Source organism: Rutidosis leptorrhynchoides, chromosome 1 (assembly GCF_046630445.1).
Source record: "Rutidosis leptorrhynchoides isolate AG116_Rl617_1_P2 chromosome 1, CSIRO_AGI_Rlap_v1, whole genome shotgun sequence".
Taxonomy (NCBI): Eukaryota; Viridiplantae; Streptophyta; class Magnoliopsida; order Asterales; family Asteraceae; genus Rutidosis; species Rutidosis leptorrhynchoides.
Window position 1 is genome coordinate 595,874,932 of NC_092333.1, and position 72,089 is coordinate 595,947,020.

The 72,089-nt window shown below is 31.9% G+C and overlaps 1 protein-coding gene across 1 annotated transcript; it reads left to right on the plus strand.

Annotated features, from left to right (window-relative positions):
• Positions 1-52,018: 52,018 nt before the first annotated feature.
• Positions 52,019-54,233, plus strand: LOC139847130 (uncharacterized). Its single transcript, XM_071836745.1, has 5 exons — positions 52,019-52,381; positions 52,474-52,730; positions 52,779-53,197; positions 53,272-53,990; positions 54,165-54,233. Exons 1-5 carry the CDS (start codon positions 52,019-52,021, stop codon positions 54,231-54,233), a joined length of 1,827 nt encoding a protein of 608 aa, XP_071692846.1.
• Positions 54,234-72,089: the final 17,856 nt, after the last annotated feature.

Here is a 72,089-nt window from a genome sequence, read left to right on the forward strand (position 1 = left end):
AATGTTAATCATACAAAGATTAAGTTTAAATTTGGTCAGAAATTTCCGGGTCATCGCAGTACCTACCCGTTAAAGAAATTTCGTCCCGAAATTTGAGTGAGGTCGTCATGACTAACAATAAAAATGTTTTCATGACGTATATGTGTTGATAAATAGAGTTTTATCACCGTTGAATAATATGGATAAAACAATCCGATTATTCGAAGCGTATGAGAGAAGTTATCGTAAAAGAGTGAAATGAAGAATAGAGATTCGTCTTAACTCTTAACATATTAACGATTGATTTTCGTAATTTAAGGAATAGAAAATCTTCATAATCTAAATAAGATTTTATTCTTCGGAATTTAAGGAAATTAAGATTTCTTTTGATTAAATGCGTAATTTGCCTCGATTGCTATGTTTGATATTTCGCTATAAATTGACCTCTTCCATTTCATTATTTTTATCACTCTTACATCGTCTTCCTTATTTCTTATTTTCAAAAGATTGTGAAAAATGCTTCATCCAGTTCTGATTCTTGATATACTCCTAACTTTCATATCTGTCATTCTTCTTTTTCATCTACCACCGGAGGAAGTTATTTTCTTCTACCATTACCTTGGGGTTATAGTGTTTTTCATTCTCCCGTGTCTTTATATTGCTATACGCATTGATATACACGGTTTGTAATTTCTGGGTGGTTGTTGGGTTTTATATCTTCCCTTATATTTCGATGTCTCTGCTTCTGTCTTTCCATAATCATTGATATCCACAGTTAATACTCTCTCCAATTTACTGTGATTTATATATACTCCCATTGATATTTTGAAGCTTCATGCTTTTGTTTTATCTTCCCGACTTTAAATCAAGCGAATAATGGTCCAGAATTCGTAGGTATGAATTTCGGAATGAACATAATTAATGTTCTAAAAAAGAAACGGTAATAGCATAATCTGACTTGTCAAATTACCAGAATACCTCGAAAAAGACCGAATCATTAAGAAAATATTTTCTTGATAGTTTAGAGGTTAAATAGAATGAAAGAGTTATGTAACATGGTTTATAATGAGGGTATGATCTGTGAACCTTTATCACGTTCCATTAGAAACTCAGCATGACTTACTGTAATATAATCACGTTGATCAAGTGTCATTATATTATACTAACTCATGCTTCAGTTCCCAGCACCTCTTCAAAAATATTCATATTTTAAACTCGAAGGTTTCAGAATTTAGAAACTAAAATAGTTTCTTTTATGATGTTACACAGATATCGTAAGGAGAAAATTGATTTCCGATAAGAATGATTATGGAATTATCTCCAGAAATATGGAGGATATTTATAATGAAAGATACGATGATATCTTAGAATTTCTAATATCAGAGGATGATGAAGAATATTGTCCGCAAAGGTTTAGATTCGGAAGCAAGGTATTCGTTAATGTCTTCAGCAGATAATGAATCATTTGGATTCTTTGAAGTCAGGTTTCGTACTTGTGATTTATCCACAGCCTCTTTCATACTTTGCTCAATCTGTTTTCAAGTTCCAAACTTTCTCTTTTTCTGAGCTTTGCCAGCACACTATCCTTTATCATCAAACTTTTTGCTGTTAAGGTCGTTTACAGTTTTTGCTGCTTCATCAGCATTCAAAGTTATCATAACCGAATCATTGGTTATCAATCCGAGGTGTTTTCAAAAGTTTGAAGGGTTTGCATGAAGATTGTAATTGTCAAGATACATATGATGTTCTAGAATTTTGAACGATACAATTTTTTTTTCTGGGTTTATGAATAGAAGTGATGTTCTAGCACAGTTTTGAAGTCAAAGTATAGCATTTGAAAGATGTAAGAATCTAAGAGTGATATTTTCTGTTAAATCTTGGCTTGGATTCTGATTTTTCAAAATCAGAATATGTAATTGAATTTGTATGGAAACGATTGTATATCGCTGTGAGTATAGTTAATAATTTTTGAATCAAAGTTGAAGAATGTACAGTATAACATATTAATTGTGAACTTATATATTTTCCGAGTATTACCTACCCGTTAAAGATTTCACAATTAATACTTTGTACAAAAGAATTTTTTTTTATTACCGTCTTTATGAAAATATATGTATGTATATCTTCTTCAGATGTAATACAGATTTGATGAGTTAATATCATATTAAGCTCATTTGATTTTTGAATTGAATGAATAATCTCTAAAACATTAAGGATTACATAATCTTCGCGGAGTATTTCACTAATGAAATCAATACTTCATTATTTATTCTTATTCCTCGGTGAAGGATGTTGATGCTCGTGGAATTCTTATGAACTTCATAAGATATAAATGATGTTTTCTAGAAAGTTTCGAGTACATCGAAGATAAAAGGGTAAAATCAAACATGTAATTGATTAATACACTAAGTTCATTATGAAATGGAATTCATTGAGTTGAAACAGAGATTGTAGTTAACGATGGTAAAGTCATTAACGAAGGATGTACATCATAGCATATTAGTAATATGAATTAACCGAGTAGTATTTGCTCTTTTTCAATTCATACATAATAGCTTAGTACGAAAAGATTTATGATGGTTTTAAAATTTATATATATAAGATAAACATATAAATTCTTTAGAGGAATTAAGTTATTACTTCATAATTCATTGATACAATATACTCGTTGTTGACTCGTAATGATGTCCACGGTGCTTTCTTGAACTGACGGAGCTTGTGATGTTAGAGGTGCTGCTGATTCTAACGATGTTGACAGCACTGACTGTGCTGGTGAGGCTAAGGGTACTGTTGATGTTGTTGGTAAAACAAGTCTATCTTGTATCTTACACCATTCGGATAAGGGTTTCTACTCTATCTGATTTAGGGTTAAGGCTAGAATAGATAATCTCTAAACTTTAGAAATTACATAATCGCCGTAGAATGTTTCTCCGATGAAGTTATGAATCCATACTTCATCGTTTGTCGTTCCTGGTACTTCTTGGTACCTATGGTGCGTATGATGTTGATATCCGAGGTACAGATTGTGATGTTGAGGCGTGTGATGCGGATGTGGTTGTTGGTGGTGGTAATGATCCTGTTAGTGTCGATGATGGTGGTACCGGTTATGCTGCGGGTGCTGCTGCTGGTGTTCGTAACCCTTGCACCATATTCTCCAAAGCCACTACCCGAGCACGAAGCTCGTTGACTTCTTCTATTATACCGGGATGATCGGTGGTTCGGACGATCGGATAAATAAGATTTATAATATGGGATAGTATATAATCATGATGAGATACTCTGGAAATGAGAGAGAAAATAGTATTACGAATAGGTTCGCCGGTAAGTGCTTCATGTTCTTCGCCAAGAGGTGAATGTGGTAGATGGAAGGGATCACCTTCTTCTTGTCTCCAATGATTAAGTAGGCTACGAACCCATCCCCAATTCATCCAGAATAGGTGATGGTTGATTGGTTAATACATTCCGGTCACACTTTCTTCAGAGTTCAGGTGAATATCCATATCGAAATAGCTGTCAGAATTTAAGGAATTTAAACTAGATACGGGATCCATCTTGTATAATTAGAGAGATGATTTTTGATATGAAATAGATTATAGAATTTAGATTGGTACTCTTCAATACATAATTTACATATGTATATATAATACCAAAATCCCGTAAATTACGGAGAAATTTTCGGAAGATGGCAGTCAAAGTTTACTGTAATAGATATTCCAAGATATGAATTTTGTCTATACACTATATATGCAATCAATGCAATAAGACGCGTTTAGACTTAAGATGATAGACAGGTAATTTCTGACAAGAAATGATAAGAAAAACTTTTGACATGCAGACACAGTGGAAAGTCCAGACTTACTAATGCATCCTAACAACTATTAGTTAGACACACTTATGCAAGACCTGGTTCACTAGGACCAACGCTCTGATACCAACTGTGAAGATCGCTCCAAATCCATATGGACGAACACGTCATTCATTGATTTCATTGCGAGGTATTTGACCTCTATATGATACGTTTTGTAAACATTGCATTCTTTTCAAAAGGTACACAATAAAAAAATATCAATTTCTAAGGTTTTCAACGTTTGATGATTTCTACATATAGACAATCACCATAAATAATAGTTTACCATAATACATCCGTTGACAATGAAGTCAAAATAAGATACACGGTGATGATTTTGTGAATGCAAAGTTTTCTTGAATAAAGCATGTATGACTCCATGCACATAGCTTGTATCACATATAAGCAAACAGCGGAAGACTTATAGAAACCTGAGAATAAACATGCTTAAAAGTGTCAACACAAAGGTTGGTGAGTTCATAGTTTTAATGTTGCGCATAATCTGTATATAAAGGTGAATCACAAGTTTTCAGTTGTTTCATCCAGAAACGTTTATCAAAATATTCTACGAAATTGAGCACCCTGGTAACTAAACTTAACGTATATATATTTTATACCATTTGTATAATCATCTTAATAATACATGCAAACCAACGTGTACGCTTCTCAAATAGCATACGTCCGTTAAAAGGCTAGCGCTCTAGCTCGGACGGGGATATCAAGCCCCATGGATCCATATACTACTACTCGCGCCCACCAGTTCTTATAACTGGCAGTTACTAGTTACCAAAGCTAAGGGATCTTCGGTTCAAACTCAGTGTAGAATTAAGTATGTACTTGTATCCATTGCGTTTAAAATAAATTGCATGTATTCTCAGCCCAACATATTTAAAGCATTTAAAAAGTGATCTATAAACTCACCTTAGCAGCACATAAGGTCATTCATCAAAAAGTGACCGTAACTCGGAATGCAAGATTAATCGTAGATCTCAACCTAGAGAACATATGTTGGTCAATACATGTCTAATAAACTAGGTTGGGTTATAGTGTATCACAATCCTAATGCTCGAGATCGACATACAAAAGTTATCAAAAGTCATTTCAAAAAGTCAATTTTGACAATTGTTCAACAAAACGAGACGTGCCTTATATAAGGATTCATTTACTTGGCTAGTAGTATTTTATCAATCTCATAAACAGGTTGTTTAAATATTAATTGCAGATTCAAAAGTAATTCCAATTAACGTCAATTATAATTCTTTTGACCATATCTTTTGATTCGTTCATCAAAATTACGCGATTTCTAAATGAAAAGTTATTAATTTTTCGCCAGCTTTCCGAAAACATGTATATCATATACCTTTTACCAGTAATATATGTATTTAATTCGTGATTCATTATAAACTGTTTAACGATGAAATTTAGCATACAAGCATGTATAAATATATACTCGAGCACTAGATATGTATACACTATTAATATATAAAAGATAAGATATGAATGCTCACGTATCAATATTGAGATTCAATATTGCAGGAAAGTACGTAGACGCAACAGAGATGATAAATACTAGTTTGACTTGCGAACAATACCCATGAACATTACCCATAACCTCCATAGCTATAACCCATAATTTCCTTAGTTCTATCCCGTTTGAAGCTTGTTTTGAAAGTGACACGCTCATGACCTCGTCGTAATATTTTATGTATAATATTACTAAAAATATTAAGATTAATAATAATAATAATCTTAATATAATAATAATAATAATAATAATAATAATAATAATAATAATAATAATAATAATAATAATAATAATAATTATAATAAATAAATACTTAGGGAGTAATATAAGTGTAAAAAAACTCGAGCAGAAACCTGGTATTTATAGCCATAATTCCTGATTCTGATGCCCATGCGATCGCATGGGTTTTATGCCTATTTCTCATGCGATCGCATGGCCGTCAGATCCAGCTCACATATTTTTTGTTTTCTTGTTTGTCGACATAATTAAATATAATATATATAATATATATAATATATATAATATAAATAAATAATTATATATTATATTAAATTCATGTGCATAGTTGACTTGTAATTTTTCTTTCGATGACTCGTACGTTGTCACTCGACTTATGTCCCGGTTCCGGTTTCTCGAACGCATTTTCGTACGCTTAGAAAACTCGCAATTTATGTTTTGTGACTCGTACCTTTGTCAAAATATAGTCTTAAATTATCAATAAACTATATCATTCTAAGTGTATCTTAAACTTTCGAGTGTTTTGGTCATTTACTTCTATAAATCATTGTCTCGCTATTTGTTAATATATATATAATAACAAATCGTTTTATGACAAAGTTAATATATATTTTCAACATTCATAAACACGTTTTAAATATACGTCGCAAGTTATTCATACAATTAATATTCCAACTTTTCATATATATTCAAATAAATATTTAAACCAATAAGTTTAATGTACGGTATCAAACAATTAATACATTGTTACGTTTTCAAGTTATAGTATATATATGTATCTATATACATATAATTGTTCGCGAATCGTCAAGAACAACCGAAAGGTATTTGAATATATGAAAGTAGTTCAAAAATTTTGAGATTTAGTTTTACAGACTTTGCTTATCGTGTCAGAAATGTTAATCATACAAAGATTAAGTTTAAATTTGGTCAGAAATTTCCGGGTCATCGCAGTACCTACCCGTTAAAGAAATTTCGTCCCGAAATTTGAGTGAGGTCGTCATGACTAACAATAAAAATGTTTTCATGACGTATATGTGTTGATAAATAGAGTTTTATCACCGTTGAATAATATGGATAAAACAATCCGATTATTCGAAGCGTATGAGAGAAGTTATCGTAAAAGAGTGAAATGAAGAATAGAGATTCGTCTTAACTCTTGACATATTAACGATTGATTTTCGTAATTTAAGGAATAGAAAATCTTCATAATCTAAATAAGATTTTATTCTTCGAAATTTAAGGAAATTAAGATTTCTTTTGATTAAATGCGTAATTTGCCTCGATTGCTATGTTTGATATTTCGCTATAAATTGACCTCTTCCATTTCATTATTTTCATCACTCTTACATCGTCTTCCTTATTTCCTATTTTCAAAAGATTGTGAAAAATGCTTCATCCAGTTCTGATTCTTGATATACTCTTAACTTTCATATCTGTCATTCTTCTTTTTCATCTACCACCGGAGAAAGTTATTTTCTTCTACCATTACCTTGGGGTTATAGTGTTTTTCATTCTCCCGTATCTTTATATTGCTATACGCATTGATATACACGGTTTGTAATTTCTGGGTGGTTGTTGGGTTTTATATCTTCCCTTATATTTCGATGTCTCTGCTTCTGTCTTTCCATAATCATTGACATCCACAGTTAATACTCTCTCCAATTTACTATGATTTATATATACTCTCATTGATATTTTGAAGCTTCATGCTTTTGTTTTAACTTCCTGACTTTAAATCAAGTGAATAATGGTCCAGAATTCGTAGGTATGAATTTCGGAATGAACATAATTAATGTTCTAAAAAAGAAACGGTAATAGCACAATCTGACTTGTCAAATTACCAGAATACCTCGAAAAAGACCGAATCATTAAGAAAATATTTTCTTGATAGTTTAGAGGTTAAATAGAATGAAAGAGTTATGTAACATGGTTTATAATGAGGGTATGATCTGTGAACCTTTATCACGTTCCATTAGAAACTCAGCATGACTTACTGTAATATAATCACATTGATCAAGTGTCATTATATTATACTAACTCATGCTTCAGTTCCCAACACCTCTTCAAAAATATTCATATTTTAAACTCGAAGGTTTCAGAATTTAGAAACTAAAATAGTTTCTTTTATGATGTTACACAGATATTGCAAGGAGAAAATTGATTTCTGATAAGAATGATTATGGAATTATCTCCAGAAATATGGAGAATATTTATAATGAAAGATACGATGATATCTTAGAATTTCTAATATCAGAGGATGATGAAGAATATTGTCCGCAAAGGTTTAGATTCGGAAGCAAAGTATTCGTTAATGTCTTCAGCAGATACTGAATCATCTGGATTCTTTGAAGTCAGGTTTCGTACTTGTGATTTATCCACAGCCTCTTTCATACTTTGCTCAATCTGTTTTCCAGTTCCAAACTTTCTCTTTTTCTGAGCTTTGCCAGCACACTATCCTTTATCATCAAACTTTTAGCTGTTAAGGTCGTTTACAGTTTTTGCTGCTTCATCATCATTCAAAGTTATCATAACCGATTCGTTGGTTATCAATCCGAGGTGTTTTCAAAAGTTTGAAGGGTTTGCATGAAGATTGTAATTGTCAAGATACATATGATGTTCTAGAATTTTGAACGATACAAATTTTTTTTTTCTGGGTTTATGAATAGAAGTGATGTTCTAGCACAGTTTTGAAGTCAAAGTATAGCATTTGAAAGATGTAAGAATCTAAGAGTGATATTTTCTGTTAAATCTTGGCTTGGATTCTGATTTTTCAAAATCAGAATATATAATTGAATTTGTATGGAAACGATTGTATATCGCTGTGAGCATAGTTAATAATTTTTGAATCAAAGTTGAAAAATGTACAGTATAATATATTAATTGTGAACTTATATATTTCCCAAGTATTACCTACCCGTTAAAGATTTCACAATTAATACTTTGTACAAAAGAAATTTTTTTTTTTATTACCGTCTTTATGAAAATATATGTATGTATATCTTCTTCAGATGTAATACAGATTTGATGAGTTAATATCATATTAAGCTCATTTGATTTTTGAATTGAATGAATAATCTCTAAAACATTAAGGATTACATAATCTTCGCGGAGTATTTCACTAATGAAATCAATACTTCATTATTTATTCTTATTCCTCGGTGAAGGATGTTGATGCTCGTGGAATTCTTATGAACTTCATAAGATATAAATGATGTTTTCTAGAAAGTTTCGAGTACATCGAAGATAAAAGGGTAAAATCAAACATGTAATTGATTAATACACTAAGTTCATTATGAAATGGAATTCATTGAGTTGAAACAGAGATTGTAGTTAACGATGGTTAAGTCGTTAACGGAGGATGTACATCATAGCATATTAGTAATATGAATTAACCGAGTAGTATTTATCCTTTTTCAATTCATACATAATAGCTTAGTACGAAAAGATTTATGATGGTTTTAAAATTTATATATATAAGATATACATATAAATTCTTTAGAGGAATTGAGTTATTACTTCATAATTCATTGATACAATATACTCGTTGTTGACTCGTAATGATGTCCACGGTGCTTTCTTGAACAGACGGACCTTGTGATGTTTGAGGTGCTGTTGATTCTGACGATGTTGACAGCACTGACTGTGCTGGTGAGGCTAAGGGTACTGTTGATGCTGTTGGTAAAACAAGTCTATCTTGTATCTTACACCATTCGGATAAGGGTTTCTACTCTATCTGATTTAGGGTTAAGGCTAGAATAGATAATCTCTAAACTTTAGAAATTACATAATCGCCGTAGAATGTTTCTCCGATGAAGTTATGAATCCATACTTCATCGTTTGTCGTTGCTGGTACTTCTTGGTACCTATGGTGCGTATGATGTTGATATCCGAGGTACAGATTTTGATGTTGAGGCGTGTGATGCGGATGTGGTTGTTGGTGGTGGTAATGATCCTGTTGGTGTGGATGATGGTGGTACCGGTTATGCTGCGGGTGCTGCTGCTGGTGTTCGTAACCCTTGCACCATATTCTCCAAAGCCACTACCCGAGCACGAAGCTCGTTGACTTCTTCTATTATACCGGGATGATCGGTGGTTCGGACGATCGGATAAATAAGATTTATAATATGGGATAGTATATAATCATGATGAGATACTCTGGAAATGAGAGAGAAAATAGTATTACGAATAGGTTCGCCGGTAAGTGCTTCATGTTCTTCGCCAAGAGGTGAATGTGGTAGATGGAAGGGATCACCTTCTTCTTGTCTCCAATGATTAAGTAGGCTACGAACCCATCCCCAATTCATCCAGAATAGGTGATGGTTGATTGGTTAATACATTCCGGTTACACTTTCTTCAGAGTTCAGGTGAATATCCATATCGGAATAGCTGTCAGAATTTAAGGAATTTAAACTAGATACGGGATCCATCTTGTATAATTAGAGAGATGATTTTTGATATGAAATAGATTATAGAATTTAGATTGGTACTCTTCAATACATAATTTACATATGTATATATAATACCAAAATCCCGTAAATTACGGAGAAATTTTCGGAAGATGGCAGTCAAAGTTTACTGTAATAGATATTCCAAGATATGAATTTTGTCTATACACTATATATGCAATCAATGCAATAAGACGCGTTTAGACTTAAGATGATAGACAGGTAATTTCTGACAAGAAATGATAAGAAAAACTTTTGACATGCAGACACAGTCGAAGTCCAGACTTACTAATGCATCCTAACAACTATCAGTTAGACACACTTATGCAAGACCTGGTTCACTAGGACCAACGCTCTGATACCAACTGTGACGATCGCTCCAAATCCATATGGACGAACACGTCATTCATTGATTTCATTGCGAGGTATTTGACCTCTATATGATACGTTTTGTAAACATTGCATTCTTTTCAAAAGGTACACAATAAAAAAATATCAATTTCTAAGGTTTTCAACGTTTGATGATTTCTACATATAGACAATCACCATAAATAATAGTTTACCATAATACATCCGTTGACAATGAAGTCAAAATAAGATACACGGTGATGATTTTGTGAATGCAAAGTTTTCTTGAATAAAGCATGTATGACTCCATGCACATAGCTTGTATCACATATAAGCAAACAGCGGAAGACTTCTAGAAACCTGAGAATAAACATGCTTAAAAGTGTCAACACAAAGGTTGGTGAGTTCATAGTTTTAATGTTGCGCATAATCTGTATATAAAGGTGAATCACAAGTTTTCAGTTGTTTCATCTAGAAACGTTTATCAAAATATTCTACGAAATTGAGCACCCTGGTAACTAAACTTAACGTACATATATTTTATACCCTTTGTATAATCATCTTAATAATACACGCAAACCAACATGTACGCTTCTCAAATAGCATACATCCTTTAAAAGGCTAGCGCTCTAGCTTGGACGGGGATATCAAGCCCTATGGATCCATATACTACTACTCGCGCCCACCAGTTCTTATAACTGGCAGTTACTAGTTACCAAAGCTAAGGGATCTTTGGTTCAAACTCAGTGTAGAATTAAGTATGTACTTGTATCCATTGCGTTTAAAATAAATTGCATGTATTCTCAGCCCAAAATATTTAAAGCATTTAAAAAGGGATCTATAAACTCACCTTAGCAGCACATAAGGTCATTCATCAAAAAGTGACCGTAACTCGAAATGCAAGATTAATCGTAGATCTCAACCTAGAGAACATATGTTGGTCAATACATGTCTAATAAACTAGGTTGGGTTATAGTGTATCACAATCCTAATGCTCGAGATCGACATACAAAAGTTATCAAAAGTCATTTCAAAAAGTCAATTTTGACAATTGTTCAACAAAACGAGACGTGCCTTATATAAGGATTCATTTACTTGGCTAGTAGTATTTTATCAATCTCATAAACAGGTTGTTTAAATATTAATTGCAGATTCAAAAGTAATTCCAATTAACGTCAATTATAATTCTTTTGACCATATCTTTTGATTCGTTCATCAAAATTACGCGATTTCTAAATGAAAAGTTATTAATTTTTCGCCAGCTTTCCGAAAACATGTATATCATATACCTTTTACCAGTAATATATGTATTTAATTCGTGATTCATTATAAACTGTTTAACGACGAAATTTAGCATACAAGCATGTATAAATATATACTCGAGCACTAGATATGTATACACTATTAATATATAAAAGATAAGATATGAATGCTTACGTATCAATATTGAGATTCAATATTGCAGGAAAGTACGTAGACGCAACAGAGATGATAAATACTAGGTTTGACTTGCGAACAATACCCATGAACATTACCCATAACCTCCATAGCTATAACCCATAATTTCCTTAGTTCTATCCCGTTTGAAGCTTGTTTTGAAAGTGACAAGCTCATGACCTCGTCGTAATATTTTATGTATAATATTACTAAAAATATTAAGATTAATAATAATAATAATCTTAATATAATAATAATAATAATAATAATAATAATAATAATAATAATAATTATTATTATTATTATTATTATAATTATAATAAATAAATACTTAGGGAGTAATATAAGTGTAAAAAAACTCGAGCAGAAACCTGGTATTTATAGCCATAATTCCTGATTCTGATGCCCATGTGATCGCATAGGTTTTATGCCTATTTCTCATGCGATCGCATGTCCGTCAGATCCAGCTCACATATTTTTTGTTTTTTTGTTTGTTGACATAATTAAATATAATATATATAATATATATAATTTAAATAATTAATTATATATTATATTAAATTCATGTGCATAGTTGACTTGTAATTTTCGTTCCTATGACTCGTACGTTGTCACTTGATTTATGTCCCATTTCCGGTTTCTCGAACGCATTTTCGTAAGCTTAGAAAACTCGCAATTTACATTTTGTGACTCGTACCTTTGTCAAAATATAGTCTTAAATTATCAATAAACTATATCATTCTAAGTGTATCTTAAACTTTCGAGTGTTTTGGTCATTTACTTCTATAAATTATTGTCTCGCTATTTGTTAATATATATATATATATAATAACAAATCATTTTATGACCAAGTTAATATATATTTTCAACATTCATAATGTAACGACCCGGAAATTTCCGACCAAATTTAAACCTTATTCTTTATATATTTCCGACACGATAAGCAAAATCTGTAATTTTTAGTCTAGAAAATTTGAAATCTATTTTCGGTTAATCAGTTACCCTTTGACCAAGCCTAACGATTCACGAACGATTGTCGTAATTAGTTACATATATATAGATAATTATCACTATATATAATAAATTGAAATACAATTTCATCATTTGAGTTAAATATGTAAAATATTACATAAGATAAAATGTTGTGATATAAGCTATTATATTTATGATATTATGATATGCGGTATTATTAACAGTATTAATAAACATATTATTGTTATTATTCTATTATGATTGTTATTAGATATTATTATTAAGTATTATTATCAATATCATTATTTTTAATAAAAAAAAATAATACAAACTATTTTTATAAAATTAGTATTTTTATTAATATTAGTGTTTCTATTGTATTAATCTGTATTATTAATATAAATACTAATGATTAGTATTAATTTTATTATTATTATTATTATTATTATTATTATTATTATTATTTATATAATTATTATTAGTATTAATGTTATTAAAAATACATGTAAATGTTATTAGTTTACCAACAGATACATATATACATGATGCTATACATAGATAGATATATATATTAAATACGTATACAGGTATAGATGAATATATATATATATGATACAAATACTTGGTATATAAATGCTATACACACATATAAACAGATAACCTACGTAGTTTAATTCTATATCACTTTCAATCTGTACAAATTGGTCTCCCTAATTGGCAATCAGGTCGATTTCAACATTACTGGATCAATACTAAAATCCAAACTCTGTTAAATCTGTTAAATCAATTCCAGCTGTAAAATATATTTTGTTTGTTCCTGATATTTTCTTTTGATAATACAGAAGACCCACTTCGATATAAAACCGGAAAATACTTTTGATATTGGGAATTCATTCAGTAATTTAATACTCTTAACAAATACACTCTTTGTCAGATCGTTTTAATTACCGAATTAATCAGAAGAAACTAAGAAAAACAGGAACGGCCCTGTTCTTGGGTTGTTTATCCAAAAAGATTGATTTTTAATGATATTAAAAATTTAGAAACGAAGATATGTTTGAAATCAAATACTTAAATTATCTGGAAAATATCAGGATCCAATTTTTATTATTGAATTCGAAATCTCAAGTTAAAGTTTTGAATTTAAAAAGTCAATGAATGTTCTTTAATCGAATTCAACTTTTCTGTTATGATTTAAGAGAAAACGAGGATTGAGAAAGATTATGTAAATGATTTCAGACACAATTCGTGTAGAAACTTTTGTTTAAAATTGTCTTAAAATCGAAATCCATGTTTGAGATGAGTTCTTGAGGTTCGAAGCTGCTGTTACTGCCATTAATTATTTTTAAAAAAAAATCTCGAGCAACCACAAGACGTTCTGTTTCAATTTAGTACTATAGTTCAAACTGTGATTCTCCAATTGGTTTAAAGAAATTCTCTGGTTGAATTATGTGTTGAGGAAGAAGATGAAATACGAATAGAGAAGAAAGGGATATAATTAAATGGGTCGAGTTAATTTCAGAAAAACAGAAATGGTGTAGTGGTCTGTGGCGTGTTCGTGTTAGCTAGAGGTCTCGGGTTCGAGCCCGGTTTGAGGCAAATCTTTTTACAAAAGCTTTCCAAAGGGTATATAATCTCTTAATTTATTTTTATTTTTATTATCATTTTCATTATTATTATAATTAAAAATTATGATTATGTTAAAATTGATGATGTGATTACTAATGTTATAAATTTTAGTTATTAATAAATAATATCACTAAATATTATTATTATTATTATTATTATTATTATTATTATTATTATTATTATTATTATTATTATTACGATTATTATTATCACTCTTAATTATTAAAGTATTAAATTATCTTTCTTAATAATATTGCCCATATTATTAAAACCATTATTTTTGCTATCGTTAAAAGAATCATTAAAATTATTATTAGTAATATTAAATTATATATATATAATTACACTTAATATATAATATATAGCAAAATTTATATTTTGTTTAGATAAAATGTATAAAAATGAATATCTAGAACATATAAATTATTAATATAAGAAGGATATAATTAATAAATAAATAAATATATATATATATATAAATATTTGTCCGATTACGGTTATGTGTATTAATATATATAAATGATATAGGTTCGTGAATCCGAGGCCAACCCTACACTTGTTCAATGATGTTATATGTATTTTTACTACAAAATACATTAGGTGAGTATATAGATCCCTTTTAAACTCTAAATATTTTTGGGCTGAGAATACATGCGCTGTTTTTATAAATGATTTACGTTATGGACACAAGTAACTGAAAAATATATTCTACGTTGAGTTGTACCACTGGCATACTTCCCTGTAGCTTGGTAACTATTATTTACAGCGGTATTGTAAACGCGAATCCTGTTGATAGATCTATCGGGCCTGACAACCCCAACTGGACTGGACGACCAGTATTCAACGGTTGCACAGTACTTCGTTTCGTGACTACACTTGGTACAGTGTAGTAAGATTTCATAATAAAGGGAATATGCGACGTGATTAAATGTTAAGTATGGTTACCAAGTGCTCAACCACTTAGAATATTTTTATTAAATGTTTTTATATGAAATCTTGTGGTCCATTGTTATAACGCTGCTAGCATCAAACCTATATATCTCACCAACTTTATGTTGACATTTTAAAGCATGTTATTCTCAGGTACGAATTAAGTCTTCCGCTGTGCATTTGCTCATGTTAAGGACCTTACATGGAGTCGATCATCGCAATGGAACCAAATGTTGATGACTTTGTCCAGATGGATTGGGTCGGGTCATCTCATGTGGTATCAGAGCGATGGTCTTAGTGAACTAGGCCTTGCATTAGTGTGTCTGACTAGTAGCTGTTAGGATACATTAGTGAGTCTGGACTTCGACCGTGTCTGCCTGTCAAAAAGTTTTGCTTATCATTCTAGTCGGAAATCATCTGCTTATCATCCCTAGGGAATTTCCTGCTTATCATTCATAAGTCTAGACACGTCTTACTGCATTAAGTGCATCGATAGTGTATAGACAAGATTCATATCTTAGCATATCTGTAGACTTGCCTGACATATGCCGTAAATTCCTCTGTAGTCTACGAAATACATATAGATATTCTATATAGTTATAATATCATCCGATATCCGAAAATCATTTCACGTTGAAGATCTCTTCCATCCACCAAATTGCCCTTTTCAACCTGAAGTACTTACTGGCGAACCTGTTCGAGAAACCATTTTCTCTCCCCTTTTTCTGAGTATCCCATCACGATTACATACTATCCCATAGTTCGAATCTTATTCATTCACTCGCTTCAACCGTCAATCATTCCGTAGTACTAGAAGAAGTTAACGAACTACGCGCTCGTGTGACGACTTTGGAGAACCTGGTGCAAAGGTTACGAACACCAGCAGCAGCACCAGCAGCATAATCAGTACCACCATCATCGACGTCGACAGTACCCTTATCATCCCTAAACCATAACCGCGCCGTAACTCTCAATATCACAATCTGTACCTCGAATATCAACATTACACGCCTCAATATCACCATCTGTACTTCGAGTATGAACTTCGTTCTACACATCGATCTACATCGGCTATCTTCGCTTTACGTATCATTCTACCACATTTTTCCTCGTTCGACATGGTGAATATGTAATTTCTAAAGTTTTAGAGATTATGTAATCTAGTATTAACGGTAAATCAGATGAGTTTTTGACTCATTAAATCCATGATTACATCCGATGAAAATATATATGCAAGTATATTTTCATAAAGATTGTAATTAAAAATTCTTTTGTACAAACTGTTAATGATGAAAATATTTTAACGGGTGGGTAGTACCCGAGGAATATTTAGAATTCACATTAATAAGTTACACTGTACATTCTTCGAATCTGATTCAACGATCATTTACTATCCTACTTACAACTACCGATATACGTATCCGTTCACCACAGAATAACCATTTCTATTCAAATTTCATATTTGGATTTTGACCTATCAGAATCCAACAAGTGGTATAACGAAGAAAACATTGGACAAAAATAAAAAGTGTTAGAAACAAACGAATTAATTAATTGGAATTGTGATAGGATTTCACGCTAACTGTTCCGGCTAACTGTTCCCAGCTAACTGATTAACATTTAATTTATCGCAATTTACATTCTCGCAATTTTATTTATCGTCATTTAATTTCTGTTATTTATTTTACGCACTTTAAATGACGGGACACGTATGCAAGGTTTCGACTTATCATATCGACCCATCTATATATATATTTCGGAACAACCGTAGACACTCTATATGTGAAGGTGGGAGTTGGCTATACAGGGTCAGAGTTGATTCCAAAATATATATATACTTTGAGTTGTGATCGACACTGAGACCGGTACACGGGTAACGATACGTATTAATTAATTCGAATATTATATATATATAACTGTATATGAATCATTGGACTATTGGGCTGCTAATCTTGGACAATTAAAATAAATTAAAATATTGATTATAACATATGAAACTAAGCAATTCTTCAAGTTTGCCACTTGATTCTATCTTAAACCTCATTCGTATCTTGGCGAATACAATTCGCATTCACAACTTTTCATGATTCTTGAAAACACCTCGATCGGAAAGATGAACCAACCGCACTTCATCTACGGAAGAAAGAATTTATGCATCTGAAAAACTCTCGAATCCAAATTCATAGTTTAACACATACTGTGCTGAATCCTTTGCCATTTATTAGCAAAAACAACCCTACAATTCCTTTTCAAGAAGCTAATTTTGTCACAGCTCCACTTCGGCTTCTCAGTGAGACTACTCTTACTATAACCTCGATATTTATACCTTGTCCTTTCGACGTCATTACCGGAGAACCTTTTATATTTCACAACATCATCAGCAGATGTACCAGCAGCTCGTTATCTCTTCGACGGAAATCCGCAATTAGTATTTTGAAAATCTCGCAGAACTTCTCCAGTTATATCTACAACGTCTATCTTTAAGAATTTCATATATCGAATGTGAAGTTTCTGAAAAACACCCTGAACTGCGAACTAGTTCTTGAAGTGCTAATGAAGCAGTAAAAACTGTAAACGACTTTAACAAGTCAAGAGTTGACTATGAAGTACAGTGTGTTGGAAAAGCTCAGAAAAAGAGGAGGTTTGGAACTGGAAAACGGATTGAGCAAAGTATGAAGGAAGGTGTGGATAAATCACAAGAACTGAATCCGCTTTCAAAGAATCCAAATGATTCAGTGCCTGCTGAAACCGTTAGTAAAAACCCTACTCCTTACTCTAAACCTTTCCGGATGATATTCATCATTATCATCTTATCTTAGATATTATAAGATATCTTCATATCTTCCGTTATACATATTCTCCATATTTCTGGAGATATTTTCACAACTATTCTTATCTGAGATCATTTATCTCTCCGTAACATCCGCGTTACAACATAAAAGAAACTGTGTTAGTTTCTAAGTTCTAAAACCTTCGAGTTTAAAATAGGTTCTGAAGCAGTGTTGGGAACTGATGCATGAATTAGTATAATATAATGAAACTTGATCAACTTCATTATATTACAGTAAGTCATGTTGAGTTTCTAATGGAATGTGATGATTCACAGTACCATCATCATGTGCCATGTTACACGACTCTTACATTCTATTCAATCTCCAAACATATTAAGAACATATTGTCTTGATAGTTCGATCTTTTCCAAAATATTCTGGTAATTTGACAATTCGAAACCATTCCATTACCATTTCTTTCTAAGAGCATTAGCTATGTTCATTCTGAATTTCATACCTACGAATTTCGGACCATTACTCGCTTGACTCAAAGTCGGGAAGAGAAAACGAAAACATGAAGCTTTGAAAAATAACGAAGAATACGAAGGCCGAAAAACCACCCAGGAGTTACAAACCGTGTATATCAATACGTATTGCAACGTAAAGACACGGGAGAATTAAAAACATTATAATTCCAAGGAAATAATAGAAGTAAATAGATTCTTCTGGCGGTAGATGAAAAAGAAGAATTAGAGTATATCAAGGATCAGAATGGGATGGAGCATATTGGCAAATGTCTGAAAGTAGGAATTAAGGAGAAAGAATAGACGATGTGAGTCGTGGAAAATAAGGAAAACGAAGGGGTGGATTTATAGTGAAATATTCGACAAAGCAATCAGAACAGATTACCGCATTAAATCAAAGGAGATTCTGATTTTCTAAATCGCCAAGACACCAACTCTTATTACGAAGAATTTTCTTTAAATCCCTTAAATTCCGGAAATCAATAGTAACTACGCCATTGGTTAAGACGAATATATTTTCACTCATCTCACTCTTTTGTAATAGCTTCACTCGTACGCTTCAAATAACTCAATTACTTTAGCAATATTACACGATGTTTGATAAAACCCTATTTTGTCAGCTCGTATTCGTCATAAAAACAATTTTATTGTTAGCCCTGACGACCTCACTCAAATTTCGGGGACGAAATTTCTTTAACGGGTGGGTACTGTAACGACCCGGAAATTTCCGACCAAATTTAAACCTTATTCTTTATATATTTCCGACACGATAAGCAAAATCTGTAATTTTAAGTCTAGAAAATTTGAAATCTATTTTCGGTTAATCAGTTACCCTTTGACCAAGCCTAACGATTCACGAACGATTGTCGTAATTAGTTACATATATATAGATAATTATCACTATATATAATAAATTGAAATACAATTTCATCATTTGAGTTAAATATGTAAAATATTACATAAGATAAAATGTTGTGATATAAGCTATTATATTTATGATATTATGATATGCGGTATTATTAACAGTATTAATAAACATATTATTGTTATTATTCTATTATGATTGTTATTAGATATTATTATTAAGTATTATTATCAATATCATTATTTTTAATAAAAAAAAAATAATACAAACTATTTTTATAAAATTAGTATTTTTTATTAATATTAGTGTTTCTATTGTATTAATCTATATTATTAATATAAATACTAATGATTAGTATTAATTTTATTATTATTATTATTATTATTATTATTATTATTATTATTATTATTTATATACTTATTATTATTAGTATTAATGTTATTAAAAATACATGTAAATGTTATTAGTTTACCAACAGATACATATATACATGATGCTGTACATAGATAGATATATATATTAAATACGTATACAGGTATAGATGAATATATATATATATATATGATACAAATACTTGGTATATAAATGCTGTACACACATATAAACAGATAACCTACGTAGTTTAATTCTATATCACTTTCAATCTGTACAAATTGGTCTCCCTAATTGGCAATCAGGTCGATTTCAACATTACTGGATCAATACTAAAATCCAAACTCCGTTAAATCTGTTAAATCAATTCCAGCTGTAAAATATATTTTGTTTGTTCCTGATATTTTCTTTTGATAATACAGACGACCCACTTCGATATAAAACCGGCAAATACTTTTGATATTGGGAATTCATTCAGTAATTTAATACTCTTAACAAATACACTCTTTGTCAGATCGTTTTAATTACCGAATTAATCAGAAGAAACTAAGAAAAACAGGAACGGCCCTGTTCTTGGGTTGTTTATCCAAAAAGCTTGATTTTTAATGATATTAAAAATTTAGAAACGAAGATATGTTTGAAATCAAATACTTAAATTATCTGGAAAATATCAGGATCCAATTTTTATTATTGAATTCGAAATCTCAAGTTAAAGTTTTGAATTTAAAAAGTCAATGAATGTTCTTTAATCGAATTCAACTTTTCTGTTATGATTTAAGAGAAAACGAGGATTGAGAAAGATTATGTAAATGATTTCAGACACAATTCGTGTAGAAACTTTTGTTTAAAATTGTCTTAAAATCGAAATCCATGTTTGAGATGAGTTCTTGAAGTTCGAAGCTGCTGTTACTGCCATTAATTATTTTTAAAAAAAAATCTCGAGCAACCACAAGACGTTCTGTTTCAATTTAGTACTATAGTTCAAACTGTGATTCTCCAATTGGTTTAAAGAAATTCTCTGGTTGAATTATGTGTTGAGGAAGAAGATGAAATACGAATAGAGAAGAAAGGGATATAATTAAATGGGTCGAGTTAATTTCAGAAAAACAGAAATGGTGTAGTGGTCTGTGGCGTGTTCGTGTTAGCTAGAGGTCTCGGGTTCGAGCCCGGTTTGAGGCAAATCTTTTTACAAAAGCTTTCCAAAGGGTATATAATCTCTTAATTTATTTTTATTTTTATTATCATTTTCATTATTATTATAATTAAAAATTATGATTATGTTAAAATTGATGATGTGATTACTAATGTTATAAATTTTAGTTATTAATAAATAATATCACTAAATATTATTATTATTATTATTATTATTATTATTATTATTATTATTATTATTATTATTATTATTATTACGATTATTATTATCACTCTTAATTATTAAAGTATTAAATTATCTTTCTTAATAATATTGCCCATATTATTAAAACCATTATTTTTGCTATCGTTAAAAGAATCATTAAAATTATTATTAGTAATATTAAATTATATATATATAATTACACTTAATATATAATATATAGCAAAATTTATATTTTATTTAGATAAAATGTATAAAAATGAATATCTAGAACATATAAATTATTAATATAAGAAGGATATAATTAATAAATAAATAAATATATATATATATATATAAATATTTGTCCGATTACGGTTATGTGTATTAATATATATAAATGATATAGGTTCGTGAATCCGAGGCCAACCCTACACTTGTTCAATGATGTTATATGTATTTTTACTACAAAATACATTAGGTGAGTATATAGATCCCTTTTAAACTCTAAATATTTTTGGGCTGAGAATACATGCGCTGTTTTTATAAATGATTTACGTTATGGACACAAGTAACTGAAAAATATATTCTACGTTGAGTTGTACCACTGGCATACTTCCCTGTAGCTTGGTAACTATTATTTACAGCGGTATTGTAAACGCGAATCCTGTTGATAGATCTATCGGGCCTGACAACCCCAACCGGACTGGACGACCAGTATTCAACGGTTGCACAGTACTTCGTTTCGTGACTACACTTGGTACAGTGTAGTAAGATTTCATAATAAAGGGAATATGCGACGTGATTAAATGTTAAGTATGGTTACCAAGTGCTCAACCACTTAGAATATTTTTATTAAATGTTTTTATATGAAATCTTGTGGTCCATTGTTATAACGCTGCTAGCATCAAACCTATATATCTCACCAACTTTATGTTGACATTTTAAAGCATGTTATTCTCAGGTACGAATTAAGTCTTCCGCTGTGCATTTGCTCATGTTAAGGACCTTACATGGAGTCGATCATCGCAATGGAACCAAATGTTGATGACTTTGTCCAGATGGATTGGGTCGGGTCGTCTCACATAAACACGTCTTAAATATACGTCACAAGTTATTCATACAATTAATAATCCAACTTTTCATATATATTCAAATAAATATTTAAACCAATAAGTTTAATGTACGGTATCAAACAATTAATACATTGTTACGTTTTCAAGTTATAGTATATATATATATATATATATATATATGTATCTATATACATATAATTGTTCGCGAATCGTCAAGAACAACCGAAAGGTATTTGAATATATGAAAGTAGTTCAAAAATTTTGAGATTCAGTTTTACAGACTTTGCTTATCGTGTCAGAAATGTTAATCATACAAAGATTAAGTTTAAATTTGGTCAGAAATTTCCGGGTCATCACATTGCAAGGTACGAATGATGTTTTCTGAAAAGTTTCAAGTATATCAAAATGAAAGTGTAAAATCAAACATGTATTTGAATAATACACTAAGTGGAATCTATTAATTCGAAGCAGAGATTACAGTTAACGATTGTTAAGTCATTAAAGAAGGAAGTACATCATAGCATATTAATAACATGAACTAATCGAGTAGTTAAGATTCACACGTAATAGCTTAGTACGAAAAGATTTATTTTGATCTCAAAATTCATATATATATAAAATATACATATAATTTCTTCAGAGGGAATGAGTTAATACTCCATAACTCGTTGATACGATATACGCGTTGTTGATTAGTGATGATGTTTGCGGTGATTATGGATCTGACGGAGCTTGTGATGTTGCAGATGTTGCTGATGCTGACGATGCTGACGGTACTGACGGTGCTGGTGATTGTGATGACCCGGGAATTTCCGACCAAATTTAAACTTAATCTTTATTTGATTTCGACACAATAAGTAAAGTCTGTAAAGTTGAGTCTTAAAATTTTGGAAATGTTTACAAGAATGCATTTGACCTTTGACTATTTCCCGACGATTCACGAACAATGGTGTGTAAAGATATATATATGTTATTAGTAAAATTAGTATTATTGTTAATAATAATATTATTGTTATACATTTCATAATGATAGTATTATTATTATCATTAGTAATAATATTATTGCTATTACTATTATATTTGAAATACAATTATAATAAAGCGTATTATTATTATATTTACATAAATAAATAAGATTAATTATAATCTATAAATATAAATATTATTGTAAGAATAATTAAAGGTATAACTTAATTATAATTTAAATGTTATTAGTTATTATCATTATTAAATTTTCATTGTTTAGATTGTTATTAATAATTATTATTATCCTTGTTATTAATATCATTTATTCATTATCATTATTTTCAGCATTATAAGAACTATCAGTTATATTATTATTACTAATATTATTATTGTTAAAAATATGATTTTAGTTATTAATATGATTATTATTATTATTAGTATTATTTTGATATTATTAATTAATATCCTTATTATTAGTTACTTATTATTTAACAGTATTCCATTGATTAAAAATTAATTAATGAAATTAAATTAAAGCATATAGAATCAGATGCAGACTGAAAATTCGATTGCCATCTCCATCACACTGTAGTTGATTTTGGTTATATTTGTAAGATCGTACCAATCACATACACATGGTGACAATTTCAGTTGCACATCACCATCTTCAATATTTTTTTTTTCTGTTCTTTTATCTACTGCTCGTCATTTTTTTCCAATAAAATTATATATATATATCAAGTGACCTACTCCAGTGTTAGTATAAGTCATTCCATCTCATATGCTCAACTATCGCTTGCCATTACCTTCTATAACCTTTAATTAAATTTAATTCAATAGCAAAAATCAGAAAAATTGCTCGACGGCTCTGTATCATTCTCATTTTGCTCATAATTCAAATTTGAATGAAATTTCGAAATCCTTAAATGTATTTTTGTTATAAATCTCCTACCTAAACTTTTTGCAAAGTCTCAAATCTTAATTCCTAATAACGAACCTGAATTTTCGAGTCAAAGTTTTGAAGTCAAAAGTCAACCGAATTGTTCATCGAAAAATTAGTGATCGTTTTGATGTTTCTGTTGAAATTAACGTGCCACAAAGTTTCTAATGATGATTTACAACAAGTTTCATGTTGTAAATATTTTGTAAAACATCTTCAAATTTGAAATCGATGTTTATTTTTTTCCTGTTTCACGAAGCAACAGCAGCACCCCTTTCCTTTATTTTTTTTTATTTTTTTGCTAATCCAATTCATCACAATTAATGATTCTTGTGTTTGATATAAAGTCCCAAATTTGATTTGGCAACTTTTATTAGTTTTGAAAGGATTTTAGTCGATTGTTTGAATTGGATGAAGAAGAAACTATACAGAATATAATTACGGTTATATATATATTAAGTTAGATATATATATCAGAAAAATTGAAATGGCTGAATGGTTGATGAAATGTCCCATTCATATTGATTATAAACGTTCCATATTAATTGATTTCGTCGCGAGGTTTTGACCTCTATATGTGACGTTTTTCAAAGACTGCATTCATTTTTAAAACAACCATAACCTTTATTTTATCGATAAAGGTTTAAAAAGCATTACGCAGATTATCAAATAATGATAATCTAAAATATACCGTTTACACACGACCATTACATAATGGTTTACAATAAGAATATATTACATCAAAAATAAGTTTCTTGAATGCAGTTTTTACATAATATCATACAAGCATGGACTCCAAATCTTGTCCTTATTTTAGTATGCAACAGCGGAAGCTCTTAATAATCACCTGAGAATAAACATGCTTAAAACGTCAACAAAAATGTTGGTGAGTTATAGGTTTAACCTATATATTATCAAATCATAATAATAGACCACAAGATTTCATATTTCAATATACATCCCATACATAGAGATAAAATTCATTCATATGGTGAACACCTGGTAACCGACATTAACAAGATGCATATAAGAATACCAACTGTGACAATCGCTCCAAATCCATATGGACGAACACGTCATTCATTGATTTCATTGCGAGGTATTTGACCTCTATATGATACGTTTTGTAAACATTGCATTCTTTTCAAAAGGTACACAATAAAAAAATATCAATTTCTAAGGTTTTCAACGTTTGATGATTTCTACATATAGACAATCACCATAAATAATAGTTTACCATAATACATCTGTTGACAATGAAGTCAAAATAAGATACACGGTGATGATTTTGTGAATGCAAAGTTTTCTTGAATAAAGCATGTATGACTCCATGCACATAGCTTGTATCACATATAAGCAAACAGCGGAAGACTTATAGAAACCTGAGAATAAACATGCTTAAAAGTGTCAACACAAAGGTTGGTGAGTTCATAGTTTTAATGTTGCGCATAATCTGTATATAAAGGTGAATCACAAGTTTTCAGTTGTTTCATCCAGAAACGTTTATCAAAATATTCTACGAAATTGAGCACCCTGGTAACTAAACTTAACATATATATATTTTATACCCTTTGTATAATCATCTTAATAATACACGCAAACCAACGTGTACGCTTCTCAAATAGCATACGTCCGTTAAAATGCTAGCGCTCTAGCTCGGACGGGGATATCAAGCCCTATGGATCCATATACTACTACTCGCGCCCACCAGTTCTTATAACTGGCAGTTACTAGTTACAAAGCTAAGGGATCTTCGGTTCAAACTCAGTGTAGAATTAAGTATGTACTTGTATCCATTGCGTTTAAAATAAATTGCATGTATTTGAGCCCAAAATATTTAAAGCATTTAAAAAGGGATCTATAAACTCACCTTAGAAGCACATAAGGTCATTCATCAAAAAGTGACCGTAACTCGGAATGCAAGATTAATCGTAGATCTCAACCTAGAGAACATATGTTGGTCAATACATGTCTAATAAACTAGGTTGGGTTATAGTGTATGACAATCCTAATGCTCGAGATCGACATACAAAAGTTATCAAAAGTCATTTCAAAAAGTCAATTTTGACAATTGTTCAACAAAACGAGACGTGCCTTATATAAGGATTCATTTACTTGGCTAGTAGTATTTTATCAATCTCATAAACAGGTTGTTTAAATATTAATTGTAGATTCAAAAGCAATTCCAATTAACGTCAATTATAATTCAGTTGACCATATCTTTTGATTCGTTCATCAAAATTACGCGATTTCTAAATGAAAAGTTATTGATTTTTCGCCAGCTTTCCGAAAACATGTATATCATATACCTTTTACCAGTAATATATGTATTTAATTCGTGATTCATTACAAACTGTTTAACGATGAAATTTAGCATACAAGCATGTATAAATATATACTCGAGCACTAGACATGTATACACTATTAATATATAAAAGATAAGATATGAATGCTCACGTATCAATATTGAGATTCAATATTGCAGGAAAGTACGTAGACGCAACAGAGATGATAAATACTAGGTTTGACTTGCGAACAATACCCATGAACATTACCCATAACCTCCATAGCTATATCCCATAATTTCCTTAGTTCTATCCCATTTGAAGCTTGTTTTGAAAGTGACACGCTAATGACCTCGTCGTAATGTTTTATGTATAATATTACTAAAAATATTAAGATTAATAATAATAATAATCTTAATATAATAATAATAATAATAATAATAATAATAATAATAATAATTATAATAAATAAATACTTAGGGAGTAATATAAGTGTAAAAAAACTCGAGCAGAAACCTGGTATTTATAGCCATAATTCCTGATTCTGATGCCCATGCGATTGCATGGGTTTTATGCCTATTTCTCATGCAATCGCATGGCCGTCAGATCCAGCTCACATATTTTTTGTTTTCTTGTTTGTCGACATAATTAAATATAATATATATAATATATATAATTTAAAAAATTAATTATATATTATATTAAATTCATGTGCATAGTTGACTTGTAATTTTCGTTCCGATGACTCGTACGTTGTCACTCGACTTATTTCCCAGTTCCGGTTTCTCGAACGCATTTTCGTACGCTTAAAAAACTCGCAATTTACGTTTTGTGACTCGTACCTTTGTCAAAATATAGTCTTAAATTATCAATAAACTATATCATTCTAAGTGTATCTTAAACTTTCGAGTGTTTTGGTCATTTACTTCTATAAATCATTGTCTCACTATTTGTTAATATATATATAATAACAAATCGTTTTATGACCAAGTTAATATATATTTTCAACATTCATAAACACGTTTTAAATATACGTCGCAAGTTATTCATACAATTAATATTCCAACTTTTCATATATATTCAAATAAATATTTAAACCAATAAGTTTAATGTACGGTATCAAACAATTAATACATTGTTACGTTTTCAAGTTATAGTGTATATATATATATATATATATATATATATATATATATATATATATATATATATATATATATATATATGTATCTATATACATATAATTGTTCGCAAATCGTCAAGAACAACCGAAAGGTATTTGAATATATGAAAGTAGTTCAAAAATTTTGAGATTCAGTTTTACAGACTTTGCTTATCGTGTCAGAAATGTTAATCATACAAAGATTAAGTTTAAATTTGGTCAGAAATTTCCGGGTCATCACATTGCAAGGTACGAATGATATTTTCTGAAAAGTTTCAAGTATATCGAAAATGAAAGTGTAAAATCAAACATGTATTTGAATAATACACTAAGTGCAATCTATTAAGTCGAAGCAGAGATTACACTTAACGATTGTTAAGTCATTAAAGAAGGAAGTACATCATAGCATATTAATAACATGAACTAACCGAGTAGTTAAGATTCACACGTAATAGCTTAGTACGAAAAGATTTATTTTGATCTCAAATTTCATATATATATAAAATATACATATAATTTCTTCAGAGGGAATGAGTTAATACTCCATAACTCGTTGATACGATATACGCGTTGTTGATTAGTGATGATGTTTGCGGTGATTATGGATCTGGCAGAGCTTGTGATGTTGTAGATGTTGCTGATGCTGACGATGCTGACGGTACTGACGGTGCTGGTGATTGTGACGACCCGGGAATTTTCGACCAAATTTAAACTTAATCTTTATTTGATTTCGACACAATAAGTAAAGTCTGTAAAGTTGAGTCTTAAAATTTTGGAAATGTTTACAAGAATGCATTTGACCTTTGACTATTTCCCCACGATTCACGAACAATGGTGTGTAAAGATATATATATATATGTTATTAGTAAAATTAGTATTATTGTTAATAATAATATTATTGTTATACATTTCATATTGATAGTATTATTATTATCATTAGTAATAATATTATTGCTATTACTATTATATTTGAAATACAATTATAATAAAGCGTATTATTATTGTATTTACATAAATAAATAAGATTAATTATAATCTATAAATATAAATATTATTGTAAGAATAATTAAAGGTATAACTTAATTATAATTTAAATTTTATTAGTTATTATCATTATTAAATTTTCATTGTTTAGATTGTTATTAATAATTATTATTATCCTTGTTATTAATATCATTTATTCATTATCATTATTTTCAGCATTTTAAGAATTATCAGTTATATTATTATTACTAATATTATTATTGTTAAAAATATGATTTTAGTTATTATTATGATTATTATTATTATTAGTATTATTTTGATATTATTAATTAATATCCTTATTATTAGTTACTTATTATTTAACAGTATTCCATTGATTAAAAATTAATTACTGAAATTAAATTAAAGCATATAGAATCAGATGCAAACTGAAAATTCGATTGCCATCTCCATCACACTGTAGTTGATTTTGGTTATATTTGTAAGATCGTACCAATCACATACACATGGTGACAATTTCAGTTGCACATCACCATCTTCAATATATATTTTTTCTGTTCTTTTATCTACTGCTCGTCATTTTTTTTTCCAATAAAATTATATATATATCAAGTGACCTACTCCAGTGTTAGTATAAGTCATTCCATCTCATATGCTCAACTATCACTTGCCATTACCTTCTATAACCTTTAATTAAATTTAATTCAATAGCAAAAATCAGAAAAATTGCTCGACGGCTCTGTATCATTCTCATTTTGCTCATAATTCAAATTTGAATGAAATTTTGAAATCCTTAAATGTAGTTTTGTTAGAAATCTCCTACCTAAACTTTCTGCAAAGTCTCAAATCTTAATTCCTAATAACGAACCTGAATTTTCGAGTCAAAGTTTTGAAGTCAAAAGTCAACCGAATTGTTCATCGAAAAATTAGTGATCGTTTTGATGTTTCTGTTGAAATTAACGTGCCACAAAGTTTCTAATGATGATTTACAACAAGTTTCATGTTGTAAATATTTTGTAAAACATCTTCAAATTTGAAATCGATGTTTATTTTTTTCCTATTTCACGAAGCAACAGCAGCACCCCATTCCTTTATTTTTTTTTTTATTTTTTTGCTAATCCAATTCATCACAATTAATGATTCTTGTGTTTGATATAAAGTCCCAAATTCGATTTGGCAACTTTTATTAGTTTTGAAAGGATTTTAGTCGATTGTTTGAATTGGATGAAGAAGAAACTATACAGAATATAATTACGGTTATATATATATTAAGTTAGATATATATATCAGAAAAATTGAAATGGCTGAATGGTTGATGAAATGTCCCGTTCATATTGATTATAAACGTTCCATATTAATTGATTTCGTCGCGAGGTTTTGACCTCTATATGTGACATTTTTCAAAGACTGCATTCATTTTTAAAACAACCATAACCTTTATTTTATCGATAAAGGTTTAAAAAGCATTACGTAGATTATCAAATTATGATAATCTAAAATATACCGTTTACACACGACCATTACATAATGGTTTACAATAAGAATATATTACATCAAAAATAAGTTTCTTGAATGCAGTTTTTACATAATATCATACAAGCATGGACTCCAAATCTTGTCCTTATTTTAGTATGCAAAAGCGGAAGCTCTTAATAATCACCTGAGAATAAACATGCTTAAAACGTCAACAAAAATGTTGGTGAGTTATAGGTTTAACCTATATATTATCAAATCATAATAATAGACCACAAGATTTCATATTTCAATATACATCCCATACATAGAGATAAAATTCATTCATATGGTGAACACCTGGTAACCGACATTAACAAGATGCATACAAGAATATCCCCTATCATTTCGGGAAATCCTTCGGAAATGATAAAAACGAATTCGAAGTACTAAAGCATCCGGTACTTTGGTTGGGGTTCGTTAGGCCCAATAGATCTATCTTTAGGATTCGCGTCAATTAGTAGATCGGTTTACTAATTCTTAGGCTACCAAGCAAAAGGGGCATATTCGGCTTCGATCATTCACCCATATAATGTAGTTTCATTTACTTGTGTCTATTTCGTAAAACATTTATAAAACTGCATGTATTCTCATCCCAAAATATTAGATTTTAAAAGTGGGACTATAACTCACTTTCACAGATTTTTACTTCGTCGGGAAGTAAGACTTGGCCACTGGTTGATTCACGAACCTATAACAAATATGTACATATATATCAAAGTATTTTCAAAATATATTTACAACAGTTTTAATACATTTTGATGTTTTAAGTTTATTAAGTCAGTTGTCCTCGTTAGTAACCTACAACTAGTTGTCCACAGTTAGATGTACAGAAATAAATCGATATATATTATCTTGAATCAATCCACGACCCAGTGTATACACGTCTCAGGCTAGATCACAACTCAAAGTATATATATTTTTGGAATCAACCTCAACCTTGTATAGCTAACTCCAACATTACTGCATATAGAGTGTCTATGGTTGTTCCAAATAATATATATATACATGGGTCGATATGATATGTCAAAACATTTGCATACGTGTCTATGGTATCTCAAGATTGCATAATATATTAGAATACATGTATAATACAATATAAGTTAGCTAGGATATGATTTGTATAGAATTGTTAATATTTCCCGTAGCTACAAAAATCAAAAAATATCCAATCTTGTTTTACCCATAACTTCTTCATTTTAAATCCGTTTTGAGTGAATCAAATTGCTATGGTTTCATATTGAACTCTATTTTATGAATCTAAGTAGAAAAAGTATAGGTTTATAGTCGGAAATATAAGTTACAAGTCATTTTTATAAGAGGTAGTCATTTCAGTCGAAAGAACGACGTCTTGATGACCATTTTGAAAAACATACTTCCTCTTTGAGTTTAACCATGATTTTTGGATATAGTTTCATGTTCATAAGAAAAATCATTTTTCCAGAAGAACAAATTTTAAATCAAAGTTTATCATAGTTTTTAATTATCAAACCCAAAACAGCCCGCGGTGTTACTACGACGGCGTATGTCCGGTTTTACGGTGTTTTTCGTGTTTCTAGGTTTTAAATCATTAAGTTAGCATATCATATAGATATAGAACATGTGTTTAGTTGATTTTAAAAGTCAAGTAATAAGGATTAACTTTTGTTTGCGAACAAGTTTAGAATTAACTAAACTATATTTTAGTGATTTCAAGTTTAAACCTTCGAATAAGATAGCTTTATATGTATGAATTGAATGATGTTATGAACATCATTACTATCTCAAGTTTTGTGGATAAACCTAGTGGAAAAGAGACAAATGGATCTAGCTTCAAAGGATCTTGGATGGCTTGAAAGTTCTTGAAGTAGAATCATGACACGAAAACAAGTTCAAGTAAGATTTCCACTCGAAATAAGATTGTTATAGTTATAGAAATTGAATCAAAGTTTGAATATTAGTATTACCTTATATTAGAAAGATATCTTACTGTAAATAAGAAAGATTTCTTGAGGTTGGATGATCACTCTACAAGATTGGAAGTAAGCTAGCAAACTTGGAAGTATTCTTGATTTTATGAAACTAGAACTTGTAGGATTTATGAAGAACACTTAGAACTTGAAGATAGAACTTGAGAGAGATCAATTAGATGAATAAAATTGAAGAATGAAAGTGTTTTTAGGTGTTTTTGGTCGTTGGTGTATGGAATAGATATAAAGGATATGTAATTTTGTTTTCATGTAAATAAGTCATGAACGATTACTCATATTTTTGTAATTTTATGAGATATTTCATGCTAGTTGCCAAATGATGGTTCCCACATGTGTTAGGTGACTCACATGGGCTGCTAAGAGCTGATCATTGGAGTGTATATACCAATAGTGCATACATCTAAAAGCTGTGTATTGTACGAGTACGAATACGGGTGCATACGAGTAGAATTGTTGATGAAACTGAACGAGGATGTAATTGTAAGAATTTTTGTTAAGTAGAAGTATTTTGATAAGTGTCTTGAAGTCTTTCAAAAGTGTATGAATACATATTAAAACACTACATGTATATACATTTTAACTGAGTCATTAAGTCATCGTTAGTCGTTACATGTAAGTGTTGTTTTGAAACCTTTAGGTTAACGATCTTGTTAAATGTTGTTAACCCAATGTTTATAATATCAAATGAGATTTTAAATTATTATATTATCATGATAATATGATGTATGAATATCTCTTAATATGATATATATATATATATATATATACATTAAATTTCGTTACAACGATAATCATTACATATATGTCTCGTTTCAAAATCATTAAGTTAGTAGTCTTGCTTTTACATATGTAGTTCATTATTAATATACTTAATGATATGTTTACTTATCATAATATCATGTTAACTATATATATATATCCATATATATGTCATCATATAGTTTTTACAAGTTTTAACGTTCGTGAATCACCGGTCAACTTGGGTGGTCAATTGTCTATATGAAACCTATTTCAATTAATCAAGTCTTAACAAGTTTGATTGCTTAACATGTTGGAAACACTTAATCATGTAAATAACAATTTCATTTAATATATATATATAAACATGGAAAAGTTCGGGTCACTACAGTACCTACCCGTTAAATAAATTTCGTCCCGAAATGTTAAGCAGTTGGAGGTGTTGACGTATCTTCTGGAAATAAATGCAGGTATTACTTCTTCATATGATCTTTTCATTCCCAGGTGAACACGGGTCCTCTACGAGCATTCCATCGAACCTTAACAATTGGTATCTTGTTTTGCTTAAGTCTTTTAACCTCACGATCCATTATTTCGACGGGTTCTTCGATGAATTGAAGTTTTTCGTTAATTTGGATTTCATCTAACGGAATAGTGAGATCTTATTTAGCAAAACATTTCTTCAAATTCGAGACGTGAAAAGTGTTATGTACAGCCGTGAGTTGTTGAGGTAACTCAAGTCGGTAAGCTACTGGTCCGACACGATCAATAATCTTGAATGGTCCAATATACCTTGGATTTAATTTCCCTCGATTACCAAATCGAACAACACCTTTCCAAGGTGCAACTTTAAGCATGACCATCTGTCCAATTTCAAATTCTATATCTTTTCTTTTAATGTCAGTGTAGCTCTTTTGTCGACTTTGGGCGGTTTTCAACCATTGTTGAATTTGGATGATCTTCTCGGTAGTTTCTTGTATTATCTCCGGACCCGTAACCTGTCTATCCCCCACTTCACTCCAACAAATCGGAGACCTGCACTTTCTACCATAAAGTGTTTCAAACGTCGCTATCTCAATGCTTGAATGGTAGCTATTGTTGTAGGAAAATTCTGCTAACGGTAGATGTCGACCCCAACTGTTTCCGATATCAATAACACATGCTCGTAGCATGTCCTCAAGTGTTTGTATCGTCCTTTTGCTCTGCCCATTAGTTTGTGGATGATAGGCAGTACTCATGTCTAGACGAGTTCTTAATGCTTGCTGTAATGTCTGCCAGAATCTTGAAATAAATCTGCCATCCCTATCAGAGATAATAGAGATTGGTATTCCATGTCTGGAGACGACTTCCTTCAAATACAGTCGTGCTAACTTCTCCATCTTGTCATCTTCTCTTATTGGCAGGAAGTGTGCTGATTTGGTGAGACGATCAACTATTACCCAAATAGTATCAAAACCACTTGCAGTCCTTGGAAATTTAGTGATGAAATCCATGGCAATGTTTTCCCATTTCCATTCCGGGATTTCGGGTTGTTGAAGTTGACCTGATGGTTTCTGATGCTCAGCATTGACCTTAGAACACGTTAAACATTCCCTACGTATTTAGCAACATCGACTTTCATACCCGGCCACCAAAAATGTTTCTTGAGATCCTTGTACATCTTTCTCATTCCAGGATGTATTGAGTATCTGGTTTTATAAGCTTCTCTAAGTACCATTTCTCTCATATCTCCAAATTTTGGTACCCAAATCCTTTCAGCCTTATACCGGGTTCCGTCTTCCCGAATATTAAGATGCTTCTCCGATCCTTTGGGTATTTCATCCTTTAAATTTCCCTCTTTTAAAACTCCTTGTTGTGCCTCCTTTATTTGAGTAGTAAGGTTATTTTGAATCATTATATTCATAGATTTTACTCGAATGGGTTCTCTGTCCTTCCTGCTCAAGGCGTCGGCTACCACATTTGCCTTCCCCGGGTGGTAACGAATCTCAAGTCGTAATCATTCAACAATTCAATCCACCTACGCTGCCTCATATTCAGTTGTTTCTGATTAAATATGTGTTGAAGACTTTTTTGGTCGGTATATATAATACTTTTGACCCCATATAAGTAGTGCCTCCAAGTCTTTAATGCAAAAACAACCGCGCCTAATTCCAAATCATGCGTCGTATAATTTTGTTCGTGAATCTTCAATTGTCTAGACGCATAAGCAATTACTTTCATTCGTTGCATTAATACACAACCGAGACCTTGCTTTGAGGCGTCACAATATATCACAAAATCATCATTCCCTTCAGGAAATGACAATATAGGTGTCGTAGTTAACTTTTTCTTCAATAACTGAAACACTTTCTCTTGTTCATCCGTCCATTCAAATTTCTTCCCTTTATGCGTTAATGCAGTCAAGGGTTTTGCTATTCTGGAAAAGTCTTGGATGAACCTTCTGTAGTAACCAGCTAGTCCTAAAAACTGGCGTATGTGTTTCGGAGTTTTCGGGGTTTCCCACTTTTCAACAGTTTCTATCTTTGCCGGATCCACCTTAATACCTTCTTTGTTCACTATGTGATCGAGGAATTGAACTTCTTCCAACTAAAATGCACACTTTGAAAACTTGGCGTACAATTCTTCCTTCCTCAATACTTCTAACACCTTTCTCAAATGTTCACAGTGTTGTTGGTCATTCTTTGAGTAAATAAGTATGTCATCAATGAAAACAAAGACAAACTTGTCAAGGTATGGTCCACACACTCGGTTCATAAGGTCCATGAACACAGCTGGTGCATTAGTTAAACCAAACGGCATGACCATAAACTCGTAATGACTGTAACGTGTTCTGAAAGCAGTCTTTGGAATATCATCTTCTTTCACCCGCATTTGATGATACCCGGAACATAAGTCAATCTTTGAATAAACAGACGAGCCTTGTAGTTGATCAAATAAGTCATCGATTCTCGGTAGTGGGTAGCGGTTCTTGATGGTAAGTTTGTTCAACTCTCGGTAGTTGATACACAACCTGAATGTACCATCTTTCTTCTTGACAAACAAAACAGGAGCTCCCCACGGTGATGTGCTTGGTCGAATGAAACCACGCTCTAAAAGTTCTTGTAATTGGCTCTGAAGTTCCTTCATTTCGCTAGGTGCGAGTCTGTATGGAGCACGAGCTATTGGTGCAGCTCCCAGTACAAGGTCTATTTGAAATTCAAAGGATCGGTGTGGAGGTAGTCCCGGTAATTCTTTCGAAAATACATCGGGAAATTCTTTTGCGACGGGAATATCATTGATGTTCTTTTCTTCGGAATTGACTTTCTCGACGTGTGCTAGCACAGCATAGCAACCTTTTCTTATTAGTTTTTGTGCCTTCAGGTTACTAATAAGATTTAACTTTGCGTTGCTCTTTTCTCCGTACACCATTAAGGGTTTTCCTTTTTCTCGTATAATGCGAATTGCATTTTTGTAACAAACAATCTCTGCTTTCACTTCTTTCAACCAGTCCATACCGATTATCACATCAAAACTCCCTAACTCTACTGGTATCAAGTCAATCTTAAATGTTTCGCTAACCAGTTTAATTTCTCGATTCCGACATATATTATCTGCTGAAATTAATTTACCATTTGCTAATTCGAGTAAAAATTTACTATCCAAAGGCGTCAATGGGCAACTTAATTTAGCACAAAATTCTCTACTCATATAGCTTCTATCCGCACCCGAATCAAATAAAACATAAGCAGATTTATCGTCAATAAGAAACGTACCCGTAACAAGCTCCGGGTCTTCCTGTGCTTCTGCCGCATTAATATTGAAAACTCTTCCACAGCCCTGCCCATTAGTATTTCCCTGATTCGGGAAATTTCTAATAATATGGCCCGGTTTTCCACATTTATAACAAACAGCGTTGGTATTACTTGCTCCGACACTATTCGTTTCGGCATTACTTGTTCTGGCATTATTTGCTCCCTTAGTTCTGTTAAACTTTGGTCCGTAGACCTCACACTTTATCGCGCTATGACCATTTCTTTTACACCTGTTGCAAAATGTCGTGCAAAACCCCTGGTGATTTTCTTCACACCTATGACATGGCTGTTTTTGGTTTTTGTTGCCGTTGTTGTTATTGAGGTTGTTGTTGGGATTGTTATTGTTGTTGAAACGGTTGTAGTTGTTGTTGTTGTTGTTGTTGTTGTTGGGATGTTTGTTGTAGTTATTGTTAGGATTGCGGTTATTGTTGCGATTGTTGTTGCGATTGTGGTTGTAATTGTTATTGTTGTTGTACTGGTGACTCTTGTCACCGTTTTCCTCCCACTTCCTCTTGAGTAGTTTCGTGTTGGTTTCTCCGGCCGCCTGCTCTTTAATTCTTCCCTCAATCTGATTTATGAGTTTATGAGCCATTCGACTTGCCTTCTTTATAGAAGTGGGCTCGTGTGAACTTACATCTTCTTGAATCCTTACTGGTAACCCTTTTACAAACGCGTCAATCTTCTCTTCTTCATCTTCGAATGCTCCCGGGCACAATAGGCACAACTCTGTGAATCGTCGTTCATATGTGGTAACGTTGAACCCTTGTGTTCGTAACTCTCTAAGTTCTGCCTTGAGTTTATTGACTTCGTTTCTAGGACGGTACTGCTCGTTCATCAATTGCTTGAATGCCGACCACGGTAGTGCGTAAGCATCATTTTGTCCTACCTGTTCAAGATAGGTGTTCCACCACGTTAACGCGGTACCTGTGAAGGTATGCGTAGCGTACTTAACTTTGTCCTCTTCAGTACACTTACTTATGGAAAACACCGATTCGACTTTCTCGGTCCACCGTTTCAATCCAATTGGTCCTTCGGTTCCATCAAATTCCAAAGGTTTGCATGCATTGAATTCTTTGTAGGTGCATCCTACACGATTTCTTGCGCCGTTAGCTGCATTGCTAGATTCAGCGTTATTATTGGTATGTAGCGCAGCCTGTACTGCGGCTATGTTTGCAGCAAGAAAGGTACGAAACTCCTCTTCGTTCATACTCACGGTATGTCGAGTAGTTGGTGCCATTTCTTTCAAAAATAGCCAAAAGAAACGAGTTAATCATATAGAATATCAAGAGTAGTCAATAGTATTTTGTAGCGTAATATGAACTTATTTATAAAAGCTCTTTCTTCATATTAGCGTTTTATACTCTTTAATTCGGGTAGTACCTACCCGTTAAGTTCATACTTAGTAGCTAACATACCATTTCAACTACTACAATTCTATATGAAAAACTAATCACAAAAAAAAAATATATCATATTCAAACCTTTATACAATAACTTGCAAACTTACAATACCGCTATTTTACATATAGCATGAAATATATCACATAAAACTTTGATACAAAGTAGTTGCAAAGATAATTCTAGTTAATAAATAAGGCGTTCAGCAAAGGCAATAAAGACACGTAATTCATACGTCCAGAAATAAGTCATGCATTCTGGTTTTACTAATACCACTTCCCATCCTTGGTTTTGTGAAACATAACCATTGTGACCGATAGTAAGACAATGTGTTGTAACGTCGTCAAAAGGATGAAGGTTACGTAATGACCAACAGTCTCGTAATAACCTAAAAACCTCATTTCTTACCCCAATTACCGACTCCGTCACTTGTGGGAATGTTTTGTTTAATAGTTGTAGCCCGATGTTCTTGTTCTCACTTTGGTGAGAAGCGAACATTACTAACCCGTAAGCATAACATGCTTCTTTAAACTATGAATGAATTGTGGAGAAGTGTTGGGAATTAAAGCATGGGTTGGTATAATATAATGACGCCCTGCCAACGTGATTATATTACAGTAAGTCATGCTGAGTTTCTAATGGGACGTGATGGTTCACAGTAGATCATACCATCATCATGTGTCATGTTACATAACTCCTTCATTCTACTTAACTCCTGAACATATCAAGAAAATGTATTCTTGATGGTTCTATTTTCCGTGATGTTGATAAATTTGAAAATCAAATCGTGCTATCACGTTCCTTCCTGCTTAGAACATCATAATCATTCGAAACTCTATATCTACAAATTCTGGACTATTATACGCTTGACTTGAAATCGGGAAGAGAAAATGAAAGCATTGAGCTTCGAAATATAAGGGAGAATATAAAGCCCGATAACAACACATAAATTACAAACCGTGTATATCAATGTTTATCGCAATATAAAGACACAGGAGAATTAAAAACACTATAACCCCAAGGGCGAAGTAGAAAAAAGCAGATTCCTCTGGTGGAAGTTGGAAAAGGAGAATGATTGTGGCGATAGTCAGGATAAGGACAAGGATCAGAACTGGATTAAGCATTTTCACAGTCTCTTGAATGTGGGAATTGAGTATAGGAATGGTAAAACTAATGGAACGGAAGAAGTTAATTTATAGTGAAATATCTGATAAAGAAATCAAGACAGATCTCCGCATTTAATTAAAGAGATCTTAATTTCCTTACTCGCCGAAGAATCGGATCTAATAGATCTCCAAGATTTTCTTTTAAATTCCTTGAATTTCGGAAATCCACCGTATCTACGTCAAAAGTTAAATCTCTACCTCAATATTTCGTGATAGCTTCACTCATACGCTTCGAATAATGGAATTGTTTATTCCATATTACTCAATGATGATAAAACTCTATTTATTAACTCATATTCGTCATGAAAACATTTTTATAGTTATTTATGACGGCCTCACTCAAATTTCGGGACGAAATTTCTTTAACTGGTAGGTACTGTGACGACCCGGGAATTTCCGACCAAATTTAAACTTAATCTTTATTTGATTTCGACAGAATAAGTAAAGTCTGTAAAGTTGAGTCTTAAAATTTTGGAAATGTTTACAAGAATGCATTTGACCTTTGACTATTTCCCGACGATTCACGAACAATGGTGTGTAAAGATATATATATGTTATTAGTAAAATTAGTATTATTGTTATACATTTCATAATGATAGTATTATTATTATCATTAGTAATAATAGTATTGCTATTACTATTATATTTGAAATACAATTATAATAAAGCGTATTATTATTGTATTTACATAAATTAATAAGATTAATTATAATCTATAAATATAAATATTATTGTAAGAATAACTAAAGGTATAACTAAATTATAATTTAAATGTTATTAGTTATTATCATTATTAAATTTTCATTGTTTACATTGTTATTAATAATTATTATTATCCTTGTTATTAATATCATTTATTCATTATCATTATTTTCAGCATTATAAGAACTATCAGTTATATTATTATTACTAATATTATTATTGTTAAAAATATGATTTTAGTTATTAATATGATTATTATTATTATTAGTATTATTTTGATATTATTAATTAATATCCTTATTATTAGTTACTTATTATTTAACAGTATTCCATTGATTAAAAATTAATTACTGAAATTAAATTAAAGCATATAGAATCAGATGCAGACTGAAAATTCGATTGCCATCTCCATCACACTGTAGTTGATTTTGGTTATATTTGTAAGATCGTACCAATCACATACACATGGTGACAATTTCAGTTGCACATCACCATCTTCAATATTTTTTTCTGTTCTTTTATCTACTGCTCGTCATTTTTTTTCAATCAAATTATATATATATCAAGTAACCTACTCCAGTGTTAGTATAAGTCATTCCATCTCATATGCTCAACTACCGCTTGCCATTACCTTCTATAACCTTTAATTAAATTTAATTCAATAGCAAAAATCAGGAAAATTGCTCGACGGCTCTGTATCATTCTCATTTTGCTCATAATTCAAATTTGAATGAAATTTCGAAATCCTTAAATGTAGTTTTGTTAGAAATCTCCTACCTAAACTTTTTGCAAAGTCTCAAATCTTAATTCCTAATAACGAACCTGAATTTTCGAGTCAAAGTTTTGAAGTCAAAAGTCAACCAAATTGTTCATCAAAAAATTAGTGATCATTTTGATGTTTTTGTTGAAATTAACGAGCCACAAAGTTTCTAATGATGATTTACAACAAGTTTCATGTTGTAAATATTTTGTAAAATATCTTCAAATTTGAAATCGATGTTTATTTTTTTTCCTGTTTCACGAAGCAACAGCAGCACCCCTTTCCTTTATTTTTTTTTATTTTTTTTTGTTAATCCAATTCATCACAACTAATGATTCCTGTGTTTGATATAAAGTCCCAAATTCGATTTGGCAACTTTTATTAGTTTTGAAAAGATTTTAGTCGATTGTTTGAATTGGATGAAGAAGAAACTATACATAATATAATTACGGTTATATATATATTAAGTTAGATATATATATCAAAAAATTTGAAATGGCTGAATGGTGGAGTGTTGATTTGGGTTTGCTAGAGGTCACGGGTTCGAGCCCGGGTTGAGACGTTTTCTTTTTAGAGAAAGTTTTAAGGTAGTTCTCTTCATTAAAAATTATTAATATTATTATTATTATTATTATTAATATAAATTATTATTGTTATTGTTATTATTATTAAGTATTAGTGATATTATTGGTATTATTAAGTATTATAATATCAAATAAAACTTATTAGTATTATCATTACTAATACTATTATTATTTTCAGTATTATTATTAATATTAATATTACTAGTGTTATAATTATTATCATTGTTATTATATTTAATATATGTATTACTATTATTATTGTTTAGTTATTATTAACTAATAACATTAAATATTAACATGATTATGAGTATTATGAATATTATAAAGTTTTATAAATATATAGATTAAAGATTTTGAATAATATTATTTTGTCATTATTAGTAGTAATATCATTATTAGTATTAAAATAAGTATTATTATTATTAATATTATTAGTATTGTTATTGTTATGATTATTAACGTAAGTACTATAATTATTAATATTATCACTATCATTATTAGTATTGTTATTATTAAAAATTATTATTTTTACAACTATATCATTATTAAAAGAATCATTATTAGTAAAAACTATCATTTTTTTTCATTTTATATCTAATTATTGGTATTACTATCTTTACTTTAATAGTATTATAATTATTAATTTTACAAACAAAAGAGATTTATATATATAAAAAGTATATTACATACTATAATTTTTATATCAAATATTATTAACTATAATAACAACTAAATTACATATAGTGTATAAAAAAATATTGTAAGATATTATATGTAATAATAAACATATATATAAATATAAATATTGAATTCAATACATTATATATATATATAACAATAAGTTACAATTTAATAACATATTATAGTAAATATATACACAACCTTGTTCAATTACAATTATATGTGTTAATATATATACAAATGATATAGGTTCATGAATCCGAGGCCAACCCTGCATTGTTCAGTTTTGTCATATGTATTCTTACTACAAAATACAGTATTGTGAGTTTCATTTGCTCCCTTTTTAAATGCTTTTGCAATATATATTTTTCGGACTGAGAATACGTGCGCTACTTTTATAAATGTTTTACGAAATAGGCACAAGTAATCGAAACAACATTCTATGGTTGGATTATCGAATCGAATATGCCCCTTTTTAGCTTGGTAGCCTAAGAATTAGGGAAATGGCCCCTAATTGACGCGAATCCTAAAGATAGATCTATGGACCTTGACACGTCCCATTCGGGTTACGAATGCTTTAGTACTTCGATTATCATGTCTGATGAGAGTCCCGGAATGATGGGGATATTCTATATGCATCCTGTTAGTTCGGTTATCAAGCGTTCACCATATGAATGATTTTTATCTCTATGCAGTTTGCGAAATGCCTGATATGAGATGTATGTTAATGAAAATGAAAAATGAAATCTTGTGGTCTATTAAAAATATGGAAATGATTATTATGATAAACCTATGAACTCACCAACCTTTTGGTTGACACTTGAAAGCATGTTTATTCTCAGGTATGAAAGAAATCTTCCGCTGTGCATTTGCTCATTTTAGAGATATTACTTGGAGTCATTCATGACATATTTTAAAAGACGTTGTATTCGAGTCATCGAGTTCATCAAGATTATTATTAAGTCAATTATAGTTAGATGTATTATGAAATGATATGCATGCCGTCAACTTTCAATAAAATGAAAGTTTGTCTTTTAAAAACGAATGCAATGTTTGTAAAATGTATCATATAGAGGTCAAGTACCTCGCGATGTAACCAACTATTGTGAATCGTTTATAATCGATATGGACTACGTCTGGATGGATTAGGATGGGTCTCTTCAGTGATAAAACAGATTTAGCTTATAAATCGTGCACCATTCCGATCAGGGTTTTATTTCATCATTTTTATTCGCTCACTCATTTGATTTACAATTAAAACTATAATAAGTAATCTCTAAAACTTTTAGAAACTACATATTCTCTGTAGAATATTTCTTCGATGAAGTTATGAATCAATACTTCATCGTTTGTTGTTGTTGGTATTCCTTGGTATCTATGGTGCGTTTGACGTTGATGTTCGAGGAACAGATTGTGATGTTGAGGTGTGGGATGCGGATGTTGTTGTTGTTAGTGGTAATGATACTGTTGGTGTTGATGATGGTGGTACTGTTGATGCCGGTGATGCTGCTGGAGCTTGTAATCTTTACACCGTATTCTCCAAAGTCACTACCCTAGCGCGAAGCTCGTTGACTTCTTCTACTACACCGGGATGATTGGTGGTTCGGACGAGCGGATGAATAAGAACCAGAATTTGAGATAGTATATAATCATGACGAGATACTCTGGAGATGAAAGAGAAAATGGTATTACGAACAGGTTCGCTGGTAAGTGCTTCAGGTTCTTCGCCAAGAGGGGAATGTGGTGGATGGAAGGGATCACCTTCTTCTTGTCTCCAATGACTAAGTAGGCTACGAACCCATTCCCAATTCATCCAGAATAGGTGATGGCTAATTGGTTGATCCATTCCGGTTACACTGTCTTCGGAGTTCAGGTGAATATCCATATCGGAATAGCTGTCGAAGTTTAAGGAATTTGAACTAGATACAGGATCCATTTTCTGTAATCAGGGAAATGATTTTTTATGTGAAATAGATTATAGGACTTAGATTTTTTTTGTGTAATCGGAAGATGTCAGGAAAAGTTTAAAGTAACGGATACGCTAAGATATGAATTTTGTCGATACACTATCTATGCAGTAAATGCAGTAAGACATTTCTAGACTTAGGAATGATAAGCAAGTAATTTTCGACAATAAATGGTAAGCAAAACTCGGTAAAAACAGATACGGTCATAGTCCATACTCACTAATGCATCCTAACAATTACCAGTTAAACACACTTATGCAAATTCTGGTTCCCTATGACCTCAAGCTCTGATGCCAAGTGTGATGACCCGTCCAAATCCACTTGGACGAATACATCATTCATTGATTTCATACTGATGTTTTGACCTCTATATGATACGTTTTGTAAACATTGCATTCTTTTGAAAAGGCACACCATAAATGAATATATAAATTCAAGGTTTTCGACGTCTGATGATTTCTACGTATACACAATTGCCGTATATAATAGTTTACCATAATACATCTGTTGACAATGTAGTCAAAATAAGATACATGGTGATAATTTTGTGAATGTAAAGTTTTCTCGAATAAAGCATGTATGACTCCATGCACATATCTTGTATAACGTATAAGCAAACAGCGGAAGACTTCTAGGAACCTGAGATTAAACATGCTTAAAAGTGTCAACACAAAGGTTGGTGAGTTCATAGTTTTAATGTTGTACGTATTCTGTATATAAAGGTGGATCACAAGATTTCAGTTGTTTCATCCGAAACGTTTATCAAAATATTCTACGAAATTGAGCACCCTGGTAACTAAACTTTAACGTTATAATAAGTAACCCTGTTTTAACATACATGCAACCAACATGTACAATACACGCAATCTAACGTGTACTAAACTCAAATAGCATACGTCTGTTTTATAGTTCAGGCTAGGGTTTCTATACCTGGAACAGACGGTGATGTCAAGCCCTATGGATCCATATACAACTACTCGCGCCTACCAGTTCTTATAACCGGCAATTACTAGTTACCAAAGCTAAGGGATTTTCGGTTCAAACTCAGTGTAGAATTAAGTATGTACTTGTGTCCAATGCATTTAAAATAAAGTGCATGTATTCTCAGCCCAAAAATATAGATTGCAAAAGCAATTAAAAAGGGATCAAATAAAACTCACCTTAGCAGCACATAAGGTTATTCATCTAAATGTGACCGAAACTCAGAATGCAAAGTAATCATAGATTTCAACCTAGAGAACATATGTTGGTCAATAAATGTCTAACAGGCTAGGTCGAGTTATAGTGTATCACAATCCTAATGCTCGAGACCGACATGCAAAAGTTAACAAAAGTCATCTCAAAAGTCAACCTGACCCAATATGATCTTTAAATCTATACATGTTTATTATCATAGTATAAGTCTTGATAATTGAACGAATTTATAGTTTATCAAACTCAAAATATTATTTATTTCAGGAGCTATATTATATTTGAATTATCATGGCAATCGAAAATATTTTATTATTTCACATAGTTTTCCAATACTTGTAAAATCAGATTATAGTGTTTATAAAGCTTTAAAACATGATAAGACAGTCAACTTTGACAATTGCTCAACAAGATGAGACGTGCCTTATATAGATATTCATTTACTCGATTAGTAATATTTGAAAATTCAATTTATCAATCTCATAGACAAGTTGTTTAAATATTAATTTATAGTTTCAAACACAATTTCAATTAACATTAACCATAATTCAGTTGACCATATCTTTTAATCCGTTCATCGAAATCACGCGATTTCTAAATGAAAAATTAATAATTTTTCGCCAGCTTTCCAAAAACATGTATATCATATACTTTATATCAGTAGCATATGTATCAAATTTGTGATTCATCATAAACTATCTAACGATAAAATTAAGGCATACAAGCATGCATAAACATATATACTCGAGCACTAGACATGGATACACTATTAATATATAAAAGATAAGATATGAATGCTCACATATTAATATTGTGATTCAATATTGTAGGAAAGTACGTAGATGCAACGGAGATGATAAACATTAGTTTGATCTCACGAGCAATATCCCCGAACCATACCCATCACCTCCTTAGCTATAACCCATAATTTTCTTAGCTTTGACTCACTCGAAAACCATTTTTGAAATCGTTTGAACATGACCTCGTCGTAGTATTTTATGTATAATACTAATTAAAATAATATTAATACTACTGATAATAATGATAAGATTAATAATATTATTAATCTTAATAATAATAATTATATATATATATATATATATATATATATATATATATATATATATATATATATATATATATATATTATAGAGCAGAAGAAGAAATGAGAAGAGAAGTGAATGAATTCGGAGCAAAACCTGTGAGCTTTATATATGTGGCCTGGAACTGAACCTCATGCGATCGCATGGGTTCCATGCCCATTTTCCATGCAATCGCATGGCCAGCTGGTACGCACCCACTTCATTTTGTTTTCTTGTTTGTCGACATATTTTTTACTGTAGCAAATAGTGTGTTACTGTAGCAAAATGATTTTTACTGTAGCAAAATGATTTTTACTGTAGCAAATAGTGATTTTCGAAAACACTGTAGCAAATTGATTTTTACTGTAGCAAATAGTGATTTTTGAAAACACTGTAGCTTTTCGGGTACTGTAGCAATTCGAAAATACTGTAGTGAATTAGTGTTTTACTTGTTCATCTTAAACGTTTTAGTTAACTTATCTAAATATCAATCGAATCAATAAACGAATGTTACTATTATTTACTAAATAACTGGAAATTATATATATGTATATATCTTTATTTAATATACATAAATCAGTTTTTAAATACACATTGCAAATTATTTATGAATAATTAATATTCCAACTTATTGTATATATATATATATATATATATATATATATATATATATATATATATATATATATATATATATATATATATATATATATATATTTGCAAATAGATGTTTGTGAATCGTCAGTCAATATTCAAAGGTTAACTGAATATATAACATTAGTTCAAAAAGTTTGAGAATCAATATTATAGACTTTGCTTATCGTGTAGGAAACATATAATGATTAAGTTTAAATTTGGTCGGAAATTTCCGGGTTGTCACATAACCGATAACCGTCCTTTTTTATTCAAAAGAGAAATTACATCAAAAGAAACATGCCCTAATCTATTGTGTCAAATTTCAAAAGAACTCTTATATTTTGTTGTTTGTAAATTAGAAATAAAAGCTTGTTGTCCTCTCTCTAAAATATAAAGATCATCGTGACGCCTGCCCATTGCTAGTACTGCCCTTGTGTGACGATTCTGAATCATAAACTGCTTATCAGAGATTAAAATATCAACATGATTATCAGAGGTTAACTTGCTAATGGACAATAAATTTTCAGTGATATATGGAACCACAAGGACATTTAACAGCTTAAGATCCTTAGATAAAACAGAAGATCCAATAGGAGTAATATCAAGCTTGTTACCATTACCAACGATAACCTGTTCATTACCTAAATACGGGGCAGCATGGTCTAAATATACCAATCAGGTGAAGTAGGATATGTGACATGGCATTGAGATTGAAAGGCATGAACAAGATTAACATCAATTGATGGTGTACACTAAGCATAACTAGGAAGTTCATGACATTGGTTAGCATAGTGACCATCAGTCCTACATAATTGGCAATGAGGTCCACGACCACGACCATTAGAATAATTTCCACGCACATGATTATTAGATTAACTACCATGACCACGAGTGTTTGGGTTTTGGCCATGACCATAAGAACCTGTTGACTGCCCTCGTGAATAATAATTAGAAGATTGGGTGTTGAAGGCATCATGTAGAGGAACAACATTTTGAATCGATTTCAAAAACAATTTGTGACCTTCTGCTCGAGATAAGAATTCATGAAAGGTTGGTCGGGGTGTAAAGGAACGTTGAGTAGTTGAAAAAGTTTCAAAGGAGCCACCAAGACCACATAAAAACCAGTGGTTTTGTCAAGATCATTAATTGGATGACTGATAGCAGCCATAGCATCCAACTGATCACACAAAGATTTAGATTTGTTACCAAACTCAGCAACAGATGACGATCCTTTCTGCAAAACAAGAAGTGAATCACGCAACGTATGCATCCTTTTAACATAATCATGACTATAATAGGATTCAAGTGCAGTCGAGATTTCATGAGATGAGTTGAGCCCAAGCACAATAGACATGGTTTCTTCTGATAAAGATGACTAGAGAATGATTAAGGTTTTGCGATCACCTTCTTGCCACGAGGCATATTCAGGATTAGCAACAATGGATCCTTCAGACACAATTTTTGGTGGTAGCGATACATGAGTGCCATCAATATAGCCGCTAATTTTTTGATAAGACAAGAGAGGAAGAATCTGATGTTTCCAAAGAAGATAATTTGTAGAAGACAATTTGATTGTGAGCATATGTAAAACAGTATTAAGGGAGAGAGGCCCATCAGAAATCGATGATGATGATGATGACGACTGAGTGACAGCCATTGTGATTTGATTAGAGAAAAAGAAAAGAACCTGAGGGAGAATAGGGTTAGATTTTGGCTAATACCATATAAGATTAATAATCCACTCATTGGTGGGTGTCTATTGATATCAATATATAGTGCATACAAGAGTTTGAATAGGAAAAAATTTACAACATCATTCTTATAAATAAGCAAATCTATATTAATACATAATATATTCTTAACATTTATATCGTTTACACCCACAACTCTGGATTAGCTTACTATGACTCCCTTTATACCTGCCAAATAAACTATATGTGTCACGCCACACTTCCACACTCAGTTTCTCACGGGTAAAGGAAGTCTTTCGACACCAATAAACACCGCTAAGTGATAATCCAATCTCTTAGTTACTAGCTTGGGCCATCTCGGTTTCTACACCATCATCTTCTTACACTAGATGATCATTGTAATATCCTACAAAACTAAAACTATATAAAACCCATGACTAATGTTTAATTACTCACTACTTACAAATTATTATAACCCAAATTAAAATAATTTAAGATTAATACATAAGTAATAGGTGGTATATAAGTTAATTAGTAAATTAATTAATTTGACATCCTACCTAGTACTATTACATACGTAAAATATAAGGTATATATAAACTTAACTAGATATCATTCTTAACTAGTAATGCTAACAAATACTTGTCACTTGTCCTTTGTCCTAGCATTCACAAGTAGTTACAAGGTTCAATTTTAAATGTGAAGGTAAGTCCATCAGTTAGATGGAATTTGATTGGGCCAACATTTATTAGAAGGGATAGTGATAAGTCTTTCATGAAATTATATATCACATACTATCACCCATTTGACACTCTCTTGACTAAACCAAATAAAATGAAATATCTACCTAGTTGATAGCCAGATTACTCCCTACAATCCATAATATTAAGAGAAAGAAGATATAGACAATAGAGAATTTAAAGAAGAATACGAAGTATTTGCGGTCTAGTTTCGGTTCTAACACAAACATGTTTTTAAGGTACCTACTAACCAACACCTTTGTTATTGTAGTATAATTTGTTTATGGGCTTTCTTAGTCAACTTAATGTTTAAGATTGACTATATATCACATGGAGTATCATAGGTATAAGATGTTAAGATTTTGGTACAAAATGGGTATCGTTTGTAAATTTTGACCTCAAACAAATTGTAGTCATATATTTAGTAATGGAGTATTAAAAATATATGTGAAATTAGAATAGTAAAAATTATGATCTGATGGGACTAAAGTGTAGGAAATTTTAAGGCTATGACTCTGTTTTTTTATTAATTAAATAATATGAGTACCTATAAATTACAATTAAATAGCATTGTGTTTTACTCAAGGAAATGACAGAGAGTAAATATAATATGACTATGTTTTTATAGTATAATATGAATTCAAATGTGGATCATCATCCACTACTACTTATTTCATACAAGTATTACGTTCGCTTATGATTGTGTAAAATGTCATAGGGGATTAACTCAGACCACTGACCCACTGATTATATGATGGATGATTTAAAACATATTTGTAAAATGAAAAATAAATCGAAACTGATGTTTGATGTTGGAGTTACATTTTCTTTTACGATAGTTATAATTTTTTTTAGTCTTAAAATACTTAGGTCACTAGTAATTTGAAATATGAAAGCCATAGTAACATATACTAACATAATTATATCTTTAATATAAAATTTATGGAACTAGTTAGATGGAAGTAAACACTTAGGAATCATATGGTAACACTAATTAAATAAAGGATATTACATACTCCCTATTTGAATGCGTTTTGTACTCATACGTGTGTATTCATTAGATTTGGCTCGGTGATCGTCTCCTTTGGTGGTATTTTGTTGTCCTTGGACTTCGTCATTCAACATAAGGTACGGATATTCTAGGTGGTTTTAGGATCGCTTTGGTAAATCTTTCCTCTCAAAACTTTGTTTCGAATTGTATAAGTATTATTGTATGACATGCTTGCTTAAAATTGTTTGTCTATTAGCCTTTGAAATGTGTTATGTTTTCCTCATTTTGGATGTACTAACGAGGTTGCTAATTGTGTATAATAGTTGAGGAATCATAATATTTTGGCCTTTGGAAATTGTGACAAAACCGTGTCTCAAAAACCCCACCAAATCAGTCCCGAAAACAGCCCAAAACGGCTGTGAAACTATCCCCGAATAGCAGCTATTTTCAGCCCCGAAAACAGCCCGTATTTGCCTCGAAACAGCCCCGAAAAATGTCTGAAACATCCAGGTAAAAAACATGTGTGAGTGTGGCGAGTGGTACGGTGATACGTATCGAGTGTCCCTCATTCCATGTGGCTTTACATGTCCCGTTAAGTCACGTTTAAGCTATTAATTTTGTAAAGGGCTAAGATATTATGTACCATGACTCGTGACAAAGGTTGGACCGATCGGTTGGGTGACACGTGATTTTAAAATAATATGACATACAATATTATTAAACATTTAAAGTGTTTAGCCAAGCGTAAAATACTTAAATCAACTCGTTAATTCTTTTTAAAACATACTTTAAAGTCTGTTAGTCACTTTAAAATTTTTTGAACATTTATAATTAATAAGTCGGTTAAAACGGTTTCTTAAAATATGCCTAAGAGTAACCTATCCATGGAGGTCCCGTGGGTGCATTATTGTGACACCGATAATGTGGCATCGACCGTAGTGGTGTATTTGTTTATATCTACGGCGTCTCCTTTTGATTACCCGGTAGTTGGTACGAGCTCTTAATTATTATATTTTGATAGGAGGCGTATGGATCGATCCTAGGATTTTGTTTTGATGGTGTACGTTCATCGTAGTGTCATACGAAACGTCACTGATATGGATGATTAGTGGAGTAGCTACCCTATGATTTCATTTTGATACTTTGTACATATTTTTTTTGACTCTTAGTGCATTATTTTATGAAATTTGCATCATGATATATGGTATTGTGGATCTATACATATTTGTACTTTGTTTTGCAACTAAGTTATTTTGAAAATAAGTTCGTTTTGAAATAAAATTTGCATGTCATACTATACTCCGTTATTTGTTATATCAGTTCACTGGGCTTTGGCTCAGTCGTATTCTTTGTTTTCCTTCTTATACGATAGGTAATCAAGGGGGCGTTGGGAACGAGGGAAGAGTGTAGAGTGGAGTGAACTTAGCACCTTGCCTTAGAGATTTCCTTCAAGATTTAGTAGCTTGTTCTTGGTTTAATAGCACTTTTGAATAAGTTGTCAACTTTGGTTTTGACTATGGTTTGAATTCGAATAAGAATGACGCTCATTTATCAATTAAGTTACCTTTATTTATAAGTATTGGAATTCGTAAGATTAGGGTCTTTACAGATTGTATCAGAGCTTAAGTTCTTTACTGTAGAAACTTTAGTCCTAAGTTATGGCCTGTGAGATTTGGGTAGACGTTTGGTTTAGGATTTTCTTTCCACTATAGTATTCTATTTCCACTTTGAATATTCTATTTTATTCTTCGTACTAATCATAATCGTTATATCCTCATCTCATTCATAGATGGCACCGAAAAGAAAAGGAATGTCTGAAGAAGAAGTAGAAAACAAGATTAGCCAAACTATCACGAATTTGATACCCAACATTGTAGCTCAAGCTATTGACGCGATGCGTAAGAAAGGTGGCGAGACTTTTAAGCATGAAGAAGAGGATGAATATAAGGAAGATAAAACTGTAACGGGAGATGCTATTTATGTTTGGCTAGGACGGTTTCAAAAACAACGTCCTTTGTCATTCAGCACTGCTAGTACTCCTGTTGAAGCTGAGAATTGGATCACTCACATTGAGAAGATTTACCGAGTGCTTGGTTGTGAAGAGAGATTTTGGGTTCCATTGGCTATTTATAAACTAGAGGGGATGCTCAGCGTTGGTGGATCGCTTTGAGACAAGTGAAAGGGGGTATCGAATTTGAGGATTCATTACATTGGGTTGATTTCAAGGAGTTATTTTTCCGTCAGTACTTTTCTGAGGCGGAGAAAGAGGCTGTGTTTCGGGAGTATGCGAATATTAAGCAAGGGAATGATGAGTCTATTAATGATTTCACTAAGAGGTTTTTGAGGCTTGTGGGCTTGATTGGGGCTGCTGCTGGGTCTTCTGAGGACCAAGCCCGTAAGTACAAATGGGCTGTTCATGGGCGTTACCGCTCTAAAATGATTAATCTGAAATGTTTTGATGTCGCTGAGGCAGCCGATTATGCTCGAAATTTGGAGATGGAGTGAGCCGAGTATTTGGCTACTAAAAATAATGATGGTAAGAACAAGAGGGTTAAGATTGCACAACCACTACGATCTGTTCCTGCACCGACTACCAAACAGGGTCAACAATCTGGGAACCAAGGGTATCGTGGTAATAATTGGAATAATAGAGGGAATCAGCTAAGGATTGACAGCGGGAAAAATAATAATAACCGTGGTCAATTACAAGTGTACCGTCCCCAAGGGCAACAAAAGGGTAACGGAAATGGTGGTGTTACTGCCAATGCACCTTGTGGGACTTGTGGAAAGAATCATCCGGGAAGAGTTTGTTATCGTAGTGTGGGTTCATGTTTTGCTTGTGGAGAGGTTGGTCACTTAGCTAAGGATTGCAAGAATCCTAGACCTGGGTTTGTTCCGAAGGTTGCTCCGCCAGCTCCTGGTGAACGCGTCTTTGCCATGACTGCTGCTCAGGCTGCTGACACTACAGGTATATTTTGATCCCTATTCATTTTAAAAATATTTCCTTTGAGTTATTTGTTCATTCATTCTTGATATTATTAGGTACTATTACTGGTCATGTATTTGTACACCATCGTGCCCTCTTCGTTCTGTTTGATTCTGGCTCTACGCACTCGATTGTGTCTGTTAAGAGCTCGAAATATTTGCAAGTGCCTTCAACTTGGTTGTCTACTCCATTTACGATCTCCACCCCAATGGGTAGTATTGAAATTATAGATCGTGTGTTTCAAAATTTCCGTTTGGAATTTAATGACTGCATGTTTCCCACAAATCTCTTTCCTATGACCATGCATGACTTTGACATTATTCTTGGCATGGATTGGTTATCTCACCATCACGCGAATATCGATTGTTATTCTAAGAGCATTTTGTTTGGAAATCATTCTATACCCAATTGTGTCTTTAATGGTGATCTTCCCGTAAAATCTATTAAGGTTATCTCAGCGCTTAAGGCGCAAAAGCTCATTTCACATGGTTGTGTTGGTTATTTAGCTTTGATTCAGAATTTATCTATCGAGAGCCCTTCGCTTGAAAATATCGATGTTGTTCGAGAGTTTCCCGATGTATTTCCTGACGAATTACAGGGTTTGCCTCCAGTTCGTGAAGTTGAATTTTTGATTGATTTGATTTCGGGTTCCCAACCGATATCAAAAGCTCCTTATCGTATGGCACCACTCGAGTTGCAAGAACTCAAGGAGCAATTGCAAGAAATGATAGATTGTGGTTTTATTCGGCCAAGTGTGTCACCTTGGGGTGCGCCGGTTTTATTTGTCAAGAAGAAGGATGGTAACATGAGACTTTGCATTGATTATCGCGAGTTAAATCATATTACTATTCGAAACCGTTATCCGCTTCCACGTATTGATGATTTGTTTAATCAGCTGTAAGGTTCGAAGTATTTATCTAAGATTGATCTTAGGTCTGGGTATCATCAGCTCCGTGTTAAAGAAGAAGATATCCCTAAGACCGCTTTCTGCACTCGTTATGGGCACTATGAGTTTTAAGTGATGCCGTTTGGATTAACTAATGCTTCTGCGGTTTTCATGGATCTAATGAACCGTGTGTTCCATGAGTATTTGGATAAGTTTATGATCGTATTCATTGATGATATCTTGGTATTCTCAAAGAGTAAAGAAGAGCATGAGAGTCATCTTCGTATTGTACTTGAAACCCTCCGAAGTAAGAAATTGTTTGCGAAATTCTCTAAATGTGAATTCTGGTTGCAATGGGTTACCTTCTTGGGTCATGTTGTTGAGGCTATTACAAATTGGTCAAGACCTACTTCTGTTGTTGAGGTTCGAAGTTTTCTTGGTTTAGCTGGTTATTATCGAAGATTTGTTGAAGGTTTTTCGACGATTGCTTTACCGCTTACCAAGATGTTGAGGAAAGGGGAAAAGTTTGTGTGGACCGATGAACGACAAAAGAGTTTCGATGAGTTAAAGAAAAGACTTGTATCCGCCCCTATTCTTGCATTGCCGTCAGGAAGTGGGGGTTTTCAAATCTATAGTGACGCTTCTAAGCATGGTTTGGGTTGTTTTTTGATGCAACATGGTAAGGTAATTGCTTATGCCTCGAGGCAGTTGAAACCCTATGAGGTTAATTACCCTACTTATGATTTGGAGTTAGCTGCTGTGATTTTTGCGTTGAAAATATGGAGGCATTACCTTTATGGAGAAACTTGTGATATTTTCACCGATCACAAGAGTCTCAAATACATATTCACGCAAAAAGAGATAAATATGAGACAATGAAGGTGGCTGGAGTTATTGAAGGATTATGATACAAACATTCAATAGCATCCGGGTAAAGCGAATGTGGTAGCCGACGCTTTGAGTAGAAAGACATTTGGTAGTATCACTTGTTTGGTTACTCACATTCGAGAATTCGAAAGACTTGATATGGGATTGATAAAAGAGGAGCATCGGGGATGTTGGCAAATTTAAAAATCGAGTCCAATTTAATTTCAAGAATAAAAGAGGCTCAATTGGATGATGGGGATTTGTGGACAGTGTTTCAAAATTTAGAAGAGGGTAAAGTGAAAGAATTCAGAGAAGATGATGATGGGGTTATTTGGTGTGGGAATCGATTGTGTGTTCCTAATGATGATGTGATTCGTGAGGCTCTATTGTCTGAGGCTCACAGCTCACCTTTTTCTGTACATCCTGGTTCGACCAAAATGTATCAAGATTTAAAGAAGCACTTTTGGTGGAGTGGCATGAAGAAAGACGTTGTTAGATATGTTGGGAAGTGCCTTACTTGTCAACAAGTAAAGATCGAGCACCAACATGCTAGTGGTTTGTTGCAGCCGCTAGACATTCCCGTGTGGAAGTGGGATGATGTCTCAATGGATTTCGTTTGTGGGTTGCCAAAGACTGTTAAAAGGCATGATGCTATTTGGGTGGTGATTGATAGATTAACCAAATCAGCATATTTCTTGCCCATTCGTATGGATTATTCGGTAAGTAAGCTATCCGAGCTTTTTCAGCAAGAAATTGTGAGATTACAAGGGGTTCCTTCGTCCATCGTATCCGATCGTGACCCCCAATTTACCTCAAGATTTTGGAAGGGGTTACATAAAGCTTGGGGTGCGCGATTGAAGCTTAGTACTGCTTTTCATCCACAAACTGATGGAAAGTCTGAACGTACGATACAGATCTTGGAAGATATGCTTCGAGCGTGTGCCCTAGATTGGAAGGGAAATTGGGATGAGTATTTATGTTTGGTGGAATTCGCCTATAATAATAGTTGGCAGGCAAGTATCGGTATGGCACCATTTGAGATGCTCTATGGTCGGAAGTGTAGAGCACCAGTTTGTTGGAATGAAGCGGGTGAAAAATTGATTGAAGGACCTGAGTTGGTTAGAGTGACTAATGAAAAGTTCACTATAGCTGCGAATCGATTGAAGGAAGCCCAATCGAGACATAAAGTGTATGCCGATAAACACCAACGTTCCTTAGAGTTTGTGGTGGGTGATAAGGTGTTTTTAAAGGTGTCACCTTGGAAGGGTATACGACGTTTTGGTTTGAAAAGAAAGCTCAGTCCTCGATATATTGGACCGTTTGAGATATTGGATCGAGTTGGTGAAGTATCTTATCGTTTAGCATTACCGCCGCAGTTATCTCATGTTCATAACGTATTTCACGTATCTCAGTTGCGGGGTTACAACTATCATCTATTGCACGTGGTGCAATATCCTTTTTCTGAAATTCGAGCTGATCATTCTTATGTTGAGGAGCCCGAAACTATCATAGAACACGAGGAAAGAGTAACTCATAAAAGCTCCACCCCTTTTGTTAAAGTTCAATGGAAGAATCATTCTGCTAGCGAGGCCACTTGGGAACTCGAGGAAACCATACGGGCCGAGCACCCTCATTTGTTTACTAATTGGTGCGTTTCGATTCTATAACTTCTTTCAATTTCGAGGACGAAATTTTTTTAAGTAGGTGGAGTTGTAATATCCTACAAAACTAAAACTATATAAAACCCATGACTAATGTTTAATCACTCACTACTTGCAAATTATTATAACCCAAATTAAAATAATTTAAGATTAATACATAAGTAATAGGTGGTATATAAGTTAATTAGTAAATTAATTAATTTGACATCCTACCTAGTACTATTACATACGTAAAATATAAGGTATATATAAACTTAACTAGATATCATTCTTAACTAGTAATGCTAACAAATACTTGTCACTTGTCCTTTGTCCTAGCATTCACAAGTAGTTACAAGGTTCAATTTTAAATGTGAAGGTAAGTCCATCAGTTATATGGAATTTGATTGGGCCAACATTTATTAGAAAGGATAGTGATAAGTCTTTCATGAAATTATATATCACATACTATCACCCATTTGACACTCTCTTGACTAAACTAAATAAAATGAAATATCTACCTAGTTGATAGCCAGATTACTCCCTACAATCCATAATATTAAGAGAAAGAAGATATAGACAATAGAGAATTTAAAGAAGAATACGAAGTATTTGCGGGTTTAGTTTCGGTTCTAACACAAACACGTTTTTAAGGTACCTACGAACCAACACCTTTGTTATTGTAGTATAATTTGTTTATGGGCTTTCTTAATCAACTGAATGTTTAAGATTGACTATATATCACATGAAGTATCATAGGTATAAGATGTTAAGATTTTGGTACAAAATGGGTATCTTTTGTAAATTTTGAACTCAAACAAATTGTAGTCATATATTTAGTAATGGAGTATTAAAAATATATGTGAAATTAGAATAGAAAAAATTATGATCTGATGGGACTAAAGTGTAGGAAATTTTAAGGCTATGACTCTGGTTTTTTTTTATTAATTAAATAATATGAGTACCTATAAATTACAATTAAATAGCATTGTGTTTTACTCAAGGAAATGACATAGAGTAAATATAATATGACTATGTTTTTATAGTATAATATGAATTCAAATGTGGATCATCATCCACTACTACTTATTTCATACAAGTATTACGTTCGCTTATGATTGTGTAAAATGTCATAGGGGATTAACTCAGACCACTGACCCACTGATTATATGATGGATGATTTAAAACATATTTGTAAAATGAAAAATAAATCGAAACTGATGTTTGATGTTGGAGTCACATTTTATTTTACGATAGTTATAATTTTTTTTAGTCTTAAAATACTAAGGTCACTAGTAATTTGAAATATGAAAGCCATAGTAACATATACTAACATAATTATATCTTTAATATAAAATTTATGGAACTAGTTAGATGGAAGTAAACACTTAGGAATCATATGGCAACACTAATTAAAAAAAGGATATTACATACTCCCTATTTGAATGCGTTTTGTACTCATACGTGTGTATTCATTAGATTTGGCTAGGTGATCGTCTCCTTTGGTGGTATTTTGTTGTCCTTGGACTTCGTCATTCAACATAAGGTACGGATATTCTAGGTGGTTTTAGGATCACTTCGGTAAATCTTTCCTCTCAAAACTTTGTTTTGAATTGTATAAGTATTATTGTATGACATGCTTGTTTAAAATTGTTTGTCTATTAGCCTTTGAAATGTGTTATGTTTTCCTCATTTTGGATGTACTAGCGAGGTTGCTAATTGTGTATAATAGTTGAGGAATCATAATATTTTGGCCTTTGGAAATTGTGTCAAAACCGTGTCTCAAAAACCCCACCAAATCAGTCCCGAAAACAGCCCAAAACGGCTGTGAAACTGTCCCTGAACAGCAGCTATTTTCAGCCTCGAAAACAGCCCGTATTTGCCTTGAAACAGCCCCGAAAAATGTCAGAAACATCCCGGTAAAGAACATGTGTGAGTGTGGCAAGTGGTACGGTGATACGTATCGAGTGTCCCTCATTCTGTGTGGCTTTACATGTCCCGTTAAGTCCCGTTTAAGCTATTAATTTTGTAAAGGGCTAAGATATTATGTACCATGACTCGTGAAAAAGGTTGGACCGATCGGTTGGGTGACACGTGATTTTAAAATAATATGACATACAATATTATTAAACATTTAAAGTGTTTAGTCAAGCGTAAAATACTTAAATCAACTCGTTAAATCTTTTTAAAACATACTTTAAAGTCCGTTAGTCACTTTAAAATTTTTTGAACATTTATAATTAATAAGTCGGTTAAAACGGTTTCTTAAAAAATGCCTAAGAGTAACCTATCCATGGAGGTCCCGTAGGCGCATTATTATGACACCGATAATGTGGCATCGACCGTAGCGGTGTATTTGTTTATATCTACGGCGTCTCCTTTTGATTACCCGGTAGTTGGTACGAGCTCTTAATTATTATATTTTGATAGGAGGCGTATGGATCGATCCTAGGATTTTGTTTTAACGGTGTACGTTCATCGTAGTATCATACGAAATGTCACCGATATGGATGATTAGTGGAGTAGCTACCGTATGATTTCATTTTGATACTTTGTACATATTTGTTTTGACTCTTAGTGCATTATTTTATGAAATATGCATCATGATATATGGTATTGTGGATCTATACATATTTGTACTTTTTTTTGCAACTAAGTTATTTTGAAAATAAGTTCATTTTGAAATAAAATTTGCATGTCATACTATACTCCTTTATTTGTTATATCCGTTCACTGTGCTTTGGCTCAGTCGTATTCTTTGTTTTCCTTCTTATACGACAGGTAATCAAGGGGGCGTTGGGAACGAGGGAAGAGTGTAGAGTGGAGTGAACTTAGCACATTGCCTTAGAGATTTCCTTCAAGATTTAGTAGCTTCTTGGTTTAATAGTACTTTTGAATAAGTTGTCAACTTTGGTTTTGACTATGGTTTGAATTCGAATAAGAATGACGCTCATTTATCTATTAAGTTACCTTTATTTATAAGTATTGGAATTCATAAGATTAGGGTCTTTACAATCACCTACTTACACTAGAAGATCATCTACTTACACCAGAAGTATGTGAAACTTCAATATTGGTTTATAACCGGAATATTACACCGCCTCATTCATCGCTCTAGACATATCTAAACATGCAACCGACATGTCAACGATCACCACAAAATTTCTGTCTATCTCTGAATTTTTTTTCCTAGCAATAAGAAAATCCGACAGATGCACCTATAGACTATTTATCAAGGCATCCAGTGAGAACGCAGTCACCACCTCGAAATATACCTCTTTCAACTTATAGCACTATGAATTCACAAACTCATCTACTCAATCACAAGGATGCTCCCACTGTACGCGTAAGAATAAACTGCGGTTACCCGAGAAGAAACATGTTCCGTACCACCGTTCAGTTGCAAATTTCTTTGCCATTGGGGAGTTAAACAAGCATTCGAGTCCCTAGTGTTACAGAATCAACGCGTTAAACCTGTGGAAAGTTAGAGACCCACGTCGCATAACCGTCTCTAAAACTCACACTAATCGTCCAACTCCCACTAGCCCGATACTTCTCTAAGTTACCAAACTTCCACTGAGTTCCCATAAGCCTACAAAATATCTAGAAATCTCAATTTCAGGGACTTACAAGATTATCCACGCCCTCCATCACCTAAAGATTCCTAATTTGGTCACCCCGTAGAAAACCACTCCCTTTGTTCAATCAACCATCAACCAAAACCCGAGCACCGATCCAATGTGTTCCATCTGACACCGTTCAACAACCAATTTCCTTACTGATGGAAGTTTATACCCGCACGCATATTCTAAATTCCCCGGAATATCTGACTAATCACTTTGGTCATTCTGTTTCAAAAATTCACAAGTTTAAAACTTTCCCGATAACTCACGTTCGTTACCCAAGCGCCCAAACCAGAGAGAAACCACCCACCTGAGCTCTCGTAACAAAACTCCATCCTCGATAATCAACCATGTACCACCCGAAGTTTTCCATGACATAACCGTCTCGCCACTCGCGTCATCAAACCCGATATTCATCCAGAAACCATAGCAACATTGAAATTCGTATATAAAAATCCAACTGTATGATCATCCCCAAAATTTTACCAAGTATGCGTCAATATGTCTGCTATCTACAGTCCAAATTTCAAGGTAATCCAACGGTTATCGAACCCGCTATGTATTTTTACCTACATCTGTGCATGAACATCCGAAGTCGATAGCTCGATCATTCCTTCGCACATGATCACGAAGAATGAGAACTCATATCCAACACCCATATCTCTCGAAAAATCTCTTTGCATCGAACCTATTGGTCTGAACCCTGACTCCGTAACCCTCTCGAAAAATCGCCATCATAATACAACTATCCAGATTAGTTCCATCATAAACCGCCTAAACCGTAGAACAATCCTGGTGTGATCAACTCCTGGATACATAGACTATACCCATGATGAGTTCACAACGATTAATTAAGTCACTTGGTCAGGATACACATTGCAAAACAAATCCTAATCCCCTCGTTTATTAACCCTGATGATGACAGATCATCAACTGTATCGAAAAAGGCATGCTTTCATTTCTTCATCGTGCCCGATCTTCAAACCTGGCTCTGATACCACTGGTTATGATTTGTAGGATCCAAACAAGACATGTGATTTACATCATTTACAAAACACACGAACAACAACGAATTAACTAAAGCATAAACGATAAAGAAAACGATAAACGACACAAGTATATAATGTGGTTATATCGCAACTCCGAATACGAAAAAGGGTTTACTCCACAGTCACAAACCATAGATTTTCTTCTGTTATTTAAGTGCACACTGTTACAGGAATCTAGGGCAACAATATATAGATGTAGAACAAAACGTTTCTTAATTAAAATCAACTTCATGTGCAATTAACACCTCGCGGTTTGCGAGACGTACCTTGCAATCCGAGAGCCAGACAGGATCAACACAATCCAAGTTCGTCATGATTTCTCGCGATTTGACCACAAATATCGCCAACCGGGATCTTACCCTCGTGATCCGCGAGGGTCCTTGTTCCACTTTTTTTTTCTTTTCTTGTTCAAGAACTTCACAATACCAACATATAATTATAATCTTTTATTTATTTTATTATTTATAGACAATAAATGACACCTTTTGTGATATGAAACATTTGATTGCAAAAGTACAAAGTTTTGATCATATTATTACTATGAAAGTTTGTCATTTTTGATATATTGACCATAATTATCAAATTATTTGTTAACATCTGCGAATCAATCAAATTTGTCTGCAAACATCAAACAAATGTTATCATTATCGCTTCCTGCAAGGTAACTGCAACTTAAAAACACATCAATGTTTCTTTTTGTGCAAAAAATGACATTAGTTATTGCCACCCTGGTCTTTATTGTTGGTGAATGAAAAGAAGATTGGGGTCATTCATATTGGTCATTATGTTTCTCCAAACTTGTCTTATGGATACAAGTTGGCTAGCCACCTTAACTTAAATAGAGACAAGGGCTAACCCCACCTACACCATCAAGATCAGATTTTGGGTTATAAACATAATACAAATATTTTAGTAAGCTAGTATAATTAAACAGATGGTACTTTAAAAAAAAATTAATACTAACAAAAAGATACAAGTATACTTCACTCTTTATACAAGAGGAATTTCATTCGTTTCATATTAATAGTTTTGTTTTGACTTTATAAGTTTTTTCTTTACAATTTTGACTTTAAATTATGTTGTGTGTGGTATATAATATTTCATAAACGTTATACCGGTAAAAATATTTAAAAATCAATCCATTGATATAAATTTTATCAAATAATATTTAATATAATAAAACTATTTAAAGTCAAAGTTAAAAAAAAGACTTTTAAAGTTAAAATATTAATATTAATACGACGGTGTGAGTAGTATAAATGGATATATAAAGTTTTTACTAGTTAAAGTTATTTGAAGATGACGTGTATTATTATTTTAGATGCACTCAAATTAATTGAGTTATGATGTAATTGTTTCCAATACCTAATACCAAGAGTTAGTCCATAATTTCTGGATATATATATATATATATATATATATATATATATATATATATATATATATATATATATATATATATATATATATATATATATATATATATATATATATATAAACAATGGTTAAGTAAGTAAATAAATAGAAAAATGAAATATCATGGTTAGAAAATGAGTTACTACTTATAAGCCACAAGAGGTAAAGATGTGAGGTTTTGGGTTAGAAAAATTTCGTAGGACCCATGAAGGGTACATGGCCCAAACATGTCTCGGGACTATTAAGACAAGATTAGGGGGGAGTTGCCCTTGTGTGGGGTAGTCATTGTTTGGGTGAACCAAAGCATATTTCCCTACCAAAGACACAAGAAGGAGCCCTCAAATAGACAGCCTTGTTCCCATGTGCATAAATTTAAGAGCAACATTCCAAAATAACAACCCTCTTTGTACCACCCTCTTCCTAAAGCCATCTTTTTGGGAACAAAGGTATGCAAGGATCAACAATTTTACTTTGATATATGTGTCATACAAACTACTTTTAATTGTATTTTTTTAAACATACCAAGAATTTGAAAAAATAGCCCATACATCCTTTAAAAAGGTACATAAATCGAGTCATTGTCTAAGTGGTATACGAGGGGCGTCCTGTTTGTCCTCAATGAGTAGACACAAGCTCGATTTCAAGGGTCGGGATCTAATTAGTACTGCAAGCAATTAGCTTTTTGGAGGGGTTTTCCCAACCTTCAATTTAAGTTTCCTCATAACGTGTCAGTGTGTGAGTGACATATAATCGCGAAGGTGATTAATTTCCATCTAGGTGAGGGCGATAGTCCCGTTTAAAAAAGGTACATAAAAACATTGTTATGTATGAAAATCTATCTTCTATATGATGATATTAAAGTGGATACCGAGTATTAAAAAAAAGCCAAGGAACTTTGACCCTACTATCTATTTCCCGTTTGATCTTGATAGCTTTTCACCATATGGACAAATTATTCATTTACTGTAATAACATGGTGGGAACAAGGATGATGACATGATTTATAAATAGATGGATGATGGATGATATGTTTTTTATCTTGATTTTACATGAATTATTATAATTATAATATATAGATCCACATTAAAATTCAAGATATTTTACCGTCTTTGTCATCTTCCGAAGATGGAAGTTTGTTCTCTTAATTTTGAACTTTTGTTATGGATTCCGTACATGGAAAACTGTTGGAAAACTGTGTGTACTTTTAGTCAGATTAACGCAGCGGATAGTTAAAATAATAATCTTTTATTATTTCATAAAACCTTTTATAAGATTAAATAATCACTTATTTAATTAAACATGCACACGATTAATCTTTTCCAATGATCCAGTTACACCATAATAATTGTCATGAATATTAAATCATAAGATAAGTTAACGATATACTTTTCTTGAAGAAACTGATGAACGGAGAGAAACATACGATCAAAAGTATGACCGTCTCTTTGGATAGTCCACACTACACTTCAAACAACGTCAATGGATACTAGTCCAAACCCAAGTAACAAATTAATCAACCCTTGATTAATTAAAATGATAATACTCCGTATTCAAGATTTGCAAAAGAGAAAACAAAAAGTGTTTGCTCTCGGTTTACGTGTGATAATAGAATAATATGAATTACAATTGTGGTAGTTCATTTCGTTACCAGCTCAACATATATATATATATATATATATATATATATATATATATATATATATATATATATATATATATATATATATATATATATATATATATATATATATATGCAATAGTAAACCACTTGATTTTAAAACGAGTTTTTAAAGATACGGAGTACAATCATTCACCAACCAATTTGATTTTGAAAATCTTATATATTTAAAAAGTCGTATTTCTCAAATACTTTAGGGATGTGTTATGTAACTTATAATTAATAATTTCTATCATGTCACTTTCATGTGAATAGTAAATTAATTAATTTCATTTGATTTACTATTCATATGAATAGTAAATGAATTAATTTCGATTTACTATTTTGTTACTTGAGTAATATATATACATCATATATATTTTTTATTTGACGTCTCGGTGTATATGTGTGTGACCCCGAAGGCTCAAATGAAGTTGGTCATATAGTTATATGTTGTACCTTGCACATTAATCCTACAGACTCCCACTTGTGCATGCACAACACCAAGTAACTATACAAATAATGATAAGCGTCTAGCAACACGTCATTGTTCCCAAATTCATGTGAGGGTAGTTTCTCGAAACTGTTTATGGTAAGTTTTAAATGTCATTCGTCCTTTTGTTTCAGATACTTTAGTTAAACTTGAGATATGGATCATCGGTCATTATCATTTGTTTAACAATTTTGTTTCTCGATCTTAGAACTGAATTAGATCACCAAATTAAATAAGTATCATCTTAATTACATCTGGGTGCGGCCACACAAATATCTTATTCATTCATCGAGGAGCTCAAAATGTATCTAACTCCAAAAATTTTAGAGGGACAAATCCTATATTGCATACACGTGTCTATCACGAGCTTTACATTATACCCAACAATGGCCTTTATAACAGCCTTATTCAGGACAGCGTTTAACCATATCAAAATACAATGCTACACTCATCAAGACGGGCGTGCATCACAAGTCTAAAGACACAAAAACATAATCACTAAAAGATTTACTACTGACTACGATCCATGTAGTGACATCTCATGGTTGGGTCATTTCAATATTCATCATCAATGAATACATATGAATTTTGGTCTCAACAAGTTAACTATTCATCATCAATGAATATAACCAAAATTTCACATTAATCTTAATTCATGTTATTCCCATAACATGACCGATTATGGAGATTTTGAATAATCAACAATTATTCATGGATTAAACATGCTAATATAGAACACAGTGATATAAATGAAAACAATCATACCAACTATATATCAATTCATTAATATAAAACTGCTTAATGTTTCAAAAATATCCAAATACTAAATTACAAATGAAAAAGATCAGCAACATAACGAAGTCCAGTATTACTATAATGATCATCATGCTTGTTGTGCATCATGGGCTTCATGAACGGTTCAGCCACATTATCATTTGTATGAACCTTTAAGAATACTAATATCATTCCTCTTAATGACTTAATGAATGTAGTCAAACTTTTGAAGAATGTGTCAGATACTTTTATGTACATGTGATTCTTTCAAAAGTATATTAACACTCGAACTATCACATTACATATTATAGAAGATTAAATGTTGTGTACTACTCTGAGTATAACAACAAACTTCCTTATCCAGACAGTTTTCTGAGCAGCTTCTCAGTCAACAATGTATTCTGCTTTTGTTGTAGATTGTTCAATAGTGCTATGTCTAGAGCTCTTTCAATCAACTGTCTTGCCCATCATGATAAAGAAACAACATGACTGGATCGAGAATCATCTTAATCAGTTTGGAAACTAGAATCAGTATAAAATTTAATACTTAACTCTTCTTCCAAACCACCGTAAACCAAGAACATATCATTAGTCTCTGCAAATACTAAAGAATATTCTTAACAACAATCCAATGTACTTCACCTGGATTATGTTGACAATGACTCGTCAAACTCAAAACTAACGAAACATCGAGTATAGTACATATCATGGCATACATAATGGATCATATAGCCGAAGCATATGTGATACATTTCATTTGTCTCATCTCATCTGATGTGATAGGACTTTTGAGACTTTCTCACGGTTATGCTCTTTTGCATTAGCAAAGCTCCATGCTTGGAGTTTTGCATGTTAAATCTCTGCAAGATAATGTATGTACTTTGATTCAAACCAATAAGCCAATTGGATCTATTGTATAGATCCACATTCCAATAATATAAGTAGCTTCATCAAGATCCTTTATGTAAATACATTTTCCAAGCCAAGACTTGACATCTTGCAAGTTAAAATGTTATTTCTAATAAGTAATATGTCATCAACATATAAGATCAAGAAGACTACTTTGCTCCCACTAGCTCTAATGTAAACTCAGGGCTTATCTTGGTTTTGAGAAAAATTAAACACTTTGATTTTCTCATTAAACTTAAGATTCTAGCTCCTGGATGCTTGCTTTAATCCATAAATGGATTTTAGAAGCTTGCATACTTTATTAGTATGCTTAGGATTCACAAACTCTTCCGGCTGAACCATATATACGTCCTCGCTTAGGTCGCCATTTAGGAAAGCGGTTTTGACATCCATTAGCCATATTTTATTATCATGAAAAGTAACCATGGCAATAAGTATCCTAATTGTTTTAAGGCTCGTGACTGGTGAAAAAGTTTCATCATAACCTTTTGTCACCAATCGAGCTTTAAAAGTGTTTACATTACCGTCCATATCAGTCTTCCTTTGAAGACCCATTTTTACCTTATTGTCTTACAATTGGGTAGAAGATCAATCAAGTCTCATACTTGATTATCCTTCATGGACTGCATATCTGTATTCATAGAATCTAGTCATTTTCAGATTCAGGATCTGATATGGCCTCACGTAGCTAGAGGGTTCATCATAATCCCTTAGTTGAGGTTTATCTGAATTAATCAGTTTAAACCTCGTAAGCCGATGAGTTCTACTAGATCTATAAAGTGCAGGTGTAACACGTTCTGGCTCACCAACAGTGCGCTCAGTTTCAACGTGTGGATTGCTAGTGCTTACTGAAGGTATGTTACTTTCAAGTACTTGAATTTCTTCAAGATCTACTTTACTTCCACTGACTTCTTGTAAGAGAAGATCTCTTTCCAGGAATTCAGCAGACCGAGCAGAAAACACGTTGTCTTCAGCTTGGTAGTAAAAGTAGTAACTCATTATTTCCTTTATGTATCGTACAAAGTAACATTAGATAGTTATGGGTTCTAATTTGTTTGAAGTGTCATGTTTCATGTACGCTTTACAACCCCAGACTTTCAGATAAGACAACTTGGGATTCTTCCCATGCCATAACTCATATGGTGTCTTTTCTACCTTCATAGTTGGAATCACATTGAGTATGCCTGCAGCAGACTCTCATGCATATCCCTAAAAGACGGTAGTAGAGAAATCAGACTCATCATAAATCAAACTATATCAAGTAAAGTTCGATTCCTCTTACTCAGACACACCATTGTGTTGTGGTGTGTAAGGTAGAGTGAACTATGAGACAATCCCACAATTCTTTAGGTGGTCCAAAAAAAACTCTTGATTCATAAACTTACTTACTCCATCGGAGCGAAGTGCTTTAATGGTCTTTCCAAGCTGATTATCTACTTCATTTTGGAATACTTTTGAATGTTAAATAGCTTTATGTTTATGTTTCACCAAGTGAACATAATCATAGCTACTGTACTCATCAGTAAATGTAATGAAGTAAAATTAACTAAATCTATACATTGTTCTTAAAGGGCTACATACAACAGTATGTATTAGTCCTAAAAGATCTTTAGCTCTTTTACCTAAATCGAAGAAAGAAGCATTTGTCATCTTTTCACATAAACATGACTCGCATACATCAAATGACTCAGAGTCAATTGATTCCAAAAGTCCATTAGATTGAAGTTTTGAAATGCATTGTTTGTTTATATGACCAACATGACAATGTCATAGATAGGTCTTATTCAAGTCTTGCTTGAAGACTTTGGCGATGTAGGTATACACAGAATTCTCATTTGAAATTACACTATGCATATCAATTTCAAAAATATCATCACGTGGATAGGTATTAAGATAAATATATTATCCTTAGAAACTGAAATACCTAAGTATGTAAATGCAAGTTCAATACTAACATCTTTCAAACTATGTCGCTCGCAGTATTGAGAGCATAATACTATTGTTCCAACAAAACAATAAGACCACTTAGAGAAGTAAGTTCAGAGGTACCAATAGCTTTAACAAAAGCTTTATCCCCCTTACCTACTTGCAAATCCAGTGTGTCTTTCTTCAGTCTATTACTTCTTCTCATTCCCTTCATATTGTTAAAGGTGTGAAGACCACAACCAGTTAACAAAGATCTAAGAATCATTAGAAGAAGTATATAACTATATATGGAATATACCTGATTTGTTAGTCTCACCAGCGTTGCCTTTTCTCAACTCAGATTGGAAGATAGGACAACTTTCTTCTCCAATTGCCAACCTTTCCACAATGAAAACATTTGGTGTCTTTTGTTGGGCTTTTCTTCTTGGAAGGTGGAATATTTTTCTTAGCAAATGATTTGTCATTTTCCTTCCACAAAGTATTCGGCTTATTCTTTTTCACCCTTCAATCCTATTTCTTCCTGATCATCGAACAACATTCGATAATCATTTTGCTGAGCAGCAACAACTGCCACAACATGAAGAAAGGATATGGGTTCTAAACTTTATTCAACTTCCAATTATGCTTGAGAACAATTCTCAGGTTGCAGTGCCAGTCTAGGAAGTTTGAACATTGAATTTATCCTTCTCCAACAAAGAAGAAAGTGTGTTTTGGTTTACGTTTTGATTATTTGACATCTACAACAGATATACGATTCAATTTAGTATTTTCGATATTGAGCTTTAATAAATTAACTACCCAAGTTTTTATAATATTTTTAAAAAATAATTAATTTATGAAAGCCTAAGATCCACATAGAGGTTCCATAGCCACATCTGTTGATCAGCTAGCAGTTATGGAGTCTATTGGTAGGTAGCGGGTACCAATTGCATTACAAGTACACTCTTAGATCTTTATGGGACCTAGAGATATATGTAGTCCAACAAACTACTATTATCTAATGGCATGTTTGTCCTGCCTTGAACTCAGGTCTCACCGTGAATACGACTAAGTCATCCAATTTGGAAATAGTGAAAATTCACGCTAGTCTCACTAGATCGAAAAATCCACCTCGTGGCTATAATTCAGCCTAGTCTCACTAGATCAGAAAAATAATGAGGAGTGTTTGCAAGCTCATTGGATGACATGACTTAAATTTGAGGTATTTTGGAAAAAGTTTGTGTCAACGAATAATGCATGCACACAAGATTCGCTACACTATTAGTTAAAAAACATTTTAACCAATTGTATATGTCGATTATGTTTGTGATCTAATTTGTTATTTAATTTATAGGATATAAAAATAACAAATACACAAACGTGTATCATTTTAAAACAGTTTTAAAAGATGTCGTTCATATATATTATTTGACTTTCAAAATCATTTAACATTAAACTCGTTAGAGTTTAACTTATTTTAAAATCATCAATTTTAATATTTGAAACTCGTTTAGAGTTTTATTTAATGTTTTCATCAAAAACATATATAACTTGAGTCTTAAAATTATTTAACTTTAAACTTGTTAGAGTTTAACCTTTTAAAATCATCAATTTTAATATTTGAAACTCGTTACCGATTTTATTTAATGTTTTCATCAAAAACATTTAGCATATATATTCTAATCAACAATTATATATAAATGCAAAATTAAAACACAACCATGCATCACACACACATAGCCTAGCCCAAAAATCCTATGATTGATCTCATGAGCCGACATGAGATCAAGAGCTCAAACTAAGGGTAGTATTGTAGCTCCCATTTAATTCAATAATCAAGTGAAAACTTGACAAACGTCATCGTTGTCAAATTGACATGTTCACCATCTTCTAAGTCAAACTCCACGTTGCATCTTTATCTTTAATCTTCATCTTATTACATTTATTTAAAATTGAAAAATACAACTAATCTAATACTTTTACAATTTAGAATAAACTTAAATACAATACTATGAAAATGAAAAATAAATATAATACAACTTTGGCTTCAAAATGGCCTTTCTTATAAATCAATATGACTTAATATTGCCGTAATCAACCAGCACAACAATCATACATAGGTCGGGGCATTATGGGCTATGTGTGCAATCACAATTTTAATAACTACATTATTAAAATCTACATATAGCTTGTACATGGTTACAATGCATGTGTACAACCATGGAATGCAGAAATCAACAATTATAATAAATATTCAAGCCATAATAATTAAATCTACAATTTAAATTAGTGATATTCTTTCAATCATATTTGTGCGTCATTAGGTTAAGTCTAAATCAACCACGTTGACTTTAAAAACCAAAAAGGTTTCGACTTTCACCAATACACCACAAAGCTAAATCTAAAGAATAGTCACGCGACAATTAAGATGGTGTAAAAGCGGCTCGGATACCACTGTTGGAAAACCGTGTGTACTTTTAGTCAGATTAACGCAGCGGATAGTTAAAATAATAATTTTTTATTATTTCATAAAACCTTTTACAAGATTAAATAATCACTTATTTAATTAAACATGCACACGATTAATCTTTCCCAATGATCCAGTTACACCATAATAATTATCATGAATATTAAATCATAAGATGAGTTAACGATATACCTTTCTTGAAGAAACTGATGAACGGAGAGAAACATACGATCAAAAATATGACCGTCTCTTTGAATAGTCTACACTACACTTCAAACAACGTCAATGGATGCTAGTCCAAACCCAAGTAACAAATTAATCAACCCTTGATTAATTAAAATGATAATACTCCATATTCAAGATTTGCAAAAGAAAAAACAAAAGGTGTTTGCTCTCGGTTTACGTGTGATAATAGAATAATATAAATTACAATTGTGGTAGTTCATTTCGTTACCAGCTCAACATATATATATATATATATATATATATATATATATATATATATATATATATATATATATATATATATATATGCAAAAGTAAACCACTTGATTTTAAAACGCGTTTTTAAAGATACGGAGTACAATCATTCACCAACCAAGTTGATTTTGAAAATCTTATATATTTAAAAAGTCGTATTTCTCAAATACTTTAGGGGTATGTTATGTAACTTATAATTAATAATTTATATCATGTCACTTTCATGTGAATAGTAAATTAATTAATTTCGTTTCATTTACTATTCATCTGAATAGTAAATGAATTAATTTCGATTTACTATTTTGTTACTTGAGTAATATATATATACATCATATATATTTTATTTGACGTCTCGGTGTATATGTGTGTGACCCCGAAGGCTCAAATGAAGTTGGCCATATAGTTATATGTTGTACCTTGCACATTAATCCTACAAAAACAACATATTTCAACTTTAATGCGAACTTTTATTTGATCTAGTTTTTTTATACGTTTTTACAGAAATAGTAATTTTTTAAAAAAATTTACAAGCCTAGTAGGACGGTCGGTTTCTATACTTTTTGTGTTCAGTCAGTCAAAAAGTGCACTTTTTCAGATGTCAGATATCCAGTCATAGTAACCGGTATTGGGAAGGTCGGTTTTTATACTTATTGTGTCTAGTCAGTCAAAAAGTGCACTTTTCAGAGTTTGAATTACATGTTATCAAAA

Coding starts and splice junctions, on each gene's coding strand:
- LOC139847130 (XM_071836745.1), top strand. CDS start 52,019: ATGGCACCGAAAAGAAAAGGAATGTCTGAAGAAGAAGTAGAAAACAAG. Junction 53,198..53,271: donor TCAGGCTGCTGACACTACAG/GTATATTTTGAT, acceptor TGATATTATTAG/GTACTATTACTGGTCATGTA. Junction 53,991..54,164: donor TGTCACCTTGGGGTGCGCCG/GTTTTATTTGTC, acceptor GGGTATCATCAG/CTCCGTGTTAAAGAAGAAGA.